Here is a 72089-nt window from a genome sequence, read left to right on the forward strand (position 1 = left end):
CTTGATCAAACGACTCTGGTTTACTAGCCTTTAATGGGATTGATAAGTGGTTATCTCTGCCAGTTAACCAGCATTTAATCAGGATAGATAACTGATAGTCTTTGCTAGTTAACCAAAGCAGTTTTACCAAGATTGCCCTGAGATTCCAGGTCCACGTGATCAGCCCCGTTGGGCTCACTAATTAACTTTTTTACCATGATTGCTATGACCATGAAAACTCAACCTGTGTTGGGAGTCTCTGTTCCACCTAGGAGACAGCAACCCAAATTTACCTTCTCTGTGCCTGTCCCTGAATTGTATTGGCAGATACTTTATAAAGCTTCTGAGTTGCCTGTTAGCCACCAAGGTCATGTACAATAAAAGCCAGCATTAGCCATACCTATGGCTTATAATAGCTACAGTAAAGACACTTTTTTAAAAAGTTCTAGCTCAGAAAAACAGCCTAGCTCATCAATGGCTGGGAAATGCTTGAAAAAGCAAGATGGCTTTCTTTTGCCAGTGAAAGAAACCTACAGGAAAGAGGCCTGCTGGATTTGGAGTACCCTTGGAAGGAAGTTATAAAGGCAGGGTGCCAGCACTGGGAAAGCCTTGCCATGTGTATGTGTTTGTGACTGGGAGTGAGAACAGATGGGAAAAAGTCTGGTTTTAGTTGCTGGATTCCAGATTGACAAAGGTAAAACTTGGGTGCTTGCCTTTAGAGGTGGTTTTGGTTTGGTCTATTTGTGAGATGGTGTTGTGGTGAGAAATGGACACATGGGTGCCTTCCTGCCTTCCTTGAGTGGTGGTTTTGGTTTGGTCTGTCTGTGAGATGGTGTTGTGGCGAGAAATGGACAGTGGCAGCTAAGCCCTCTGTGTGTGTAATATTTCTTGGTGATTGCTAGGTCTGGCCTTGAACTAACTTGTGCTGCACAGACAACTGTGGGGAGACATGATAGAAGTCTATAAAATCATGCATGGTGTGGAGAAAGTGGAGAAAGATAAATTCTTCTCCCTCTCTTCTCCCTCTCACATCACACTAGAACCAGGGGTCATCCCATGAAATTGATTGCCGGGAAATCTAGGACCAACAAATGGAAGTACTTTTTCATACAACGCATAATCAGCTTGTGGAATTCTCTGCCACAAGATGTGGTGACAGACAACAACCTGGATGGCTTGAAGAGGGGTTTGGATGACTTCATGGAGGAGAGGTCTATCATCGGCTACTAGCTGGAGGGCTGTGGGCCTCCTCCAGCCTCAGAGGCAGGATGCCTCTAAGTACCACTTGCAGGGGAGTAACAGCAGGAGAGAGGGCATGCCCTCAACTCCTGCCTGTAGGCTTTCAGTGGCATCTGGTGGGCCACTGTGTGAAACAGGATGCTGGACTCGATGGGCTGCCTTGGGCCTGATCCAGCAGGGCTGCTCTTATGTTCTTATGACATGCTGAGTACAAGCTGAGGAGTTTGACAGCCCTGAACATAAAAAGCCAGGAACGATGGCTGGTGCTCATTGTGGAGGCCCATTCAAAGTTTTATTTTATGTATTTATTTAAAAGTATTTATACCACAGCTCTGGGCGGCTCACATTAATACAATAGATACAGTGTAAAATAAGACTAATAAAGTAACCAAGTTAAGTTAAACAAGTTAAAAGACCAGGCTAAAAGCACAATTAAAATTACATTTTTTAAGAAAGGTTTCAAATTAAATGTTATTTTAAAAGCTAAAAACTGGAAGCTATAAAAACTAAAGAACTTACCAGATATAAGCAGCAGATGGAACATGAAAAAGCCTCTTTAAAAAGATGTGTTTTTAATTTAAAAAACAACAACACTGAGGGAGGGAGCATGGAAAATCCCTTCAGGGAGGGTGTTCCAAAGCCAAGGGGCCACAACCAAAAAGGCCCTATCTCTGCCTTCACTCTGGAGGGTATTTCACCAGTCTGGACTCTGCCCTTTTGGTACATTTTTCCTAGGTATACGTGTTTTCCATCTTTTCTGAAGAGTGGGTCCACTCGCCCCTGCCATAAGCCGCCCAGAGATGTAAGTTTGGGCGGGGTATAATTTCTTTTAAAAAAATAATAAATGGGCTACTTGCTTATCTTTTTATTTTCCTCTACTGCTGCTGAAAAGGGAAATCATCATCAGGATGCATGACAAATCAAACACTTTATTTTTGTCTATATCCTGCTGCTCTTCTACACTAGAGGTAGATATTGAGGTCTCAGGTGGTCTCCCATCGAGGTGTTGATCAGATGTAACTCTGCTTAGCTTCCACCAGGTACCCCCCAGGCCTTTCTCAGGAACTAAGGCTCAACTCATCTATTACAGACAAGTTTCCTTGTCCCCAAAAAAGCAATAATCAATGACTGACAGAAAAATGTCTCAAAGTACTCCCACTGAAATTAAAATTAAATTCCAATAGGACTACTCTGAGTCATTTTCCTCATCAGGTCAGCTAGTCTCTTTGAAAATGTCCAAAGAGCTCCCCCCCCCGCACCCATTACCCTCGCTATACATTTAGTATATATTGAGAGCAATTACATTTACAGCACATTCTGATCCACTTTAGGAAAAGAAAGCACCCACACACAGAAGGGAGAGGAGATCTCAAAGGTACACTGGAAGCAATGTAAAAAGATTGAGTGTGTGTTTTGAATAAAGACCTGTTAGGGACAACTGACGATCTCACCAAGCACTAAGATCTGCTATATTATCATATGCTCTGTCTATCTATAGATCACAGGAAACTGCCTTATACTGAGTCAGGACATTGGTCCATCTAGCTCAGTATTGTCTACACAGACTGGCAGCAGCTTCTCCGAGGTTGCAGGCAGGAGTCTTTCTTAGTCCTATCTTGGAGATGCATTGCCTAACTTGGCTTTCTAATTTCAATAGGACTACTCTGAGTCATTTTCCTTATTGTAGCAGCCAGTCTCTCAGATCTCCGCTAACTGAGCAAAGAAACACCTTTTAAAGTGGTGATTCTCATATTTAGCAGGGAGAGAGCAACTGGTCCTATCCAACCCCAACACAGCTTCCCTCCAGTGGCTGTTCTTGGTAAATGCCTTATGTTTCTTTTTAGATTGTGAACCCTTTGAGGAGAGGGGACCATCTTATTTATGTATTACTCTATTTTTCTATGCAAACCACTTTGAGAACTTGGGTTGAAGAGCAGTATATAAATATCAATAGTCGTAATAGTCGTAGTCCCCCATTCAAATGCAAACCTGGGTGGACCCTGCTGAGCAAAGGGGGCAATTCATGCCTGCTAAGACCAGCTGTCAAATGTGCATAGTAGCTCCTTCCCACAATCTAGAAGTAACAAGGCTTGATACCATTAGCAAACTGGTTAAAAACACCTCCTTACTAATAAGTGTGCTGACATTATTTTTATAGACCAGACCTCTTTGTAGATAGTATCTCATGCCTCTGAACAGAGAGCTTAATATTGACATATGATGAAGCAGACATGCCTTGCAGCTGTATTTTATCCTGCCCTCCATCTGCAGCGGGTCCTGTGCGTCCACAAATCGTCCCAAATAACCCGCCCAACTGAAGGTGCCTGTCCTTTGTTTCCAGTGCACAAATATAGAATCTGCTCGGCTTACTGTCTTTCCACTCTGGATGACTCACCCTGCCGTCATCTCTCAAAAGAGGTAAATGTCCTTTGACGTCACTGGAATCAACACAGCTGCCTTCGTGTGGAGCCCGATTGATCTGCTGCTCCATCACAGCCACCAGGGGCTACACCCTCCCCCAGCTTTCACATCTGTGTGGCTCTGTTGATTTTGCTGGACTTGGTTTTTCTACATCTTGGGAAGCTACGCGAGTGCAGTAGAACTTCGGGCTTTTCAGAACTGGGGTAGATCGGCTGACATGTTCCGCAGCACTGCGAGGATCTAAAGCACACATCCACACTGCCGTGGATCATGGCCATTTCAGTCCTATTTACCATTGTGCGTTTGCACACTGCAACATCACTTGCATTATTCCCAATACAATTCACATCACAACATACAATTGAGCCAGCGTGGTGTAGTGGTTAGAGTGCTGGACTAGGACCGGGGAGACCTGAGTTCAAATCCCCATTCAGCCATGGTACTTGCTGGGTGACTCTGGGCCAGTCACTTCTCTCTCAGCCTAACCTACTTCACAGGGTTGTTGTGAAAGAGAAACTCAAGGATGTAGTACACTGCTTTGGGCTCCTTGGAGGAAGAGCGGGATATAAATGTAAAATAATAATAATAATAATAACAACAGTGGTAAGAAGTAAGAATGTGCACAAAACCGGTTTGCCCGGTTCTGTTTGAATTTGAACAGGTTCGGGCCCGGTTCGGTGGTGCCAGACACCATTAGATTTTGTTTTTTAAAAGGTTGACTTACCACCACTGAGGGCTTTGGCGGCCTCAGGGGTGCTACTGCGGCGGTGTGTGGGGGTCCCTGGTGGCTCCCCCTTCTCCGACCAACCTCCCCCCAAGGAGAAATAGCTGTGTTTTTAATGCCTCTTGATGCAGAAGGGTGATTCCCATCACCCATAGGCTATACTAAAAATGTTTAAAATGGCTTGCTTACATGGCAGTCTGCAAAAGCTTTGGATGATGGTGTATTGGACTTCATAAAGGAAGAGGTTGGGAATTGTTGGTCAGCACTAACTGGCAGTGGCTCTCCAAGGTTTCAGGCAGGAGTCTTTCCCAGCCCTACCTGGATATGCCAGGGATTGAACCTGGGACCAACGGCAGTCAAGCATGCAGATGTTCTGCCACTGAGCTACAGAGTCTCCCCATGTATGAAGCTACCTCCTACTGAGTCAGAGACAATTGGTCCATCTAGCTCAGTACTGTCTACCCTGACTGGCAGCGGCTCTCCAAGGTTTCAGGCAGCGGCATTTCCTAGCCCTGCTTGGAGATGCTGCCAAGGATTGAACCTGGGACCATCTGCATGCAAGCTATGAGCTATGGTCCTATCCCCTATGAGGAATATCTTACAGCAGTCGCATGAAAATCACCCATCCAAATGCAAACCAAGGTGGACCCTACTTAGCAAAGGGGACAATTCATGTTTGCTACCACAAGACCAGCTCTCCTTCTCCCTGCAATATGTATATGCACATGCATCCTTGGGCTTCAGTGGAGCTCCCAGGAGCTAGATTGGAGTCCTGCTCCTTTTCCATCACTATGACCAGAGGTGAGTTGGCCTGGCTTCAGCTGGTGCACTAGCTGTGCCCACTTCTGAATCAGATGGACCTGGCTACAGTTGCCCATGCCCTTGTCACTTCTCATCTTGACTACTGCAGCACACCCTACATGGGGCTGCCCTTGGAGTCCCTTGGGGAATTTCAGCTGGTTTAGAACATGGTAGCAAGGATCTTGACAGATTTGGAACACTTTGATCAGTATTTCTACAATGTCAGCTGCACTGGTTACAATTTCAGGCACAATTGAAGGTACTGGTTTGGAACTTTAAAGCCCATTATAGCTTAGGACCAAGTTAGCCGAAGCACTGCCTTTTCCCACTTGGAATTGCTGCCCTATAAGAGCTTTCAGGGAGGCTTTCATGCGCATCCTGCCACCATCTGAAGCTTGATTGGTAGAAACACATAAGCAAGCCTTGGTAGCAACCCCTCTCTGTAGAACTCCCTGCCACCTGATCTTAGGGTGGCACCTTTTCTGTTTTTTTTAAAGTCTGAAAATACTTCTGTTTCAGCAAGCTTTCCCCACAGCAAGCTGTTGAGTGCTGGTGGGTATTGGTTTCTCCCTTTCTGCTTTTTATTCTGCCTTACATCCTTTGTACTACATCTCTATAATTGCTGCCACTGCTCTGTTTCTGCTTTGTCTCTTATAGTTGTCTCTTTAAATTTTCATTAGCTGCCTTGTATCTGCAGAAGAAGGTGGAGTATGCTTTTTTTAAAAAGGAAAATGCATGCTTTCAGACTGTTCTAAGAGTATGGAATTCCAACATCATGTCCTGTAACCTGGATTCAAGACAAACCCTCTAATTGATTGGGTTTTTTTAATGGTGGGGAGATGCTAAGTCTTTGCAAAAGTCCTATGTGTTTCCTCTTTTAATCGGGGTTTATGCCCACTTTTGAGGATCCCATGGACAGCCAGGAAAACAAACCAATGGATCATAGAACAAATCCATCCAGAATTTTCACGCGAGGCACAAATGACCAGGCTCAAACTATCATACTTGGGACACATGATGCGAAGACCCAGCTCCCTTGAGAAGTCCATAATGCTGGGGAAAGTTGAAGGAAAGAGAAGAAGAGGACGATCAGCAGCAAGGTGGATGGACTCGATCACGACAGCAATGAATGCACCATTAAGACATTTTAAAGGCCAAGTTGAAGATGGATCATCCTGGAGACAATCTATCTATGTGGTCGCTAAGAGTCGACACCGACTTGACGGCACTCAATCAATCAATCAATCAATCAGTAAAAAAACTTGCAAGAAAAGGCAGAGCACCCCCATGGCTGGCTATAGGGGAACTTGCAAAAATGCAAGTTCTAACCTTTTGACCCTTCCTTTTGCTGAAGCCCCACCCAGGTGGTACTAGTGGTTGACATATTGTAACACCTGGCTTCAATGGGAAGGTGAAGGATGTTTTATGGTATAAGCCAACACAAGAAAGGAAGGATTAGGAAGATGACCTTCATTTTCCACAGTGAATCCCAGCTTACTCATCATACACAGCCCCGTCCTAGCCAGTTGATTCATTTCTGAGTAATATCCTGGACACAAGGCCAGTGGCTGAAGCAAAAGCAAGGCAGTTTGTTGGTCAGAGGGAAGCAGCTAGGATTCTGAAGGGCTCTTCTAAAAATATCTTCCCTTTGAGCATCTGCAGTGTTTAGGTAAAGTCGTAAGCTTTCAAGTTCCACAAAACGCCTAGCTGACAAAGCGTTCTGTGCTACTCAAAAACATATGGCCCTTACCAGCACCATTGGCCTTAATGCAAATATCGTCTGCATGAAGTGGCCTAGGACTGACATGCTCTTCCAAAGCTTAAATAACAAAGCAAAGAACTGGTCTTCATAATATAGTCCTAGCCTTGGGTCCCCACATTATGTTTGACCACGTTTCTGTCATTCCCAACCACAGCAGCCAAAGGGCTATGCAGAGCTGGTCTTGTGGTAGCAAGCATGGCTTGTCCCCTTTGCTAAGCAGGGTCTGCCCTGGTTGCATTTGAATGGGAGACTCCATGTGAGAGCACTGTAAGAAATTCCCCTCCGGGGATGGAGCCTTTCTGGGAAAAGCATCTGAGCTTCAAGTTCCTTCCCTGGCAGCATCTCCAAGAAAGGGTTGAGAGAGACGCCTGCCTGTAACCTTGGAGAAGCTGCTGCCAGTCTGTGTAGACGTTACTGAGTTGGATGGACCAGTGGTCTGACTCAGTATATGGCAGCTTCCTATGTCCCAATGTCCATTGATCTCGAGCATCATTCTTTAAATCCAGTTTTTCTACTGTAAGCCATGTCTTAAAATGAGCACCTTTTAAAAAACCAACAAAAATGCTTACATAGTAGTGGTTAGAGGGTCATGCTACAATTGGGGAGACCGGAATTCAAATCCCCATTCAGCCATGAAACTCACTGGGTGACTCTGGACCAGTCACTTCTCTCTCAGCCTCACATACCTCGCAGGGTTGTTGTGAGGAAGAACATAACCAAGTATACCGCTCTGGGCTCCTGAGAGGAAGAGTGGAATATAAATGTATGTATGAGTGTATGGATAGATAGATTGATAGAATACATTCTGTCACGTTCTTTATGATTTTGGAAGCTGGGGAGATTCTCCAACTCCTAATTTTTATTTTAACGATTGGTGCTCAAGAATGCCCCAATGCCCCTGGAAAAGCCCACCCCCAATAGTACACATATGCTAGGGACTAATTGAACACACATTACACAAGAAAATGGTTGCACTTTATCAGGTCTGAAAGCTCTAGAGATTGACAGGAGGTCCCTGGGCTAAAGTTATGGTGCTGGGGGCCCTTAAGAAAGGTGATTTGTTCTTTTCAGAGGCAGCAGCCCTTGAAAACACTTGACAACCGAGAGCTATAGACTAGAGTGACTCGTAGGAACATAGGAAGCTGCCATATACTGAGTCAGACCCTCGGTCCATCTAGCTCAGTATTGTCTTCACAGACTGGTAGCGGCTTCTCCAAGGTGGCAGGCAGGAATCTCTCTCTTAGTGGTGCTTGCAAACTACTGGGAAAGCAAAAATGGTCACAAATTTGAACTCAGTCTCAAACTGGTTTTTTTTAAATGTGCATTTTGCTGCCATGTTTAGTATTTTGGAGATTTCCCCCACAAATGTTCATAGGAACATAGGAAGCTGCTATATACTGAGTCCGACTCTTGGTCCATCTAGCTCGGTATTGTCTACACAGACTGGCAGTGGTGGCAGGCAGGAATCTCTCTCAGCCATGTCTTTGAGATGCCTTCAGGGAGGGAACTTGGAACCTTCTGATGCTCTTCCCAGAGCAGCTCCATCCCCTGAGGGGAAGATCTTACAGTGCTCACACTTCTAGTCTCCCATTCAAATGCAACCAGGGCAGACTCTGCTTAGCTAAGGGGGCAAGTCCTGCTTGCTACCACAAGACCAGCTCTCCATCTTCATGGCTCAGTAGCCCAATGGTGGGGCATCTGTTTCACATGGAGAAGGTCCTGGGTTCCCTCCCTGGCAGCATCTCCAGATCCGGCTGGGAAAGGCTCCTGCGTGAAACCTTGGAGAAGCTGCTGCCAATCTGTGTACACAATACTGAGCTCCATGGAACAAGTGCCTGACTCACCAGTGGTCCTGGGCAGAGCGTCCTGGGTTCAATCCCCACAGTGGTGACACCAGGAAGATAATTGGGGGAGGGCACAGACGGGGCAAAGTGCACTTATGGGTGGGTGAGCTGTGTCCCATGTATTAGATTTCTGAAACAGAAATGGGGCATGGGAGGGGGGTGTCAGTAAACACGGGGGGGGGCTCCTGTGTTATCATGTCCCCTCTACGGAGCTGCCCTTGAATCCCTGCCATCGGGCTGGGAAAGACTCTGGCCTTAAAACCTCGGAGAGCTGCTGCCACTCAGTGGAGACAATACTGAGAAAGATAGACCAAGGGTCGAACTCTGTCAAGGCAGCTTCCTGCCAGTGGGCTGTGAAATTAACCAGGCAGAAACTGACAGCGAGCGAGCGAGGCGTTTGAGTGTGGGGGGCCGGGATTCCCCTTCCCTCGGGGCGGGTGGCGTGCCTAAAACCGTGCAGTGACGCTGCTGCCAGTCCGTGCAGACAATACTGAACCCGATAGACCCAGGTCCGACTCGGTCAGGCAGCCTCCCTGTGTTCCTCGGGGCGGGGAAAGCGGGCCGTGGCATTAACTAGGCAGAAAGAGGCGAGGGAGGCGGCTGGGATGCTTGGGGCCGGGGTTCCCCTTCCCTCGGGCGGCGGATCTCCGACCCGCCCCGCCTGACCTCCCCGGTCTCCGCCTGCCGCCTCCCCGCTGAGCGCAGCAGAGCCAGGAGGAAGCCCCGGCCGGCAGCCGCCCCCCGCCCGCCTCAAACTGTGTGACGCGGAGTTGCCATGGCCACTGCTTTACGCTACAAGGGCTGAGGCGGGCGGGGAGGCGGGCGCCGGCGCATTTCAGCACCACCGTGGCGGCGGACAGCAGCCCCTGCGCCGCGACTCCGCTCTACTGCGTTCCCCCTCCCCGCCCGCTTGGCTGGCTCCGGGGGGGTCTGGCGGGACCCGGGGCCCCCTGCGAACGTCGCTCTCCCCCTGGCGCCCACCAGCTCGGGCAGATCCATCCCTGGAGGGGAGCGGAGGGCGGACAAGGGCGGCGAGGGGGGCGTCTCCCCATCTCCTCGCCTGCAGGCTTGGGGGGCGCGAAGGGGGAGAGGGGGGCCCCGCGGCCGCTTCCACGAAGGCATCCGGTGAGTCTTGGGGACCTGGGGCAGGGACGGGAGGCAGGGAGACGCTCTTTGACTTCTCATTATTAATCAATTTTATTAATTATTAATTATTATTATTATTTATTATTATTATTATTATTTACTACTACTACTACTACTGATTGTTGTATTGACAATGGGCAGAGGCAGCCCCCCGCCCCCGAAACGCTACCCTCCCTGTAGAAGGGAGGACCCCTATCCAAAAGAATAACCGCTATCAGGGCTACTCAAACTTGGGGGATGTCTCCTGGACTACAACTCCCATCATCCACAGCCACAAGGGCCAAACACACAGGGGGTTATGGGAGCTGTAGTGCAACGCATCCTACTACGACTACCGCCAATATTTAGAGGCCAGGGGTTGTTGTTTTTTAACAAACGGGCTCAAAGCAGGTTTACTTAGCGAAATACATAATAAGAGGCTGTGTCCAAAGGGTTTGAAGTCTAAGAAGAGGGACGCCAGGTTTGAGAAGCTGTCTTCTAGGGTATGATCGGGGGAAAGGCAGTCTCTGCACCCATGTTTACCAAGTCATCTCTCCCATTCGGTAGTTCTGAGCCTCCACCATGCTAAGCTGTTAAAGGAAGAATCCTGTCCAAAGGGGGATCTATATATGGGGGTCTATAGCTTGGGTGGTCCCCGATGATGTTGGACTACAACTCCCATCATCCATCTTTCTTTCCTTTGGCCATAGTTGCTGGGTTGATGGGAGTTGTAGTGCAACAACATCTGGTGACCGAAGTTTGAGAGTTCCTGTCCTATTTAAATCTAAGGAGACTGGCTTGGAGAAAAGGATCTCCGAACACAAGCAGATGGCGTCTTAGAGCTATAGTGTATTCGGTGCTCTCAGTCCTCCACTCAAAGTGGAGGATACTGAGCTAGATGAACTGAGCATCGTCGGACTCAGTGGGCAGCAGCTCCCTATGTTCTGCTCTCGGGTCATAAAACGAGTTCGAGGATGGAGCCATAGCTCAGTGGTCGAACATCTTTGCATGCAGCTTCCAGCTTCAATCCCTGGCAGCATCTCCAGGTAGGACTGGGGAACGACTTCCTGCCTGCAACCTTGGAGAGCTGCTGCCAGTCTGTGCAGACAGCACTGAGCTAGATGGACCAAGGGTCTGACTCGGTAGAAGGTAGTTTCCTGTGCTCCTCTCTAAATCCTGCATTTTAACGTGACTTGGGCAAGCCCCATAGGAACATGCCTTCGTTTTGGAGATTAACAACTGCCTGAGTTCAGTTCTAGAAGTACCTTTCCAAAGTCATGAATATTTCTTCTAAGGAATATTCCTGAGCTAGATAGACTAATAGCCACCTAATATCGCAGCAGGGAAATAACTTGACTAGTAAGCCAGAGGTTGCCGGTTCGAATCCCCACTGGTATGTTTCTCAGACTATAGGGAACACCTCTATCGGGCAGCAGCAATAGAGGAAGATGCTGAAAGGTATCATCTCATACTGTGCAGGAAATAGCAATGGTAAACCCTTCTGGGCTCTGTCATTGCCAGGAGTCGACACCGACTCGACGGCACACTTTACCTTTAGATAGACTAATGGTCTGACTTTTTTTTTGGTATTTGTTTATTTCGGCCCAAGGCCAGCATAAATGGTCTGACTTGGTATAAATCAGCTTCCTATGTTCCTAACTACTTTGAATAATTGTCTAGGGATGTGCAAGCTGGCTCGATTCGAACCGAGCTCAACTTCGAGCCGGCTTGGTTCGACGGGTTTGAGGTTGAACTGGACAGGCCGCAGATGGTCCGTGTTTGAGCGGAACCAGGCCCAGTTCGAACTGAGCTGGCTCAGAGCTCCGGTGAGGATTCCCCTTTACCAGTCCAGGCAGGGGGGCTTTCCTAAGTATAGGGGGGACAGGAGGGGAGGGGGTGGGAGGGGAGTAAATATGTACTTACAAGTACGAGCCTCAGCTGTGGCTGTGGTAGCCACGGGGGCGGTGGTGGCTCACCCCCCCGGCCTCCCCCTGAGTAGCCTTGGCCTGTGGCAGCCTGGTCCGTGCCTTCTCTGACCCAGTTTGGGCCTCTGCGCATGTGCAGGGGTCATTTTGTTGACTTCTGTGCATGCACAGAGGTCATTTGTGCGTGGTCCCACAAATAGCAATAGCAATAGCAATAGCAATAGCACTTACATTTATATACCGCTTTATAGCCAGAGCTCTCTAAGCGGTTTACAATGATTTAGCATATTGCCCCCAACATTCTGGGTACTCATTTTACCGACCTCGGAAGGATGGAAGGCTGAGTCAACCTTGAGCCCCTGGTCAGGATCGAACTTGTAACCTTCTGGTTACAGGGCGGCAGTTTTACCACTGCGCCACCAGGGGCTCTTAGTGGCCTCTGAGCATGCATGGAGGTCAGAAAAAGGCCTCTGTGTGTGTGTGTGTGTGTGTGTGCAGATGCCAGAGCTAATCAGGGGGCAGTTGGTGGGGGTAGGGAGAGCCACCCCGCCACCTGCCCCATGGCCACTGGCATTGCTGCAGCTGCAGCTCCTACTTGTAAGTACATATTTACTCCCCGCCTGTCCCCCCTATACTTAGGAAAGCCCCCCCCCGACCCTGCCTGTACTGGTAAAGGAGAATCCTCACTAGATTCCCATTTACCAGTATAGCTTTGAGCTCAGTTTGAACTCGAATCGGGTCCTGCTCAACCAGGCCAAAACTGAACCGGAAAATCCGGTTCTGTGCACACCCCTAAAATTTCCCTCATCATGTCGACCTGAATGGTCCACTATAGCCCTGGGTCATCTGCTCTTCCTGACCATTTGAGAACCTGCCTTTAAGTTGACTCTTTCTTTATTGGAGTAGGATTTAAAACATATGAGGTGAAAGAAGTCATGTTAGAAGCAGGAAGTCAGGCACAACACAATTGCCTCTTGCTTCTCCAGCCTACACTATTACGACAGCACTCTGGCACTAATTGCCCAATAACTTCTTACTGTCAGATTTATTTTGCTGCTCTCTGAAGTCTATGTTTTCCACACCTTCTCCGTTTTCTTTAATTCTTTGCCTCACTGATATGATGAGTGAGCTGCCTGGTTCGTTTGATACTTTCGAGATTGTCCTGCCATTTCTTCCACCCAACCTGCCAGAGGCAGTCCAGGGACAAGAGATTTTAATCAATGGGTTGACGGTCAAAGTGATTTTATCCACTGAAACTGTAATGAGCTTCAGTTTCATTCATTCAACTGTGGCTGAATAAATGTTTGGAAATAGCTAGGGGGCTTAGAACCGGAAAGGATGAGACAACACTCTTCTGAAATTGCTTCCGTGTTTTAGGATTTTTCCCTTTTTTCTTTTCACGGGTTGCATTCCTTTTCTCTGGTATTGAGAACAAAAGCTGCAATGAATCAGCCTGCTTTCAAGAAGTTCACTGGCACTTCTGACTCAAATTGAGCAAGAATCCTTCTGAACAGAAATGTCCATTATGCTCATTTTAGTGGTGCTTGTAAACTACTTGGAAAGCAAAAATGGTCACGAATTTGAACCCACTCTCAAACTGATTTTTTAATGTGCATTTTGCTGCCATGTTTAGTATTTTGGAGATTTCCACCACAAGTGTTCATAGGAACATAGGAAGCTGCCATATACTGAGTCAGACCCTTGGTCTATCTAGCTCAGTATTGTCTTCACAGACTGGCAGCGGCTTCTCTAAGGTTGCAGGCAGGAATCTCTCTCAGCCCTATCTGGAGATGCCAGGGAAGGAACTTGGATCCTTCTTCATGCAAGCATGCAGGTGCTCTTCCCAGAGTGGCCTCATCCCTTAAGGGGAATATCCTATAATGCTCACATGTTGTCTCCCATTCAAATGCAAACCAAGGTGGACCCTGCTTAACAAAAGGGACAATTCATGGTTGCTACCACAAGACCAGCTCTCCTTCCCAAAACCAGCTCTCCTCCTGTGTGTGTGTACATTGTTTTTCTTGATTTCAGCTACCTTTGGGTACTCTTGAACTGGAAGGTAGGATCAGAAGTGAAACAACAAACAGACTTTTTACCCATCACAATTGCTTCATGGAGAACTAGTCTTGTGGTAGCAAGTGTGATTTGTCCCCTTAGCTAAGCAGGGTCTGCCCTGGTTTGCATACGAATGAGAGACTGCATGTGTAAGCACTGTAAGATATTCCCCTCAGGGGACGGAGCTGCTCTGGGAAGAGCAGAAGGTTCCAAGTTCCCTCCCTGGCAGCATCTCCCAGATAGGGCTGGGAGAGACTCCTGCCTGCAACCTTGGAGAAGCCGCTGCCAGTCTGTGTAGACAATACTGAGCTAGATGGACCTACGGTCTGACTCAGTATATGGCAGCTTCCGATGTTCCTAACATCTGGAGTGCCACAGGTTGGGAATCCCTGAGTTAGAGGATGGATGGTGAAGTGGGACCAGAAGAGGCCTCATCACCTCCAACTCCACATCTCTGAAGGACCGCCCTCAGTTATAACTGCCAACACAGCCAGGTAGCTTGTAGAAGTTTCCACAAAGTCTGTAAGACAGATCTCCATTTCTGCTTATTCCCAAAGGTATTTTACACTGGTGGTACCAAAATGCCTAGCCACCTAATGGTGCAGCAGGAAATGACTTGACCAGCAAGCCAGAGGCTGCCGGTTCAATTCCCTGCTGGTACGTTTCCCAGACTATGGGAAACTCCTATATCAGGCAGCAGCGATATAGGAAGGTGCTGAAAGGCATCATCTTCTCATACTGCGCGGGAGATGGCAATGGTAAACCCCTCCTGTATTCTATCAAAGAAAAAGCACAGGGCTCTGTGGATAGCAGGAGTCGACACCGACTCGATGGCACACTTTACCTTTTACCAAAATGCCTAGCTCTTGAAAGCCCATAAGAAGTGCCTCATGTTCCTAGGAAGCTGCCTTATTCCAAGTTAGATCATTGGTCTATCTAGCTCAGTATTGTCTACACAGACTGGCAGCAGCTTCTCCAAGATTGCAGGCAGGAGTCTCTCTCAGCCCTATCTGGGAGATGCTGCCAGGGAGGGAACATGGAACCTAGATGCTCTTCCCAGAGCAGCTCAATCCCCAGAGGGGAATATCTTACAATGCTCACACTTCTAGTCTCCCATTCATATGCAACCAGGGTGGACCCTGCTTAGCTAAGGGGACAAATCATGCTTCCTACCACAAGACCAGCTCTCCTCTCCACTTGGAACCTTCTGCATGCAAGGATGGAGATGCTTTTTCCAGAGCAGCCCCATTCTCTAAGGGTAATATCTTATGGTGCTCACACATGTGGTCTCCCATTCAAATGTAAACCAGGGCAGACCCTGCTTAGCAAAGGGGACAAGTCATGCTTGCTGCCACCAGACCTGCTCTCCTCCTAAAATAGGAAGCTACCTTCCTCTTACACTGCGTCAGATCATTGATCCATCCAGCTCAAGGTCATCTATTGACTGGCAGCCGTTCTTCTAGGTTTTTCCTCATCCCTGGAGACGCTGCCAGGGATGGAACCTAGGACCTCCTGCATGCAAAGCAGATCCTCTGCCACTGAGCGACAGCCCCAAACCATTCGAGGACATGCGCTGCTGCCTCCCTGACCCCATAAAACATGCATAGGATGTCATCTGCGCAACCAGTCAGACAAAGGCTATCGCACAAGGCAGGATGCTCCAACAGGATTCCGAGAATAGCAACCTAGCTTGTTCAAGCGGCTAATGAAAAGAGCCGAAGGTCCGCTAAATTTGGGCAGGAGGAGAAAACCCTCCTCCCTACAAGTGCGGTCCTTCTATGTTTCCTTTCTTTCATTCCTTTTAAAACTCATGCCTGGCCCAACATTTGGCCTCAGCCTTGGACTGAATCAGAGGTATCCTGAAATCCACCGCCTCCCAGCTCTCTTCATTTCCCAAAATGCCCACATTATTTTATTATTATTATTATTATTATTATTGTTATTGTTATCGTTATCGTTATCGTTATTGTTATTATTTTACATTTTATATTCCGCTCTTCCTCCAAGGAGCCCAGAGCGGTGTACTACATACTTAGGTTTCTCCTCACAACAACCCTGTGACGTAGGTTAGGCTGAGAGAAGTGACTGGCCCAGAGTCACCCAGCTAGTATCATGGCTGGATGGGGATTTGAACTCGGGACTCCCCGGTCCTAGTCCAGCACTCTGAACACTGCATCATGCTGGCTCTCATGATCTCACATGATCTGGGACCCAAGGAAACATGGGGGCGGGAGGGGAAGCCCCTACAATACAATACATTATTTTATTATTTGTTATTATTTACTCAATTTCTATACCGCCCTTCCAAAAATGGCTCAGGGTGGTTTACACAGAGAAATAACAAATAAATAAGATGGATCCCTGTCCCCAAAGGGCTCACAATCTAAAAAGAAACATGAGATAGACACCAGCAACAGTCACTGGAGGTCCTGTGCTGGGGGTGGAGAGGGCCAGTTACTCTCCCCCTGCTAAATAAAGAGAATCACCACGTTAAAAGGTGCCTTATTGCCAAGTTAGCATTGTCAAGTCCCAGATCTCATTCACCAGAGGTACCTTACACCCTGTCACTTTAAGTGGCGCAGCGGGGAAATGCTTGACTAACAAGCAGAAGGTTGCCGGTTCGAATCCCCGCTGGTACTATATCAGGCAGCAGTGATATAGGAAGATGCTGAAAGGCATCATCTCATACTGGGCAGGAGGCAGCAATGGTCAACCCCTCCTGTATTCTACCAAAGAAAACCACAGGGCTCTCTGTGGGTGCCAGGAGTCGAAATTGATTTGACAGCACACTTTACCTTTACCGTACCTTACACACTAATCCACCATTCTGGACCACTGGAAGTCCAGATAGGGAGTCGGATTGAAGTAAGGCCTTCTGGGAGGAGAGCTGGTCTTTGGGGAGCAAGCATGAATTGCCCCCTTTACTAAGCAGAGTCCGCTCTGGTTCTCATTTGAATGGGAGACTACATGTGTGAGCACTATAAGATATTCCCCGCAGGGGATGGAGCCATTCTGGGAAGAGCAGAGCGGAGGTTCCAAGTTCCCTCCTTGGCAGCATCTCCAAGATAGGGCTGCCTGCAACCTTGGAGAAGCCGCTGCCAGTCTGGGTAGACAATATTGAGCTAGATGGACTACTGAGGTCTGACTCAGTAGAAGGCACCTTCCTATCTTCCTAACTCCCTCCCCAGCCCCCTGTCACATACCCATTTGAACACCAACAGCATAGCTATTAATTCTGTTGTCATAATGGAGATCCCATTCAATAGTATAATGAATGCAACCAATGTTTATATATCGCTTTTCAACAAAGGTTTCCAAAGCGGTTTACATAGATCTAAACAATTAAATAGATAAATAAATAAAATGGTACCCTGTCCCCAAAAGGGCTCACAATCTCAAAAAGAAATTTAAGGTAGACACCAGCCACAGCCACTGGAGGGATGCTGTGCTGGGGATGGATAGGACCGATTGCTCTCCTCCTGCTCAGTAAAGACAAGCACCACTTTGAAAAGGTGCTTCTTTGCTCAGTGAGCAGGAGAAAGCCTTTCCGAATTCCAAAGCCCAAGACAACAACAAGTCATCGTTATAGATTTTACAATAATGCTTCTGTACTGTAGTCAAGTACCCCAGGACTTCAACCCTAGTGCCAGGAAAGGCTCCTCCCTTGAGGAACCCAAATCCACCACACTGGGGGAGCGGGTAGCAAGGACAAATTGTCCCTTTGCTAAGCAGGGCCCATCCTGGTTTGCATTTGAATGGGAGACTACATGTGTGAGCACTGGGAAAAGTTCCCCTTAGGGGATGGGGCCACTCTGGGAAGAGCAAGAAAGTTCCAAGTCTCCTCCCTGGGAGAGACTCCTGCCTGCAACCGGGGAGAAGCCGCTGCCAGTCTGTGTAGACAATACTGAACTGGATGGACCAAGGGTGTGACTCAGTATATGGCAGCTTCCTATGTTCCTATGACTCTAGCAGCAACCTCCATCCTACATAAAGAATTCAAAGCCAACCAGGACGTGACTCTAACCCAGGGCTGCTCAACTTCGGCCCTCCTGCAGATGTTGGCCTACAACTCCCATAATCCCTGGCTATTGGCCACTGTGGCTGGGGATTATGGGAGTTGTAATCCAAAAACAGCTTGCGAGGGGTGGCAAAGTTGAGCAGGCCTGCTCTAACCACACGGGGTTGCCTCCCACCATGAAACTTCTGAAAGTCCCTGAACTCCGGACATACTCCACAAATAGATCCTTTTGCACCAGACAGCAAATTCCACCATCTGTCCCACACTGAGATGTCAAGGGCTGAAACACGCAAGTCCCCAGGCCATTCTGGGGGTGGTAGTCCTACGGTTGCTGGAGGGCCGACGTTTTGCAGCTGTGCCTAAGAGGTATATCTCACTCCCTAGCAACATCTCCAGTCAGGCTTGGGAGAAACCCCTGGCTGTGAGCTGCTTCCAGTCAGTGTGGACAATACTGAGCGAGAGAGACCAAGGGTCAGACTCAGTAGAAGGCAGTTTGTCTCCTGTGCTTCACCTGCCTTTCTCTAAGCCCAGAAGTCTCCCATCCAAATGCAAACCAAGGTGGCCCCTGCTTAGCCAAGGGGACGATCCATGCTTGCTACCACCAGGCCAGCTCTCCTCCCCAAACGGTCTTTTGAAGAGACCCTGATAGTTATCTGGCAGACCTCTTCTTTTACATATACAATGGTGACGATGATGGCGAAAATTCATATACCGCTTGTGAACAAAAGTTTACACCGATATAAATAAACAAATAAAATGGCTCCTTTCCCCTAAAGGGTTCACAGTCTAAAAAAGAAACGTAAGATAGACACCAGCAACAGCCACTGGAGGGATGCTATGCTGGGGACGGATAGGGCCATTGGCTCTCCCCCTGCTCAGTAAAGGGAATCACCACTTTGAAAAGGTGCCTCTTTGCTCCGTTAGCTGGGGGAAACATATCTATTCATTCAGAGCGTAGAACAATGTCCTCTGCAGCAGTATTCAGCAGTCACGATTTAATGCCAGGAGTGGGGAAACCTTCCTATATATGCCTGGCTTTGCCTTCATTCATCACTGCTGGACCTGCTTTCAGCAACACAACACCCACCCACATCAGCAGTGACATTTCAATCCATCCTTGCCTTAGAAAAAACGGCAGCCCTCTGATTCTTTGCTTGGGGCCCTGGGGGCTCGTCTCTTGATCCATTTCAAGCCAAACAATACAACCTCATCAGGGATCAGGGCAGAGCTCCTCTCCCTTTCCAAAAGACACTTGTTTTCGCTTTAGGAACATAGGAAGCTACCGTGTAGTGAGTCAGACCATTGGTCTATCTACCTCAGTACTGTCTACACTTTAAAAGCACAGCCGTTTGCAGGAGATTTGAGTAATCCCCCAATGTAAAAGAAGGATATGCCAAAAAAAAAATAATTTTTTTTAAAATCAGATTTGTCTTTATATTTTTTAGCTCAATGTTTTAAATGTCTTTTTTATAATCTTGTTTTTTTAATTTTATTGTGAGCCACCTTGGGATTTTCTTAATGAAAGGTGGGGTATAAATTTAACAATAAATAAAATAAAATAAAATAAATTTGTACGGCAGGTTCCTACATTAGTAAAATACAAGTATGGACCTGCAACAAAATGTTGCAGTATATCCCTGGTGTGCATGTGTTACCTGAGCCTGTGCCTGAACATGGTGAAAATATTAGTACATCCCCCTCTTAAGCAGAAGGGGTTGTGTCTGTCTTGAGCAAACATTCTCCAGGCTGAGAAATTTCCCACTCTCTTTGCCCTCCTCCTCCTCCCCCCCACTGAGTTCCATTAGCTCCACCCACCTGGTTGTCTGTTAAGTGCCCTCTGAGTCTGTGAACATTCCACTCCATTGAGTTACATTGTGACAATTCTGAGGGTTCCCACCCTCCTTATGATTTTTCTTCATATTTTTGTGTAACCAATACATTTTAAGTTACCCTGAATCAGCCTCCCTCTCACCCACACGTGCTCAGTTATGTGTCCATATGGATCAAAACATTCCCAGATCTTTCGGAATTAGATATTATGATATGCATAAATGGTGATTCTGACAGCAAGCAGCATCTATGCCAAAATCCATCTGAATTCTGGAGGTTTCCCAACCATTTTCTGTTCAGGGGCTTTCACCCTCCTGCCAGATCCTATTTGAGGGCAACAGAGTCTTCTTCAAAGATCTGTTCCCCAACAGGGCTGGAAAGAGGTTTTTAAATAGCCTGTTTAATCAGAGTACATCAATGTGTCATTGTGTTCCAAGCAAACATAATTAGGTATGCAAATGCTTGACTCGAGTAAATAATGAAGGAAGTATAATCTGTAAATTAATAATGATTTTGTCACCGGAACACGGATATGTATGTGCGTTAGTGATGAGGGACCTGCAAAACAATGTTGGATTGGCTTCCTGGATCTGGGTGCCAGTGGGGGTGATTGCCTTTCCCTTCCTCCAAACAGGCCACTTGGCTGCATACAACATTGTCACTTTCTCTTAAGGGCCAGATCATTGATTGTTGAGGGTTTTTCTCCCCACTGGCTTGCCCAGCCGTTTAAAAAGTCAGAGGAGAAAGAGGTGGTTGGAGATCATCAGGCTGGTTGAGCATCTGTTGAGCATGCAGAAGAGCCCAGGTGCAAGTCTAGCAACAGCTCCAGTCAGGGTTGGGAGCGACTCCCAGCTGTGAGCCGCTGCCAGTCAGTGTGGACAATACTGAGCTAGATGGCCCAAGGGCCAGATTCAGTATAAGGCTTTTCTCTAAATCCAGCAGTTGAATAGAATAATGGCCGCTTGTTTAGCTCCTGAATTCTGCTTCTACAAGGCATAAAATGAAGGTAAGTGTGCCGTTGAGTCGGTGTCGACTCCTGGCAACCACAGAGCCCTGTGCTTTTTCTTTGGTAGAATACAGGAGGGGTTGACCATGGCCATCTCCCGCACACGATGAGATGATGCCTTTCAGCCTCTTTCCTATATCGCTGCTGCCCGATATAGGTGTTTCCCATGGTCTAGGAAACATACCAGAAGGCGTAGAGCTTAGCTTTTCATTATTATTGCATTTATTTATTTATTTATTTATTTGAAGCTGGGATTCCGGCTAAGCGAATGAGCTAACCGGGCACCAGGGAACATGCTTAAAATCTGGTAAATGCCCAGAAATCTGGGGGCAACCTTAATCAGGCACCAGATCGAAACATAGAAAGCTGCCTTACTGAGTCCAACCCTTGGTCCCTCTAGTTTAGTATTGTCTACACAGGCAGGCAGCAGCTCTCCCAGGTTTCAGGCAGGAGTCTCCCCCAGCCCTACCGGGAGATGCCGCCAGAGATGGAACGTTGGACCTCCTTCATGCAAGGCAGATGCTCTTCCAATGAGCCCCATACCCTGAGGAGAACCTCTTACAGTCCTCACACATCCCCTAGACAAATGCAAATCAGGGTGGACCCTGCTTAGCAAAGGGGACAGTTCTTTTTTGCTACCACAAGACCAGCTCTACTCTCCAGATCAGGCAAGTCCAGGAGTCCGCATAGATATTCTGCATGAAGTTGCTTACTATCTGGATTTTCCATGAAGCCTCAGACTCCTCTGACGAGGAACCCCCCCCCCAAGCGTGTTACCCAAGGAACTGAGGCCCCTGAGCAGGAACCTGGAACCCCCACTCTGGTTCCAGAACCTGCAGCTGTCCCTGACAAATGGGAGAGGGTACGCCCCAATGTGGACCCTTCAGGGCTTATCTCTCAAGAACACCCCAAGAATACCTTTGATCATGGAATGGCAGAAGAACCCCTGAATAGCCTCGGTATGGAGTCAGTCCGGCCTCTAAACCAAGACCCCACTCCCTTATATGAAGGAGGATGCCTCACCAGGCCAGACCCTTGGTCCATCTAGCTCAGTATTATCTACCCTGACTGGCAGCGGCTTCTCCAAGGTTGCAGGCAGGAATCTCTCTCAGCCCTACCTGGAGATGCTGCCAGGGATTGAACCTGGGACTTTCTGCATTCCAAGCGGATGCTCTACCACTGAGCTCTGGCCCCTTTCCCTAGGAAGCGGCTGTCTACTGAGTCCACCCATTGGTCCATCGAGCTCAGTATTGTCAACACTAACCGGCAGCGGCTCTTCAGGCAGGAATCTCTCCCAGCCTTTTATTGGAAATGCCAGGGATTGAACCAGGGGCCTTCTCCAGGCAAAGCATTTTCTCTACCACTGAGCTGCAGCCCCAACCCTGAGGAGCATTGGTAGCTGCCTTAAACCAAGCCGGGCCCTTGGTCCTAGCTTGGCATTGTCTACACTGACTGGCAGCAGCTCTCTACAGTTACAGGCAGGAGTCTTTCCCAACTATATGTATTTGCTTCAATATTTTTGTTATTATTGGAGTATAGTATAGTATAGTATAGTATAGTATAGTATAGTATAGTATAATATAATCTGAGGTCCAAGATAATAATAATATAATAAATAATACAATATAATATAACATACTATAATATAATATAATATAATATAATATAATATAATATAATATAATCATCATCATCATCATATAACATAATATAACATAATATTTTTGTTATTATTGGAAGCTGCTTTGTCTTGAGTCAGACTCTCATTCCATCCCGCTCAGTATTGTCTAGACATTGCTAAACTACAACTCCCATCATCCCCAGCTACAATTTATTGTGGCTGGGGGTGATGGGAGTTGTAGTCCAGCACCCTCTGGAGTCCCCTGCTAACTTGGCAAAGAGGCACCTTCTAATGTGGTGATTCTCTTTTATTTAGCAGGGGGAGAGTAACTGGCCCTATCCACCCCCAGCACAGCACCTCCAGTGACTGTTGCTGGTGTCTGTCTTGTGTTTCTTTTTAGATTGTGAGCCCTTTGGGGACAGGGATCCATCTTATTTATTTATTTATTTATTTCTCTATGTAAACCGCCCTGAGCCATTTTTGGAAGGGCAGTATAGAAATCGAATGAATAATAAATAATAAATAATATTACTGCTTGGGAACCCAGAGCATAGGGATACAATTCCCTGCTTCGGAGGCGCCTTCTCATCCCTGCCCTCCAAGCTTAATACCATCGATTGGCTTCCCAATACCCTTTCCCTCTCTCATTAGCGTCTTGCTCAACAATACCCGCTTCCCTGGCTCCTGGCTGCTGTCCATGCTCTGCTTTGATTGCCTCATTATTAACATCCTGTCAAACTCTCCTGTTGTCTTGTTCAATTGGCATCACAGAATTGCTAAGTTGTGTTAAGCAGTTCCTGGCTCTCTGGCTGCATGACGCAGCTTGGCCTTCAGCTGCGATTCTCAAGCTCGAGTCCCCAGATGTCGGTGGACTACTGCTCCTATCATCCCCAAGCTGCTGTGGATGGGGATGCTGGGAGTTGTAGTCTAACATCTGGGGGACCAGATTTGAGACTCCTTGGCCGACATGGTTACATCATCAGTGCTCTTGGGAGTGGATGTGACACCAAGAAGAAGCTTTGGATTGTCCTCAGCGGTGGCTGAAAAAGACCTCATCACACCTGAGGCAGGACACCTAAAGCTCCCCACCACATGCTTCCTTTTTTTGACTGAGGCCTTGAAAGGCTCAACACAGGAAGCTGCCATGTACTGAGTCAGACCTTTGGTCCATCTAGCTCTGTATTGTGTACCCAGACTGGCAGCGGCTTCTCCAAGGATGCAGGCAGGAGTCTCTCTCAGCCCTATCTTGGAGATGCCATGGAGGGAACTTGGAACGTTCTGCATGCAAGCAGGCAGATGCTCTTCCTAGAGTGGCCCCATCCCCTGAGGGGAATATCTTATAGAGCAGGGATCTTCAACGTTGGGCCCCGAGATGTTCTTGGACTTCAACTCCCATAATCCCCAGCCAAAGGCCACTGGGCCTAGGGATTATGGGAGTTGGTCCAAGAACATCTGGGGGCCCAACGTTGAGGATCCCTGTATAGAGCAAACATGGAGTATCCCATTCAAATGCAAACCAGGGAAGACCCTGCTTAGCAAAGGGGACAATGCATGCTTGCTACTGCAAAACCAGCTCTCCTTTTTACCACCCCACTGGTGCCCCAACCATCTGCCTCTTGAGGCCACCACCTTGCCCTGCCTCATGAAAGGGCTGCCCCCTTGGCTATCCTAATAGGAAACTCAAAAGTCAAAAATCTTTGCAATGTTAATACTGGCAGAACAGTTGAAAAAGAGTTTTGGACTGGAGGGGAAAAAACACACTTTCATCTTCTTCTTTGCAGCTTTCTGCTTTCAGTTGCTTCAGTTTGAGGAGGAGAGCTGGTCTTGTGGTAGCAAGCATGAACTGTCCCCTTTGCTAAGCAGGGCCCGCTTTGGTTTGCATTTGGATGGGTTCCCAGAGGCTCTGGTGGGCCACTGTGTGAAACAGGTTGCTGGACTAAATAGGCCTTGGGCTTGATCCAGCAGGGCTCAGATGTATGTTCTAGAAAAACAAAGTTACATTACACCCAATTTGGCTAACCATGGCTTTATCAATAAGCAGAGGAGAAGCATTCTAAGTTGTAACTTATACTGTGGATTAAGTTGAAAGTGGTAAAAAAATACCCCAGGTTCCAATTACTCCGGGATACTCCCTGCCTCTTGTCCCATATTTGGGCAGTGGGGAGTTGGCAGCCCAACCCTATGGAAACATTTTAATAGATATATTTACTGGAGATGCTAGAGATAGAACCTGGGGCCTTCTGGATATGCATTATCGATGCTTTCCCACTTTGAAAAAAGTCAGAAATCCAACTAAATCAAAGTCGGAAAACTTTCCAGAAAATCAAGCGGTGAGTGAAGGCTCAATTTCACTCTAAACACTGTTGCATTGTACAGATCTGACCACCTTGCTTGCCTTAAAAGGGCAATGCCATAGCTGCAGGACTAGCAGCCTCAGATCATGCCTGCTGAAAACTGGGTAGCTGGTGCCTATACTGGAATGTGTGTCTCAAAAAATAAAATAAAAAATGTACGGATTGTTTCCCCCCCACAGCATTTTTCTGGGAAGTTCGTGCTTTCATCAGCGACACAATGACGACGGTTCATAGTTTTGCCAAAGGATCCAGTGAGCCATCGCATTAACTCCTCAGAAGGTGCGTGCTTGGCAAGATTCCTACCTTCATAAGTTTGTTTCCGTTGATGTCTTCCTGAAAGCTCTGCTGAGGAAGTAGATTGCCTTCAGCAGAGATGCAAAGCACACCACATGGTCTCTTTCACTGCCTTAGGCAAGATGGGATTAAGAGGGCGCAAGCTTCTGGGTTCCACAGCACTCCTCACCAGACAGAATGGAAAGGGAGGAGTTTATAGACATATTCCCACACCAGCCTAACTTGGCCCAAAACAAGATATCCTTTCACCTTCTTTGTGTCTCCTGGACTTTGGAGAAGACCTGTCTAACTGCACAGAGCTCTCCAGCCAGATATGGGGCCACTTCAGGAGAAAAGACCACCTAATGACTTGATTATCAAGCCAGAGGTTGCTGGTTCAAATCCCTGCTGGTATGTTTCCCAGACTATGGGAAACAGCTATATCGGGCAGCAGCAATATAGGAAGATGCTAAAAGGCATCATCTCATACTGTGCAGGAGGAGGCAATGGTAAACCCCTCCTGTATTCTACCAAAGAAAAACCACAGGGCTCTGTGGTTGTCAGGAGTCAAAACCAACTCAATGGCACACCTTTACCTTTACCTCAGAAGAAAACAGGCACCTTTTAAAAGGGGTGATTCTCTTTATTGAGCAGAGAGGGGGAGCAACTGGCGTATCCATCCCCAGCACAGCATCCCTCCAGTGGCTGTTGCTGGTGTCCATCTGTTTCTTTTTAGATTGTGCACCCTTGGAGGACAGGGATGTATCCATCTTTATCTATTTTTATTTCTCTATGTAAACCACTTTGGAGACTTTGGTTGAAAAGTGGTCTATAAATATTTGTTGTTGTCGTCGTCATCAGTCGAGTATGTAACGTTGCTCTTTGCTTAGCACACCAAAGTCCCTGTCTCCGATAGTGACACACTCAACTATAGTCCTAGGTGGGGATACAATTGTTGGGGGTTGCCATTTTTACCCCCAGCAGATAATCATTTTGAACTTTTTGGTTTTTTGTTTTAACTAATGTTTTACTTTTTCTGTTTTTACTTTGTTGTAAATCGCCCCGAGACGTGAGCTTGGGGTGGTATGAAAATATGTTAAATAAATAAATAATCAGCAGAGCACTAAGGAAGGCACCCATTCTAGTTACAGAGTAGTTTGCAGAGTTTATTTGTTGCAGCTATATTATTATTATTTATTTATTTATTTATTTACACAGTCAGACAGGTGTTATTGACTGGTTTGTTTTATCCAGACATCGAGTCCTTCCCAAGGACCTGGGATGGCTGGATTTTGTTATCAATGTTGTTGCTGTTATTATAGATATCGTCGCAGAATATAGGCTGTTCCCAGTAAAGTTGCTTTTTGTAATTGGCTGATGGTGATTTCTGTGGGCCCTATGGTGTTGAGGTGCTCTTCAAGGTCTTTTGGAACTGCACCCAGGTCGCCAATTACCACTGGGATTATTTTGGTCTTTTTCTGCCACAGCCTTTCAATTTCAATTTGTAGATCTTTGTATTTTGTGATATTATTATTATTATTATTATTATTATTATTATTATTATTATTATTAAATTATTATGAAGGTATTATTATTATTATTAAAATTTATACCCCGCCCAAACTTAGGTCTCTCGGCGGCTTTAGAGAAGACACATGGAGATTCTTGTAGAATAAATACTAAGTATGTATTGGTGAAGTACACTTTGGATAGGAAAGACCTAACCCTAATCTACAGAACTACATAATGAATAGGTCGGGGGGGGGGAGAGATGTTTTCATCTGCTCTTTAAGAGGAAAGGAAGGGATTCTGACTCTGCGTAGGAAATACCTGAAGAGTCATATCAAGGGTCATAGAGTAGAGACGGGTAGAAAAGCTAGGGAGACCCTTACTCACTATCTCTACTCCCAATGCCCTTAGTGGTCATTAAGTTGATGCACTGGAAGGTTGATGCACTGGAAGTCCATCTCCAATTGCAACAAGATTTTTCAGCCCCAGCCGTGAGACCAGCTTCTCTCTGGACTTGCAAGTTGGAGTTTACTTGTTCGCAGATGTAGGCCATCTATATTAAAGGAACATAGGAAGCTGCCATATACTGAGTCAGACCATTGGTCTATCTAGCTCACTATTTTTCTACACAGACTGGCAGCGGCTTCTCCAAGGTTGCAGGCAGAAATCTCTCTCCGCCCTATCTTGGAGATGCTGCCAGGGAGGGAACTTGGAACCTAGATGCTCTTCCCAGATTGGCCCCATCCCTGGCTATCTTACAGTGCTCACACATCATCTCCCATTCAAATGCAAACCAGGGCAGACCCTGCTTAGCAAAGGGGACAAGTCATGCTTGCTACCACAAGACCAGCTCTGCGCCCCTGGTTTTCTAATGCAATTTGCTTTCAAGCAGGGCACGCTCTTTCCCTGGCAAAGGGGTGACTGGCATATGGCTCTCAGTGACCATGTGTGTTGTTGTGAGAGGGGGAAAATGATAAGGAGTCATGGGAGGCTTATGGCGACAACCTATGCCCTATCGTGTGATAAGAGAGCGAACAGCTTCATTAGAGATATTGACTTTAGCTTAATGGCCCAGGTCTTGAAAGCCCGTGATTAAAAGCACTTAGCACTATGGTGATATGATTTCTGCCCCACTTTTCCGGTTGTAATTCGACGTTGGCTGAAGCACTTGTTCCGCAGGCAAACGTCATTCAGTGCTTTCCCCTGTGCAGTTTCCTCTCTCTCAACCCGTGGTACTCCAGGCACTGCTAAACTACAACTCCCATCATTCCCACCACAGTCAATTATAGTTTGGAGTGATGGGAGTAGAGGTTCAGCAGCATCTGGAGTACTGCAGGGTGGGAACCCTGATCTGTCTAATGCAAGGCTGCACATTCCGGCCTTCTGGCTGTTTCTGGACTACAACTCCCATCATCCCTAGCCACAGTGGCTAATAGCCAGGGATGGTGGGAGTTGTAGTCTAACATCTGCAGGAGGGCCGAAGTTGTTCAGCCTTTTAAACAGTGCTTTCCCCTATATAGTTCCATCTAGTTAATGCAGCTCTTTTTCAGTTGATGAGAGTTGGTCTTGTGGTAGCAAACTGTAGGGGATGGAGCCACTCTGGGAAGAGCATCTAGGTTCCAAGTTCCCTCCCTGGCTGCATCTCCAAGACAGGGCTGAGAGAGATTCCTGCCTGCAACCTTGGAGAAGCTGCTGCCAGTCTGTGAAGGCAATTTTGAGCTAGATAGACCAATGGTCTGACTCAGTATATGGCAGTTTCCTATGTTCCTATGTTCCAAGCATGACTTATCCCCTTAGCTAAGCAGGATCCACCCTGGTTGCATATGAATGGGAGACTTGATGTATGAACACTGTAAGATATTCCCCTCAGGGGATGGAGCCGCTTTGGGAAGAGCATCTAGGTTCCCAAGTTCCCTCCCTGGCAGCATCTCCAAGATAGGGCTGAGAGAGATTCCTCCCTGCAACCTTGGAGAAGCTGCTGCCAGTCTGTGTAGAAAATATTGGTCTAGATGGACCTATGGTCTGACTCAGCATATGGCAGCTTCCTATGTTCCTATGATAGTGGTGTGACCCAAATAAATTAACAACAACCATAATAATCTAACATATAACATTCCCAAGTACTGTGAGTTGGTTGCTCACGCTCTGAAACCCTTACTTCCTCTCACCTTCTGAGACCTTTAACGGTTTAGAAATTCAGGCCTGATATGCACTCCATCCCACTGTACAGAAAATGGCCACCTCCGAAGCTGAATTACCTTCAATTACCTTTAAAGCAAGTATATGGCTCAGTATATGGCAGCTTCTTCTGTTCCTAATACTGTAGGTACGACAGGTGGGATAAGATGGATTAGCTGAGTGGGGCTCCATCCATCCAGCGGGAGGGGTGGTCTTTTCAAGCAGCTGAACACAGGAGGTTGTGTAATTCAGATCCAGACCTTTGGTCCCTATCGTCTCCCGCTGAAGGTTTTAAGGACCACACCTGGGGTATCCACAGCAGGCACTCTGTCACTGAGCGATGGCCCCGGAGTGTATCATCTCCATCAGTGGAGTCAGAAGTGCACAGTTTCTCTCCGCATTATCAATGAAACATGCTGAGCTAAGGCTTCTGGCCAAGACCAAGTGTATAAGAGAGTATGTGCCGTCTTCTGAATAGCAGCCATTTCCTTTCTATTATGCAATGTTTTGCGCAGCCAGTAAATCAAAAGGATAGGAATTCGCGGGCCATCCAGGAGAACCAGCCTGGAACACCCCAGGTCTGGGGTGCCATCTCCCAGGTGCCATCTCCCAGAATTCCATGGCCCACCACATGCCTTTGGAGGGACTGATGCTTGTGCTTTAAGGAGTGTTAAAAAAATCCAACCGGGTAACAGACAATAAAGCAACTTTAGGAGCTGTAGTGAAATCTGAGAGTGAAACAACTTACCCATTCATTACCCTTAAAATAAGTGTCATAATTTTCAATGGAGAGCTGGTTCTCTGCAAAGGCAAGCAGCCGCCAACATTCAACTGTTCTGTGTTTCAGGTCCCTGCCTCTTTTCCTTTCCACATGCTAATGTTGACCAGCAACACCTACTGGCCACTTAAGGAACTGAATCACTAATGCTTCAAGCCACCAAAGGGTGTGCTCTCAGCATGTCTCCTTCCTAATTGCATGGGTGGGGATGGTATCATTCACCAGTGGCCATTACCATGTATTGTGGCAGCAGATAGGACCACAGGAACATAGGAAGCTGCCGTATACTGAGTCAGACCATTGGTCCATCTAGCTCAGTATTGTCTACACAGACTGGCAGCAGCTTCTCCAAGGTTGCAGGCAGGAATCTCTCTCAGCCCTATCTTGGAGATGCTGCTAGGGAAGGAACTTGGAACCTAGATGCTCTTCCCAGAGCAGCTCCATCCCCTGAGGGGGATATCTGACAGTGCTCACACATCAAGTCTCCCATTCAAATGCAACCTGGGCAGACCTTGCTTAGCTAGGGGGACAAGTCATGCTTGCTTCCACAAGACCAGCTCTCCTCTCATACAAGATTCCATGCAGCGGACTTATTCTCATTATTATCACTAGGATAAGAGAAGCTTGCTACCGTGGTTTGGGAGCTGTGTGCACTCCCAATATTGGATTGTGTTTCCGTAAAAGCAAGGTCAGAGGTGGGGAGCTTGCTCGTCTGTGAAGTCCCAACTTCACAAGCAGACTCTACCCAGATTCTGCTCCAAGTTTCAGAATGAATTAGGAGGATAAATGGTGAGAACAGCCGTGTGAAGAAGTACTTTATTTTGCCTCCCCCAGATCTATCGCTAATAAATTTCACTGGCTAGGCACAAGTTCTTGTCTTATGGAAGAGGGAGGAAAAAGTTCTCGCTATCCATTTTCTCCACACTGTGTGGATTGTAACTATAAACTTACAGTCTATAAAATGTATAAACAATGAAATGTATACGCTAGTAGCGATGCCCCCGTCGATGACCTCCCCTTCCTCTGTATCACCCGAAAATATGTCCCTGAGGGTTGCACAGCCCTTAGGGGCATATTTTCACATGACATTGAGTGCTTCCTGTGGAAGGGGAGGCTGCCAGACCATCCCCTATGTGAGCACTGATGCTTCATTAGTTAGGATGTCAGTCAATAGGAACACAGGAACAACATAGGGACATAGGAAGCTGCCATATACCGAGTCAGATAATTGGTCGATCTAGCTCAGTATTGTCTACACAGACTGGCAGCGGCTTCTCCAAGGTTGCAGGCAGGAGAGTCTCTCACCCCTATCGTGGAGATGCTGCCAGGGAGGGAACTTGGAACTTTCTGCATGCGAATGCACTTCCCAGAAGGGCCCCATCCGCTAAGGGGAATATCTTACAATGCTCACATGTCATTTCCTCTTCAAATGCAATCAGGGTGGACCCTGCTTAGCAAAGGGGACAATTCACACTCGCTATTACAAGTCCAGTCACCTAATGGAGCAGCAGGGAAATGGATTGACTACCAAGTCAGAGGTTGCTGGTTCGAATCCCCGCTGGTATGTTTCCCTTACTATGGGAAACACCTATATTGGGCAGCAGCGATATAGGAAGATGCTGAAAGGCATCATCTCATACGGAGGGGGAGGAGGCAATGGTAAACTCCTCCTGTATTTTACCAAAGGCAACCAGAGGGCTCTGTGGTTAACAGGAGTCAACACCGTCTTGATGGCACACTTTACTTTACTTTACCACAAGTCCAGCTCTGATCCCATAGAATATCTTGTAGGAGAAAGCCTGGTGCAGTGTTTCACTGGTTGTGGCTACACCAGTTGGACAGTCACTGTACAATGTGGAAATATTGTTCTTCATCCTTGGCAACACTCAGTTTTTCCTGCACAGAGGTTACATCTATGAATAAATTTTTCATAGTTTTGTTTTGCTTTCTTTTCTTTTGCGCTGGAAAAGACATTTTGTCACTTTGGCGTTCCCCTGAGCACATCTCGCTTTTGTCAAAGTAGGATTCATCCATAGAATTTGGAAGTGTCAATATTTGCCCACCATGCTCATGGCTTTTTAAAGAAGCCCTTAATTTCAGTTGGCAGGAAACCAATGTTTGCTGAAGGCAGTCAGTCAGAGCCTCCTGCCTTGCTGACTCATGAAGCCGCTCAGCGATTGCATCTCTGGCTGTCTAATGCTTCATGTCTTGCTCGATTATATCCCGTTTCCATGGCAGCGGCATCCTTTCTCTAGGGGTTCTCTATACGTCATCTGGGCTCTTCGTCATCTTCCCTTTCGGCCAGAAAGAAACCAATCTAAACTGTAACTTGATTTCAGAAACAAAAGGAAGAGGAAAGGACAGCATAGCAGCCTCCACAGACATGTTTCCCATGGCTCTGACTTTTCAAATGGCCTAACTTCATCCTTTCCTCTCCCCCTTCCCTTTTTCTTTCTCTTTCGCTTGACATCCGGCTTGATGAAGCCTTCTGTGGAATTCTAAAGCTTGCTCTACGTGTTATGTCATGTTAGTTGGTCCTGATAAAGGCATCGCCCTTCTGCTAATTTTGACTCAAATGGTGAGGAAAATTACTCAAGGTAGTCCCATTGAAATTAAAAGGACAAGTTAGGCACTGCTTTGAGTAATCTTCCTCGTCATGTCAGCTATTCCCTCCCCCTCGAATGGGCTACCATCACCACCAGCAGTTTCTGTCTTATTCATTTATTTAGTTTTACATATATTGCTTGCTTTTCCTCCAACTACTCTAGCATGGTGGACACAGTTATCTTTTGCCCCACAACAATCCTTTGAGGTAGGCTAGGCTGAAAAATAAATGACTGACTCAGTCACTTAGTGAGTTTCACAACTGAATGGGGATTTGAACACGGGTCTCTCTGGTCCTAGTCCAACACTCCAATCACTACACCTCGCTGGCTTCCTTTGTCCTCTTACCCCTGACATTGCTTTGATGTTCCCACCCCAATAATGATCTTTGAGGGAACTTTAGTCCTACAGATAAGCCCTGTTCAGACATAGTATTGTGCCTGCATTCAGATGATGATGATGATGATGATGATGATGATTACATTTTATATCCTGCACTTCCTCCAAGGAGCCCAGAGTGGTGTACTACATACTTGAGTTTCTCTTTCACAACAACCATGTGAAGTAGGTTAGGCTGAGAGAGAATTGACTGGCCCAGAGTCACCCAGCAAGTACCATGGCTGAATGGGGATTTGAACTCGGGCCTCCCTGGTCCTAGTCCAGCACTCTAACCACTACACCACACTGGCTCTCTGACTGTACCTTTTAAAAGCAAACCTGGGTACAGGTCCCCTGAAATGCAGGATACATATAAAACCCCTGCTAACTTGGCAAAGAGGCACCTTTTAACGTGGTGATTCTCTTTATTTAGCAGGGGGAGAGTAACTGGCCCTATCCATCCCCGGCACAGTACCTCCAGTGACTGTTGCTGGTGTCTATCTTGTGTTTCTTTTTAGATTGTGAGCCCTTTGGGGACAGGGATCCATCTTATTTATTTATTATTTCTCTCTGTAAACTGCCTTGCACCATTTTTGGAAGGGTGGTACAGAAATTGAATTATTTATTTATTATATTATTATTATTATTATTATTATTATTATTAATACAGATAGGAAGTTATTGCCATCTGTTCAGCATAACTTGTGAATAACTTCACCGGCTCATAGACCTGTACCTGTGCACACTGTACATTCACTGAATGAGTGTTTAGCATAACATGTGAAGAGGGCTACAGGTATTGCTGATTCACACAGAAAGATAGGCAAAGCAGTTATCTAACTCCATTGCCGCATTCACGTGTAATGTGGAACCGGACCCATGGTTACGTGCCCGGCCTCCCCCTGCTCTCCTGTCTGCATTCAGACATTCAGGAGAGTGTCCTCTCCTGAGACTGCAGAGAAGTGGGAGAGCTGGCTGTGTGGGCTTCCTTCTTGATGCCCGCTCAGTTAATTTTAGATCCCGCTCAGATTGAATAAGGAAGGCCCCTCTCTGAATGCATGTGCATGCACACTGCCTTGATACTGCTGCTCAGAACAAAACTCATTCTGCACACAGATGAGAAAAAAGTAGAGAGAACACTAGACAGGACTGGAGTTGGCTTGGTTCAGACGTAACGATAAGGAAACCGCGGGTCCCTCCAACTCCGGTCCCCCATTGCATGTGAATGCAACCCGTCTCTCTACCCATCTAAGTCCTGATGTTTCAGAGTGAACTCATATTTCACTACAGTCCTAAAAAGGTGCCTGGGAATTGGCCAGTAACTGTGCCGCAACATTTCACCCAGTGTTGAAACACCACACCTGACATTCTTATTGTATGGACAGAACCATTAAAAGTTGCTAATTTGAGAGTAACAGTAAATATATCCATCAAAATGCTGGGTCTGTCACTTCTCTCTCAGCCTAACCTACTTCACAGGGTTGTTGTGATAGTAAAAATAACCATGTACACCACTCTGGGCTCCTTGGAGGAAGAACAGGATATACATGTACAAATACATTTAAAAATACAAATAAAATCCACTTTTAAGTACATTCCAGATGCATTTCAGATGTTTGAAACAGCCAATTTCCCATTACAACCCAGTCATTCCTATTTCTTAGCAGGTCACATTACAGTCAAAGAGAGCCATTTTTCTACTTTGTATTAGGAGTGTGCATGAACCAATTCCAGCAGTTCAGTTCGAGTTTGAACTCACGGGCCTATACAAGTTGAACCGGCCTTCAGTTTGGCCCAAGTGTCGAACCAGTCCAAACCAGTTCAGAACCGGTTCAATGGTTCGAGAGGGCATGCTTGTAAATGGGAATCAGGTGAGGATTCCCCCTTACAAGCAAAGTGGGGAACCCTGCCTATCTTTAAAAATACCCTAATAATGGCAGTGATAGGACACCTGTATTTATTTATTTATTTATTTATTTATTTATTTATTTATTTATTGTTAAATTTATCAGTTTGTAAGGTATAGGATATATGTTTTAAATTACTATAGCAATGGTTGAATTGTATAATTAGTGATTCGCACAGATTGGCGAGCGGGAAGTCAACATTTGTTTAATTGGATGTAATGAGATTGTTAAGATATTGTAAAAACCAATAAAAATTTTGAAAGCAAAAAAATAAAATAAAAAATTATATACCGCCTTTCATTAAGGCAATCCCAAGGCAGTTTACAGCAAAAATTTAAACACAAGATGGTAAAAAAGACACAATTAAAATATTAAGGGGGGGGGAATTAAACAAATCTGATTAAAAACTTAAAACAAAAGCATTCAGTGCATTGGTGGAGTGGCTCCTCCAAATTGTCCGGACCAGGCCTGGCACTCCGGCACGGCCTGGTTCCAGCCTCCGCACATGCGTGGAGGCCATTTGTGTGACCTCAGCACATTCACAGAGGCCATTTGCATGACAGCCGATCTAGACAATTTGGAGGAGCCCAATCCGGACACTTTGGAGGAGCCACACCTCCGTCGCTGCTGTACCACATACAGCACACATACACACATACATAGTGGCCCTCTTGCCACTATTATTAGGGTCTTTTTAAAGGTAGGCATCGTTCCCCCCTTGCTTGTAAAGGGGAATCCTTGATGGATCCCCCTTTATAAACATGCCCCCTTGAACTGCTGAACCGGTTCTGAACCGGTTTGTTAGAACCAGGGCCGGTTTGGCTTGAACACAGACTGGAACCTTTATTTGGGGGGGGGGGTTGGTTCGGTTCGAGTCCAAACCGGTCGAACCAAGCTGGTTCTATTCAAACCAGGTTCAAATAGTTCTGCACACCCCTACTTTGTATATTAGCATTCTCATAAAGTATTCATTTTATCTTTTTTGATAGCTAGCAAAGCCTATGAAGAAAGAAGAAATGGGCAGACTATACAAGAAAGCTCAAACAATGTATTAGATAAGAGCACAAAGACTACAAATAAGCAGTATAAAGATGATCTCCTGAACCTAAATCAGTGAATTTGCAATCAGAACTGAACTTTTGTTCATATAAAATTTGTATGTACATGTATGTATATATGGATGGATGGATGGATGGATGGATGGATTTTCATGCTAGGTTTTGGCAGTGTACTTAATTGTCACAGTTATCCCTAATTGAACTGGAGTGTAATTTCATTTAATTGCATTTATAGTGTAGGCACTTAAAAGCACAAGAGTGAAGTTCTCATTTTCACAACGTCCTATAATAAGCTTCCATGAAAACAATACCTGTGGAATATTCTGCTGGCACCCAAGGAAACAATGAGAACTGAGATCTATACACCAAGTGAATATAAATAAAACAGATCTTAATGATACTCAAACAACATTTAATATACCACTATAACAGGCACAACTTTTTTAAAAAACATTTCTATCCCGCTCTTCCTCAAAGGAGCCCAGAGCAGTACATGTGGTCATGTTTATCCTCACAACAACCCTGTGAGGTAGGTTAGGCTGAGAGATACATGACTGGCCCAGAGTCACCCAATGAGTTTTGTGGCTGAACAGGATTTGAACTTGGGTCTTCCCAGTCCTAGTCCAACACTCTAACCACATTACTAATGTTACTAGCCGACCCGCACAGAGCATCTGTGCACTCTTTGGGGCCGGCTGTTCGCCCCCCCATCCTATCCCTCCTGCCCCCTTCCCCTCCCCTCCCCTCCCCGCTGCCCCACTCTTCCCCCCCTCCCCTCCCCTTCCCCCTCCCCCACGCTCACCACAGGCTGCCCCACTCGCTTCCCCGCCCCCTTGCCGGCTCTTCTCCTCTCCCCTCGCCTGACTGTCCCTTGAATGCCTCCTGCGGCCAGGTGAGGCCGCCGCCGCCGCCTCCTCACCCTGGACGGCCTGGCCAGGCCAGGCTGTCCCACCGCCACCTCCTCTGGCCATTTTGTGGCATGCTGCTGCTGCCGCCTCCATTTTTTCTTTCGCTTCAAGTCTCGCCCAAGGCTGGAACTCTCACAATGTGTCACGAGAGTTCCGCCGCCAAATCCAGGAGGACACGCATGTCGACTAAGAGAATTAAATATATAGATACATGAACCATATATCCAGAGGTTACTGCAATTATAAGTAACCAAATAAAAAAAACCCCAACTTGTTATGACATCTACTGTACATGGACCGTAAAGTCCACATAAACAATATATGCACAAATTTTTGTAAACCTAAATAACTGAATACAAATGATGCACTTGTTGTACAAAGTCCACTACGATGACAGGTATCAATTGTCAACAATTTATTCAAGCTGCCAGCTAGATACCTAATATTGCCCTCAAGTACCTAACAGGCAGTCTCAAGAAGCCTTAAGAATTTGTTCTGTAGTAACTGCATTAGTCTTTTTGACACCGATAAATTGTGGTCTACATCTTGGTTGGAAGTACTGTGTAGACTTATAACAAGAAGTTCTAGTCTTGGTAAAGATTATTTCCCCTACAGTATTCTATGTCTCTCCACTTGATAAAGAGCATAATTCGAAACAGAAGTCACACCGGGTTTCAATGACCTCTGGAGATATGGTTCATGTATAACATTAGCTGTGCCCACCCCCACCCCCGGCTCAATAAAGAGAATCACCTCAATAAAGAGAATCACAGGTGGCTGTTTTCTTCTCAGGTAAAGTTGTGCCATCGAGTTGGTGTCGACTCCTGATGCCCACAGAGCCCTGTGGTTGTCTCCGATAGAATACAGGAAGGGTTTACCATTGCCATCTCCCACACAGTATGAGATGATGCCTTTCAGCACCTGCCTATACCGCTGCTGCCCATTTTGTCCCATAGTCTGGGAAACAAATCCCAAACATATGGGATTCGAACTGGCAACCTCTTGCTCCCTAGGCAAGTTACTTCCCTGCTGCGCCATTAGGTGGCTGTTATAGTAGTATATTAAATGTGGTTTGAGTACGAGGCTGTTCTCATGAGCAGTCAAGGCAGCTGGGCTTGGCTGCCTGTGAGAACCCACAGGAGCCGACCACCATATCTTGAGCGAGCCCTTAATGTGATCCCTTAACGCGATCCCTTTACTTGACTGTGTGTCAGCACTGCCTGCTTTCAGCCAGTGATGACACACTGATGGGTGCCCACCCGTCACTGCGGGTGGGATCCCCACAATGCACCACACACTCATGCACTGCATTGTGGGATTTCCGGTGGCTGGGATGATGCATCCTGGGCCCCGTGTCTCCTGGCTCCCTGGGGCAGCGGCAGACCGTCTGGGCACGAGAGGCACGCTCCCAGACAGTCCTCGGCGATCATCTGCAGAGAAGGCGGCCTTCTGCAGCCTTCCCTGCTGCCCACCCACCACCTTTCTGGTTGTGAGAACGACCACTCTTGCTGGGATCTGTTTGATTTTTATTCACGAAGCATTTGAAACCTGACATTTTTGGCTCTTCTCAATCAGGTGTCCTGGTTATGGCCCTTAAAAACCTTGCATGTTTTCCGATGAGTGACAGACAAAGGCAGAAGTCAAAAAAAGATATTTTAGAAGGTGGTGCTAAAATACTGCATTTCAGTCCCATGAAGCTCTCTTCTGGGTTGTAACTTGTCCCCCACGTTGTTTAACATCTATATGAAATTACTGGCGGATATTTGGAGTGAAGTTTGTTTGTAAAGAGAGAATACACAACTCTATTTTTCTTTTTCATCAGATTCCAGAGAGTCAGTGGGGCTTGTGAACTGAGAGAGGTAGTGTGGTGTAATGGTTAGAGTGTTGGACTAGGACCGGAGAGACTCGAGTTCAAATCCCCATTCAGCCATGAAACTTACTGGGTGACTCTGGACCAGTCACTTTTCTCTCAGCCTAACCTACCTCACAGGGTTGTTGTGGGATAAACATAACCATGCACACCACTCTGGACTCCTTGAAGAAAGTGTGGGATAGAAATGGAGAAAACAAACAAATGAATACATATCTAGGATGATCTGCATGTGGACTAACAAACTGAGACTTAATCTAGTCAAGACAGAAGTGCATTTGGTTAGTAAGAAAGCCTGTCAGGGTTTGGGTGTCCCCCCAACCCCCCCAAAAGCAAAAATCCAAGGTGTCTATCTAGTTACATTGGTGGGTGGGTGGACTCCTCCTCAACTGCTGATACAACAAACATTTGTCATCTTACTATTAAGGTGTCCAGTTTCTTAGTGCTTTTGTGATTTTCTTGACTGTTTCATTTGTGTTTCCTTCTCAGTTTACCACCTGATTTCATGATGACTGAGGGTTTAGATCAGAGATTCAGTCGTCTCACCTGGGAACAGATTAAAATACTGGATAAAGTGCTGACCGAGGTGATCCCCATTCATGGAAGAGGGAATTTTCCGACGCTGGAGGTGAAGCCAAAGGACATCATCCACTTGGTCAAGGAGCAGCTGATCAAGAAGCAAATCATTTTCCGAGACATCCGCCTGAATGGCTCCACTGCAAGTCATATCCTTGTTACCCAAAATGGGACCAGCTACAAGGACCTGGACATCATCTTTGGTGTTGAGCTCCCAAGCGAGCAAGAATTTCAGGTGGTGAAGGAGGCTGTCTTGAATTGCCTCCTGGACTTCTTACCAAAATGCGTCAACAAGGAGAAGATCACAGCACAGACCATGAAAGACGCCTACGTGCAAAAGATGGTGAAAGTGTCCACAGATCACGATCGCTGGAGCCTCATCTCACTGTCCAACAACAGCGGCAAGAACGTCGAGCTGAAATTCGTCAACTCTCTCCGAAGGCAGTTTGAGTTCAGTGTTGATTCCTTCCAAATCATCCTGGACTCTATGCTGAACATTTACAGCAATGGAGACGGCCAGCTCTCTGAAGACTCCCACCCGTCTGTGATTGCAGAAAGCATGTATGGAGACTTCAATGCTGCAATGGACCACTTGAAATACAAACTGATCGCTACCAGGAACCCTGAAGAAATCCGCGGTGGAGGCCTGTTGAAGTATAGCAACCTTCTGGTTCGGGATTTCAAGCCCGCCGATGAGGTGGAGATCAAATCTCTGGAACGTTACATGTGTTCCAGGTTCTTCATCGATTTCCCCGACGTCACCGAACAGCAGCAGAAAATTGAGTCGTACCTGCGGAACCACTTTATTGGGGAAGAGAAGAGTAAGTATGACTACCTGATGACGCTGCGTGGGGTTGTGAACGAGAGCACCGTTTGCCTCATGGGGCACGAGCGACGGCAGACGCTGAACATGATTACGATCCTAGCGCTCAAAGTGCTGGGAGAACAGAATATCATCCCCAATGCAGCCAACGTAACGTGCTACTATCAGCCTGCTCCGTATATCAGCGACAGGAACTTCAACAATTATTATATTGCTCATGGACAACCACCCGTTATCTACCAGCCATACTCCTTTCACATACGCATGCAGAGTGGCATGGTGTAGTCAACCACAGCACCTCCTAGCCTTAGCATAAGCCCCCCCCCACCCCTCTCCCCTTTGGCCCCCGTTCTTGTTCAAATAAAGCCGGTGTTAAAGTGAATTTTCCTATCACTTTTGATTTCCAGGACATCTTTTGGGGGGGCAGCACGTGCGACATTGCCAACCGTCTCTGATGGGTCGCTGTCTGATTGGTTGCAACACTTGAAATGTTTGTCAAACTGCTTGTGAGATGTTTCATTCCGTGTTGAATCGTTGCATGTCAGATTCCCAGCCAGTAGGGCAGTTCTCGTGATAGGCATCGTTTGGGAGCTGTGGGTACCCGCGTTTTAAAACCGTGCGCCCATTAAATGCAAGGTTGGAGGCAGGAAGCTGGATTGTGAGCTAAGCTCCAGCTGGATAGGATGGTCAGGCCCTGCTCAGATTCCATCTACAGCTTCGGAACAAGGTAGGAATAAAAATTGTCCTACCCAGCGAGGTGCAGCTCACGATCCAGCTCCCCGTGTCAACCTGGTTTTCAACTAACACACAATCAGCAAACAGCACTGTGTAGGGCTCCTGGCTGAGGGTAGCTGAAGCTTCCTATCCTAATGTCGATCATGTGAACGGTCCTAAAATCTTAACAGTGTTCAGACACAGCTGTGTGTGTCTCTGTTGAAGCAATTTGATTTGATCGAAACCAAAGCCCAGCTCAGAAATTATGTTGTTCGAGTGTACAGAATAGATGTTTGTTCGCTCGTACAGGGTTTTGTGTGATGACTTCTTTCCATATAATCGTCATCATCATTGTCATCATCATCATCATCATCATCATCATCATCATCATCATCAGGGGTGAAGAAATGTTGGTTCAGTTTATCAGCCAAACAAAATATTTTACTCATCAAGCTATATTGGGACATTGATCACCAGGACTTTTTTCACTCATCCGGCATAACTTTTCACTCGTCTGTGACAAGTAGACTAGTGGATTTCTGCAGCCCTGATTATTATTATTGTTCAGCTTTTCAACAAAGAAGTTCTCAAAGTGGTTTAGATAGAAAACATTGTGTAAAAATTTATGATGGTTCCCTGTACCCTCAAAGGGCTTTGTTTTTAGGTACCCAATGTAGACTCCAGCAATAGCCGCTGGAAAGATGCCGTGCTGGGGTTGAATAGGGCCAGTTGCTCCCCCCTGATACATATAAGCAAATCACCACTTTGAAAGGTGCCTCTTTGTCCAGTTAGCAGAGAAATTTTAAAAGTGTACTTGCAGGGAACCTACAGGCCCTTCATGGTACAGATCACGAACATGACTACGAATACGACAAATATTTATATACCACTTTTCAATAAATGTTCCCAAAGCGGTTTACATAGATATAAATAAATAAAACAGCTCCCTGTCCCCAAAGGGCTCACAGTCTAAAAAAGAAACATAAGATAGACACCAGCAACAGCCACTGGAGAGATGCTGTGCTGGGGTTGGATAGGGCCAATTGCTCTCCCCCTACTCAATAAAGATAATCGCCACTTCTAAAAAGTGCCTCTTTGCTCAGTTAGCAGAGGACAGATCAGAAGTGTACTGCTGTACCTGTGTTCAACATAATGTGTGAATAACTGTATCTTGGTACAAAGGTTTACCTGTGTACACTCCACACTCATGGTATGTGTGTTGAACATAACGTGAATAGGGCTCAGCTTGACAGGCAATAACCAGCAGTATAGCCCCATTCAGACATTATGTTGTACAGGTGTACAGATGTCTGCACACAGGTACATGTTTTTGTGTGAATAACTGTACCTGCATCCCTTTAAAAAGTGGAGCTGGGTATGGGCCCTTCAAATGCCTACAGATAGAAAGTGTACTGCTCCAGCCAGGGCTGGCTCATCCACTAGGTGAACTAGGTGATTGTCTAGGACACCAAGAAGAGAGGGGCATCAGCAACTTGGGTACCACCCAGGAAGCAAAAGCACCACTTGCCCCATTATGGGTGACCCTACTGGAGTGTGCACACATCTCCTGTCATCCAGGTGAGTGAGCGGGCGAGTGACCGAGCGGGCACTGCCCATCCCTGACACCCACCTGGCTGCTCACTTGCTCTCCTCACTGCCTCCACCGGCCACTCCTGCCACTGCCGGCTACTTCGGGGCAGCCGGACTACCATGGTGCATTATTATCGTGTTGCCGCATCTTGTGGTGTGGTCATTATAATGCAGCATAGCAGGCCAGCTTCAAGAAGCAGCTGGCAGTGGCAAGAGGCGGAGGCAGCAGAGTGATGGAGACAGCAGGCGAGCAGGTGGGAGGGCGCTGGCACCACCCGCCCACCTACCCAGCTGCTGAGATGGGAGGTGCCTGCTGGCTCCGGTAAAAGGGGCGGGGGAACCAAAGCCAGGCTCTGCCTGAGGAGCCAGCAATCCTTGGGCTGAGTGTCCTTGTGTTTAAGATTGCATGTGAATGGCTGTACCCGTGTGCACTGTACACTCGTACAAGTGTTCAACATAACGTTTGAATCGGGCTGAGTGTTACAAATGGCATGGGCCATCGGAATATATGATGTGCCTGAACAAAGATAAGAGAGACTCGCTCAGGTCTAGACCCCCTGCTTGCCCCTCTGATCTACTACACTCCCACCCTCTCAGTCGGGCCTACACACAACTTAGGGTGTGTAGGCCTTCCTGTCAGCAATTGAAACCCTTGGCTGTCCATCAGGCCTGCACTCTAGAGCAGGGATTCTCAATGTTGGGTCCGCAGATGTCATTGGACTTCAACTCCTATAATCCCCAACCAAAGGCCACTGGGGCTAGGGATTATGGGAGTTGAAGTCCAATGACATCTGGAGACCCAACGTTGAGAATCCCTGCCCTAGAGTCACACTAAATGAAAACTAAGCTGGGAGCAGTGTTCTCTCTAACAGGGATTCCCAGATGTTGTGAACTACAATCCCCATAATCCTCAGCCAAAGGCCACTGCTGCTGTGAATGTTGGGAGTTGTAGTGAACCACATCTGGGAATCCCTGTTCGAAGGAACAGTGGCTGGAAGCTGTTTATTGGTTTCCTTTGTGGGTTTTAAAGCAAAATATTGCCACTTGCATTTAGCATAAGATTTCTTCCTTAGAATTCTGTTCTGCAAATGTTTAGAACTAGGTGCATGGCAAATTCTGTATCTGTCGTGATCAAGACGTTCATTGGCACTGGCTGCCATTTTTCCTGTGTGTTTACAACAATTCTTTTTCAACATGCCAAGTGCCTGCTTAGTGTGCCATTGGCTCATGAAAGCAAAAATGTGAAAGGGGTCATGTTCTTCAAGGTCTTGCCATTGATATTTTCAAGATAGAATGCCGTGGTATCCCTTGCAGCTAACTTTAGGGGAACAGCCTACATCTTCGGCCCATAGCAAACCCACTCAATGAAGGACTGAAGTCCTACTTCTGTCTTCTGCACACAGCACATGAGACAGCTGAGATGGTCGATACCATCTGGGCCGGAATGAATGCTCACTGCGATTCTTGATGGCAAAGACGTCCAGCTTTCAGTATGTGATCATCTTTTATTGTCCTGGCCATCAGGCCTGTAGTGGCTAGATTAGCACTGGACTTTAAAAAGTGTTAAGTGGTGTTAGGGTGTATACGGAACTGCTCCGGGTGGTCCGGTTCGAGTTCAAACCAAACTCGAAACGAACCGCCCGGTCTGCGGGCTGGTTCATTAGAACTGGCTGGTGGTACGGTTTGTGCCTAGAACTGGGTCAAACGGGGGGCCCCTTTTTGGAGGGCCAGTCTGGTTTGAGCTTGAACCAGTTGAACTGGGCCAGTTTGACACGAACCTGGTTTGAGCTTGAACCGGTTCGCACACCCAAAATGGTATTTTACGAGTTTTAAAAACACCAGAACTGCCATGAAATTTTATTGATCTTGTCGGAGGAATGGAAATGAAAATGGGCAGAAATGTCCCCCCAAAGGTTACTCCATGGAGAGAGTATAACAATTTGTTCACTGTGATCCTAATTCTGATCCAACCCTGTGCAAAAATGACTGCATTTTTACCCTAACCATTTGGAATTAGGGATAAAGAAAGGGTAATAGCAGAATGAAAGCTGCAAGTTCAGCAATGCAATTCCCTCTTTTCTGTCTCTAGGGGGCAGATGTTGACAAAAATCACTGTGAGCATTCATCCCCTGAGATGGTACCCATGGCCACACTGTGTGTGGACCTGGCTCATGAACTAACATGGAAATTGGCTCAAATTGCTGGTCCATGTGCTACGCAAGTTTCTGGGCCCCCCAAACTATATTATATAGTAGAAGGATAAGGACTGGGGCTACTTGTGTCAGGGCTTTCTCTGTTCTACAAAGATTGTGGGCAGGGAAACTCTCTGTGCGATCCTCACAAGTCAGCAGAGCAAATTCTGATTGGCTGGCTAAGGGTAACTCCCGGTCTACCCACAAGAACCTGCCCCTCCCATATGGTTTCAGCATGCCAGCCTGTGGGACAGTGTGAGATGGAGTTGCCACCCTGAAACCAGTGCTCCTGTAACATTAAGAACAGGACCTCGACCAAATCTGTCTCAGTAGCAGAGACATGTAATTGGGGAGTCTTGGGGAGAAGAGCCAGTTTTGCATGCTAAGCAGAGTCCACCCTGGTTTGCATTTGTATTGGTGACCACATGTGAGTGCTCTCTGCTCTAAGGTATTTCTCTTAGCTCAATGGGAGAGCATCAGCTTGCATGTAGAAGGCCCTAGATTCAGTCCCTGGCAGCATCTCCAGGTAGGGCTGGGAGAGACTCCTGCCTGAAACCTTGGAGAAGCTGCTGCCAGTCTGAGTAGACAATACTGAGCAACATGGACCCATGGTCCGACTCAGTAGAAGGCAGCTTCCTCTGTTCCCAATAGTCCAGCCATATCCAGTACTCACCTGTCTTGATAAACAAACACCTGAGTTTAATTGGTCCTAAGATGTTTTGCAAATCAAGGTGGGTGGGGACAATACCTGTGGTGCAGATAGACAGCAGGACATCTCTACGGCCAGCAATGGCCATGGCTTCCCCTCAAAGAATCCTGAACATGGAAATTTGTTCGAGATTCTGAGTTTTCTCCAAGCCTACCCTCCTGCTGCCTGCAAAACTACATTTCCCCATGTAGAAGGAATTTATTTATTATTTATTTATTCAATTTCTGTACCGCCCTTCCAAAAATGGCTCAGGGCAGTTTACACAGAGAAATAATAATTTTTTTAAAAAATGGATCCCTGTCCCCAAAGGGCTCACATTCTAAAAAGAAACAGAAGATAGACTCCAGCAACAGTCAGTGGAGGTACTGTGCTGGAGGTGGATAGGGCCAGTTACTCTCCCCCTGCTAAATAAAGAGAATCACCATGTTAAAAGGTGCCTCGTTGCCAAGTTAGCAGGGGTTTAACTAACTTGTTTAGTGTAGATGCTCTCAAAAAGTGGTATCCAGTAGAGCTGAATCAATTCCTCCCACCCCACAATGTTGGATTTTGGCCGGGGGACGGGCGGAAATAGCACTCGGTCAAACTTGACTTTTGGACTTTTCAAATGTTGGTTTTGAAATTAGACTTGAAGGGTATCCCTTTGATTTCAAAAGCAGCGCTTGAAAATGCTGACAAGAAGCCAGGGGGATCATTCTTCACAAACTGTGCCTTGTAGTACCTGCTGTACTTTGAAAATCACCTGTGTGTCATTCCAGCTCAGAAAATCTGCCCATTGTCTGATGAAGCTTTCATTGTAAAAACGACAATGAGGCCATTCATGAACCAGCCCATTCCATTGTATACCAGCTGCTCAGATTGTCCATTGCGCTGATGATGTATGTTTATTCTTTGTGTTTATGTCCTTCAAGCTATACCAGCAGGTCTGGAGACCTGTACCCTAGAATAGAAAAGGAAATACTCCTATGTACAGTAATCATCTTTGATGAAAAAGCTGCATTATAATATGTAGATATAAGATGCTATACAGTAGGGAAGATGTCAATATGCAAAAACAAAACAAAACAAAAAAACCACACAAAATGAGTCTCAGGTATAAATTGAAGCTCTTAATATATTTAAAAGGTCTTATATTTCTTACATAGGGGTAGTAATTGAATGCCACTCTTTGGGATATCTGTATATGTACAATCAATACAAATAATGTTCTAAAAGCATTTCCTTTCATAAGCTGTTACTTTAAAAAAAGTAGCAGACCTGGGCGTTTTTCACACAGCAATCTTTACCGCAAGTTTACTGGGAGGCTTTACTGCGAGTTCAAAAAGGCCCCCAAAACCCGACCACAAAATGTGGATTTTTTAACCCTGGATATAAATCAGTCTATGCTCTAACATGCCATGAAAAAACCAAATTGTGTCTGAAGTGCTCCCTGATTGCTCTCAGGGACTTCGGGGTAAATCTGGCCGATACGTGAATGCACCCTTTCTGTTCTGGAGGAGATGTGTGAGAAAAACCCTGTGTGAAAAATGCCCTGGAAACCTTGTCTCCAAGTTTGGGGCACATATCTTGGGACAAGCTCTCTAAAGGCCCCATCAAAATGAATAAGAGCGGCATACATGTGATTTTGTTCTTGCAAACTCTAGCCCTGTTTAGACATCATGTTATCCCTGCATGCGGATATCTGTACACACAGGCATGCTATCGTGTGAATGGCTGTCGCTGTGTTCATTTTAAGAGTGAACCAGGGTACAGGCCCTGGAAATGCCAAATACACAGCTGTACTGAGTGCACACTAACCCTATTCAGAGGTAATATAGCTGCATACTACAGCTGTCAAAAAGGAGGGTGGGATTCCCATCCAGCTGACATGTCAATCCGTCTCCCACACTCCACCTCCCGCCATAGTGTGATGGCGGGCTCTTCTGTGATCCACAGCCTGGGTGATCCAGGCTGTTGACTACAGAAGCATCCCCCCCTCATGGTGTTTCCCTCTTCAGACCACTGTGGTAACCATGGGCACTGCGGGAGGGGGATATGGATTGATGCATCGGGGCGGGACTTCCTCCCCCTCTTTTGACAGCTGTATGCGAGTATATCATGGGGGAGGAGTCAAGATGACAACGGGACAGCAGCTTTTTTGGTGCTCTTTCCTGGTTCAGTGGGTCCCCCCGCCCTTGGGTCCTGGCCTTAATCCCCCACCCTTTTTGATGCTAGTTTTATTTCCCCTTTTGCTTATTTTACTGCATTGGGTTGACTCTCTGAGCCAGCCAATTGATTGCTTTGTTGGTTGTTCGCTATCATGTCTGAAGAGGGCTAGATTGTAGACGCATTGAACAGAACAGGTGAACAGGAATCGGAGAACGCTTACTGTGTAATGGCGGTTTCCAAATATTCCCTATGCATGGACTCCAACCAGTTTATGCGGTACAGAGAGTATTCCATCCTAATCAGTGTTTCCTCTAAGGCAGTGGTTCCCAACCTGGGTTCGTCCAGATATTGCTGAACTGTAACTTCCATCACCCCCAGCCACAATAAATTGTAGCTGGGAATGATGGGAGTTGTAGTTCAGCGACATCTAGAGGAACCCAGGTTGAGAACCACTGCTCTAAGGCGTGCACATGTGCGCGCACACAAATGTTTTTGTGATGTCCATTCAGTTAATTTTAGATCCCGCTCAGGTTGAAATAGGAAGGCCCAGCTCAGAATGTGCATGCGCACACACTGCCTTGATACTGCCACCCAGAACAAAAGACGTTGTGCGCACTGATGAAAAGAATTTCTGAATAGCTGTTGCGATGCGACGGGATTCAGCCGACGGAAATGTGACGAGATTCAACCGATGCAAATCCTACTCACTCACTGCTGTGGTGCATATAACATCCCCAGCAGTGAGCCTAATCCATGCTCTGATGTGTACACATGTGATTAGGCAGGCGATAACATAATGATCTGCATGCAATGCCCACTTTGTGGGAGGTGTCCTCCTTTTCTGTGGGGAGGAATAGTGAGAAACTGGCCTTCACATGAATGTGAAGAATGAGAATCTGGCCTTGCACTATTTTGTGTGTGTGGTACATTAATTTGGTGCAAGCCACGTCCCTTCACCATGTGAAAAGGATCGCCAGATCAGTGTGTATACAAACCTATCCACTTGTTCTTGTTCCTTTCAGGCCTAACTCTGTACCAAAAGTTAGTTTTGCTACTTCTTATTTTTGTGGTCAGTATCTATACCTTGATGTCTATGTTTGTGTAATATCTTGCTGTCAACAGTGCCACACTTTCTAATCGACGGTAATCGACGCCTAGAGATCTGACTGCCTGATTTTAATTCCTCGTTCTTGCAACACGTGAGCCGTGTTTACAACTTCAAGTCATGTAATGTTGTCAGGGTGTGTGTATGTATAAAGGTCTAAAAGTGTTTTACTTTTTTAAAAAAAATGATACAATTCCTTGAACTTTTGGTTAACGTTGTAAAAGGTCGAAAGCAGATATTTTATGCTATTTTGTTTCAAATGTAATTTGTGACATTTATATAACTTTAATGCATGATACGGCTTTGCGCAATGGATGAACAGGTTGTTAGAGGATGGGATGTCTGGTATCTGTAATCCCTCAAAGTGTTTTTTAAAAGTAGTATTAAAATGAAAGGAATAACGTGGGTATTCTCAAGGTTGGGTCCCTGGCTGTTGCTTGACTACAACTCTCATCATCCCCTGCCACAATGACCTGTGCCTGTCTGTGGCAGGAGATGATGGCTGTTGAAGTCCAAATCAGGGGGCCCAAAGTTGAGCATCCCTGAATTAATGTAACCAGTGATGCTGCCCTCTGCCACAGTCAGTCCTAAACACACCGACTCAAAGTTCTGCAGGTCCTTCCATGCAAGCAGTGCAGACCTCTGATGTGAATGCACAAGGGCTTTCCCATTCAAATGGAAGGAGGAGACATAATCTACCTATATGCAAAGTGATACCTGCCCAGAGCTGACCTCTCCATTGAAGTGAATGAGAATGGAGGACACCTCTGAATCCGCATTAGCACCTTAGGGTCCCTATGCATGCTGGGAACCACTAGACTGGGCAATTGACTTGCAGCTTCCATTGGGATCCTGCTATGGGACATTTGTCATGTGTTATGGGTTTGATGTTGCTACTGAAATTTCTCATTCTGAAGTCCAACAAGACTTAGAGCAGTGACCTGAAGGGCACACCTTTGGGACTCTCATTTAGGACCGCGTTTCCCAACCCGTGTGCTGTGATGCACAGACTCGCTCTAGAGTCAGCTCTGGATTTAAGCGCTCCATGTTGAGCTGATTTGCCCCATAATGCACCAGGAAGGACACCTCCTTCCTATGGGGTGAGTCAGCATGGCATACCACTAATTGTTAATTGTTGTGTTAGCACAAGGGGAGGGGTCCCACACTATTTGTGCCTAGCAGCAAGGCATGCTGCTGGGCTGGAGAAGGAAGGAAGCTAGAATGGAGGGAGGGAGGGATAGTCGGATGGATGGATGGTCTGATGAACAGATGGAAAGATGGATGGATGGACGGATGGTCTGATGAACAGAAGGAAAGATGGATGGATGGATGGATGGATGGATGGATGGTCTGATGGACAGATGGAAAGATGGATGGATGGACGGATGGACATATGGAAAGGGATGGATGGGTGGATGAATGGACAGTCTGATGGACAGATGGATGGATGGATGGACTGATGAACAGATGGAAAGGGATGGATGGGTGGGTGGATGGATGAATGGACAGTCTGATGGACAGACGGACGGATGGAGATGGATGGATGGATGGATGGACGGATGGACTAACAGATGGATGGATCATGCCACCACAATGGGGGAAAAATATTTGTCTGTTTTGGGGAGCAGTGTGCCCCATTTCTTCCCTCTTTTTAATGTAAGTGTGCCTCAAAATGATTGGGAAACTCTGATTTAGGAGATGGCACACACTTCAGTGCATGGAATCCCTGCAGTCCACACAAGGGGCACGTCTTCCCCCACTGGTTCCCAACCGACTGCACTGACACACATGGACCACAGTGGCCCTTGCAGGACGACTGCTGCCCACCCAAAATTTTGCACACACTCAGCATTTCAGAATCTAAATTGGACTTTTCTGATATTGAACCTTTTATAAAATTTGTATTTAACATTCATCCTAATCGCAAGCTTTGGTGATATGTTTTGAAATGGAATTTTATGCAGGATCGGCTTGCTGACTTGAAAATTACCTCATTGTCTAAATGCCAACATTTATTAATTCTCTGTTGACTACATCGATATACTGCCTTTCTGATAAAAAGACTCAGATCTAATTGCATCCATAACTGGGAATGTTGGGAAAGAATAAATGTTCTTTTAATATTGGTTTGTTAGAAATGTGTTAGAGATTAGAAGGCAAGGGGAGGAGAGCTGATCCTGTGATATCAAGCATGAATTGCCCCCTTTGCTAAGCAGGGTCCACCTTGGTTTGCATTTAGATGGGAGGCTACATGTGAGTGCTGTAAGATATTCCCCTTAGGGGATGGGCCCTTAGCTCAGTGGAAGGTAGAAGTGCTTTTCTGCTTTCAAAGTTGGAAGGTCATCCAGATGATCATTTCACCCTTTGGGCCTTTGATTCTGTGCTTCTGCACTGAATAAGGAGTGTGGGAAGATACCATGGGGCTCTGTGCCCCCTGTGTGGACGAACTGGGTCAAAAGCTTGTACAGAATCAGGGGAGAAGAAAAAGCCAACCAGGACCTTAACTCCTACAGATGACTTCTAGTTTTGATCAATTATTTTAATTTTTGGTACTAACATCAGACACTGGTTTGCTGTTCTGGGAATGGAGTTTGTACTGTGAGGATGTAATTCACTTGATGTGCCATCTAAATGTGCAACAAAGAATTGTTATGCTAAAAAAAAAAAGTACAGATCATTAGGTATATGTGGCCATTGGTCCATCTGTTGACTAGAGCCTTTGGGTATTTGGGGAAAGTTCATTAAAGAAAATGACCTGCTTTTAAGCCAAGTGTCTGGTTTCTTTGTGAATTACAGCCCTATTCTTTCCTTGTTCTTATGAAGTTTCTTACAAACGTGCAGGGAACCTGAATCAGGGGGGAAAGCACCCATCACCAAAGCACCCTTCATCAGTCTTGGATCAGTTCTGGGGCTTCTTAGCTTAGAAAAAAGGCAACCATGGGGAGACATTACAGAGGTTTATAAAATTATGCATGGTGTGGAGACAGTGGATAGGAATAGGGTCCTCTCTCACAACACTAGAACCAGAGTTCATCCCATGAAAATGGTTGCTAGGAGATGTAGGATTGACAAAAAGGAAGCACTTTTTACACACACAGACACAGACACAGACACACAGACACACACACACACACACACACACACACAGAGCAGAATTAATCTGAGGAACTCTCTGCCACAGGATGGGAGGGATGGTCATCAGTTTGGATGGCTTTAAAAAGGGCTTAGACCAGGGGCATAGCAAGGTTGGAGTGGGCCCAGAGCCAAGATTTTAAAATGACCCCCCCTCACTGAAGCTCAGCTCATGAAGTAAAGAAATCTTAAATGAGGCTGAATAGTGGTAACAAAAAGCATAGTAAAATATAGATAGATTTAGATTTAGATCTCCTATGTGCCACAATAGAACATAATCCTAAATTATTTTTTTAAAGGTTTTGTAAATTGTGGATGATGCAAGTCATTTCATGGCACTAGAGAAAGACATGCTGTTCTGGTAGCTCCAGGTCTTAACATGCACATCAGTTTTGGAGGATGAATACAACTGAAGGAAGCCCAGGCGGGAGTGTGGCTGGGGGAGTCAGTCATGTGACTTGCCTCTTGGGGGGGGCCCCAAAGCAGTGGGCCCCCAGACAACTGTCTCCCCTTGCCCTATTGCAGCATCCTGTTTCTCAGCGTACCCCTCCCCTCAGCCTGACTGACAGGCTTCAGAGAAATAGCACTCCCATCGAACTTAATGGGACAATAAAACTTGTCCCATTGAATTCCATAAGACTACTTCATGAGTAACTTAGCGTGGATGTGAGCCAGGTACTGTACTAGCCTGCCTCCCTAACTGTAATACTCAAATTTGTGTTCTTATATTTGTACACACACACACACAGACACACACAGAGAGAGAGAGATCCCATCCTCTTTTGGACATTCAGGAGAGCTGTCTACAGAGAGGCAGGGAAGTTGGCTGTGTGGGCTTCCTTCCCTAATCTTATGAAATTAATGGGTCAAATTTACACATCCTATTATTTTCTATAGGAGTATTCATCACTCACAGCCACTTACAGGTGAAACTCGGAAAATTAGAATATTGTGCAAAAGTCCATTAATTTCAGTAATGCAAATTAAAAGGTGAAACTGATATATGAGACAGACGCATTACATGCAAAGCGAGATAAGTCAAGCCTTAATTTGTTATAATTGTGATGATCATGGCGTACAGCTCATGAAAACCCCAAATCCACAATCCCAGAAAATTAGAATATTACATGGAACCAAGAAGACAAGGATTGTAGAATAGAACAATATCGGACCTCTGAAAAGTATAAGCATGCATATGTATTCAGTACTTGGTTTGGGCCCCTTTTGCAGCAATTACTGCCTCAATGCGGCGTGGCATGGATGCTATCAGCCTGTGGCACTGATGAGGTGTTATGGAAGACCAGGATGCTTCATTAGTGGCCTTCAGCTCTTCTGCATTGTTTGGTCTCATGTCTCTCATCCTTCTCTTGGCAATGCCCCATAGATTCTCTATAGGGTCAGGTCAGGCGAGTTTGCTGGCCAATCAAGCACAGTACACTGTATACTTTTCAGAGGTCCGATATTGTTCTATTCTACAATCCTTGTCTTATTGGTTCCATGTAATATTCTAATTTTCTGGGATTGTGGATTTGGGGTTTTCATGAGCTGTACGCCATGATCATCACAATTATAACAAATTAAGGCTTGACTTATCTCGCTTTGCATGTAATGCGTCTGTCTCATATATCAGTTTCACCTTTTAATTTGCATTACTGAAATTAATGGACTTTTGCACGATATTCTAATTTTCCGAGTTTCACCTGTAATGGTGCAGTGGGGAAATGACTTGCTTAAAACTGAGAACTAAAAAAACTCCTACCAGATATAAGCACTGCCATCACTGCGTTCAACATAACAATGTGAATAACTTTACCTGCATCCAGATCTGCACCTTTGCACACTGTATTGAGTATAACATGTGAATAGACTATCATAACTGACCATGTTCAGCCACGGGGAGAATTTAAATAAGTTACTTTTAAGAATGGCCATTTAATAGTGCAAGGGGGAAATGACTTGACTAGCAAGCAGGAGGTTGCCGGTTCGAATCACGGCTGGCATGTTGCCCAGACACACCTATATCGGGCAGCAACAATATAGGAAGATACTGAAAGGCATCATCTTATACTGCATGGGAGGAGGCAATGGTCAACCCCTCCTGTATTCTACCAAAGACAACCACCGAGCTCTGTGGTCACCAGGAGTTGACACCAACTCGACGGCACACTTTACTTTTATTCATCACTCACTCACTCACAATCTTGAAAATAAGATTCTTAGTTTGTGGGTGTGTTTAATTCTCTTGCAAATGCTCTCTGCTGAGAAATTCAACACCCTCAGCTTTTTTTTAAACTGTCTTCTTGGCTCACTATATTAATTCAAATCACAATGATGTGTTACTAAGGAAGTCGGAAACCAAATCTCTGAAGAGACAAATTCAAGAATGATCTCTGAATAAGTTAGTCCAGATGGGAGTGATAATTAGACTGACAGCCACTAGAAATCCTAAATGCATAAAACATAAACATAAAACATATGATCAACCAGTCAGTTTGAAAATATCCAGGATATAAATATAGCCAGCAAAGTCCAAACCAAATAATTTAAAAATCTCTGACACAAAAACAAACAGTTCTTTGTTTCTTTGCATGGGATATATGTAGACTGTTTTGAGAACCTTCTGTTGAAACTTGTATGTACATATCCATAATAATAATAGCAGTTCCAAAAGACCTTGAAGAGCACCTCAACACCATAGGGGCCACAGAAATCACCGCCAGCCAATTACAAAAAGCAGCTTTACTGGGAATAGCCTATATTCTGCGACAATATCTATAACAAATGACAATAAAATTCAGCCATCCCAGGTCCTTGGGAAGGACTCGATGTCTGGATAAAACAAACCAGTCAATAACACCTGTCTGTGTAAACAAGAAATAATAATAATAATAATATATCCATGGAGAAACCATGTGTGTTAACAGTAACTCCTTTATGCAAAAAAAGGAAGTGAAATCGTGAAAACATATAACAGCCTACAAGGGTTTTCTTTTGAGCAAGGCTCATTTACAGAGATTCCCAAAGTTCAACTGAAGCCAGGATTCATTCAGTTTCCCCATAACCATTTTCAGTGCAAGGTCTCAGTTATGGAGCATGCAAAGACACAGAAGAGGAGAGAGAGTGCCTCTGAGCATGTACAGAGTAACCCCACCATCCCAATCTGGAGAGTTGTGACCACCTGACACACAGCTTTTGAGTAAAGGATTCTTCATTCGTAAAGCTGGCCTCTGAGTTTTTGTCCTGTGGTATCTTTCTTTCTCTCTCTCTCTCTTTTAATCTCCTTTACCTTACAGGAAAGAGGAAATTTTTTTAAAATAATGGCATGACAACACACACAGGTGTTTGCGTTATTGTGTAATCCTTTTAAAACAGTGGTAAAAATCCAAAGATAGTAGAATAAATACTCGGAAGACCATTCTAACCATGGTGGTTAGACACAGATGGAACCTCCATGTCACAGGGCAGTTAACCTTTAAAATCCCAGTTGCTAGGAGGAAAATGCAAGGAAGGGCTGGCACTTCCATGACCAGCTGTCACCTTTCCAGAAGCATCTAGATGAGTTCTGTGGCATCTAGAGGAGTTCTTCCAGGACAGTGGGCTTCCTTACCCAACAGACCTCTTCTTACATTCTTAAAAGCAACTGGACAAAACCCATCCATGTAGGAATATGTGCATTCTGTGTTTCCGAATAGAAAACCAATCTGTCCCCTGTGTCTGCCCAGGATCTCGAGTGAAACGCATTTCAAAAATCCAAATGGCTCTCAGTCACCTGGGACCCTCTCCCTTGTATGAGATGTCCCCGTTTGGTGGAGGGGGTGGGGGGATGTCACCGCACCACACTCGGGGTTGCCATGCAGGATAAACAAGTGCAGCAGGCACAGAGGCCCAGCAGCGCGCTCAGGGCGGCAGCGAACCGAGACTGCCGCTCATATTTGAGGGCTTTCTTGACCTCCTCGTTCGACCGGGAGATATAATCCAGAGTGTGCAGGATATTGTACTCGATGCTGTTGATGGTCTCATGCTGTTCCGAGACCAGGACCTCCAGGTGCAGGAAGAGGCTGTGTACCTCTTTGATCTGGGCTTCCAGGTCCAGCAGCTGCTGGTGGCGCACCTGGGCCATGGCCAGGTGCTGCCTGGCCCTGAGCACCTCCAGGTCTTGGCCCACGATCCGAGGAGCCATGGGGCTCTCCACCAGCCGCGTGAGGTCCTCCTCCGGCAGATTCAAGCCAGCCAACTCCGTCTGCCTTCGGATCTGCTCCTTCAGCTTCTCCAGATACTGGGTCTCTTTGTCATAGTGGTGAGTGATGATGTTGTGGTAGCGGGTGACGAGGAGGGAGGCCTGGCTGTAGCGGATGCGGCTGGCGGCTTGCCACTGCTTGTTGCCACCAGCCAAGGTCTCCTGGATACTGCTGAGCTGTGGCCGGATGAATTTGGCCTCAGCAGTGAAAGCCTCCTTGATGGCGCTCAGTTCTTTTTTCCCTTCGTAAATGCTGCCTTCAGTGGTGCAGCAGAGCACCTGTTGCTGCTTCTTGTCCACTGTCTCCGATAATTCCTCCAGTTTATCCAGCGCCAAGGAAAGGTGGGCGATTTCCTCGAAAGTCTTGCTCAGGGGATTGCTCTCGTGGTCGTTAAAGGTGGGGTTGTCAAAAGAGAGCGTATCGTCCTGGTCCTCGTCTTCGTTCACTCGGTTCCGAAGCTCCTCTAACCTGTCCTTCATCTTCAGCTCTTCTCAAGGCTGGACACATCTGTGGAAGGAGGGTGCCAGCCGGCCGGCCACGGCCATCCGTTTGGGGGTGGATTTTCAGAGAGTTTAGGGACTTTTGCACCAGACAGGGCTGCTTAGAAAGAAGAAGGAGAAGAAGAAGGAAGGAAAGGAAAACTTCCCTCCCTAAAGCTATGGCAAATATTGACTGTGGCAATAAACTTCGAACCAGAGTTTGCTCACTCAGACCGGCCGGACCAGATTCCATGCCAGGTGTGGGTGGCACCAGGCCCAGCCAGCTGACGTGAGCTGCAGGAATGAACTTTGCAAGAGAGTCACGTGGGGGAGTGTGAACGCGAGGGACAGGGAGGGGAAAGGTTCACAGCCAGATTGAACTGCCTCCAGTGTGACACCATCTGAACTAAGATCCTCAGCACCGCAACCTGATGCAAGGCAGATGCTTCCATACGTCAATTGGCTTGTATCTTATAAGAAGGGGGGTTATAAATAATGTTTACCCGTTGTTCCAACCTGGACACTAACCAAACTCCAATGTATCGTGCTGGCTTTGCTTATAGGCCAACAGGTTTAGAAAGAGATTTATAAACTCAGTATAAACTCAGTATTTAATGTATAAACTCAGTATTTAATGCATCTACTTCAGAACACAGGAAGCTGCCATATACTGAGTCAGACCCTTGGTCCATCTAGCTCAGTATTGTCTGCACAGACTGGCAGTGACTTCTCCAAGGTTTCAGGCAGGAATCTCTTCCAACCCTATCTTGGAGATGCCAGGGAGGGAACATGGAACCTTCTGCTTGCAAGCATGAAGGTGCCCTTACCAGAGCGGTCTCATCCCCTAAGGGGGATACCTTACAGTATTCACACGTGTAGTCTCCCATTCAAATGCAAACCAGGGTGGAACCTGCTTAGCAAAGGGGGCAATTGATGCTGACTACCACAAGACTCTTGTCCAATTCTTGAAAGTGAAGGTAAAGTGTGCTGTCTAGTTGGTGTCGACTCCTGGTGACCACAGAGCCCTGTGGTTGTCTTTTGGTAGAATACGGGAGGGGTTTACCATTGCCATCAAAACCCCAACTTCAAGTATACATTGATGGGATCTGAGCTGTCAGTGACTGACCAGGGGAGAGATCTTGGGGTTGTGGTGGACAGCTCGTTGAAAGTGTCGACTCAATGTGCGGCAGCTGTGAAAAAGGCCAATTCCATGCTAGGGATCATTAGGAAAGGGATTGAAAATAAAACTGCGAATATTATAATGCCCTTATACAAAACGATGGTGCGGCCACACCTGGAGTACTGCATACAATTCTGTTCACCACATCTAAAAAAGGACATTGTAGAACTGGAAAAGGTGCAGAAGAGGGCAACCAAGATGACTGGGGGCCTAGAGCACCTTCCTTATGAGGCAAGGCTACAACACCTGGGGCTATTTAGTTTAGAAAAAAGACGACTGCGGGGAGACGTGATAGAGGTCTATAAAATCATACATGGTTTGGAGAAAGTGGATAGAGAGAAGTTCTTCTCCTTGTCACATAACACTAGAACCAGGGGTCATCCCATGAAATTGATTGCCAGGAAATTTAGGACCAGCAAACGGAGGTACTTTTTCACACAACACACAATCAACTTGTGGAATTCTCTGCCACAAGATGTGGTGACAGCCAACAACCTGGATGTCTTTAAGAGGGGTTTGGATAATTTCATGGAGAAGAGGTCTATCAATGGCTACTAGTCGGAGAGCTATAGACTACCTTCAGCCCCAAAGGCTGTATGCCTCTGAGTACCAGTTGCAGGAGAGTAACAGCAGGAGAGAGGGCCCAATATCGGCATTCCCCAAACGGGGATTCGAACAGGCAACCTCTGGCTTGCTAGTCAAGTCATTTCCCTGCTGCACCATTAGGTGGCCATTCTTAAAAGTAGCTTATTAAATTCTCCCAGTGGTTGAACGTGATCAATTATGATAGTCTATTCACATGTTATGCTCAGTACAGCATGCAAAGGTTCAGATCGAGACGCGGGTAAAGTTATACACATTGTTATGTTGAACATAGTTATGGCATATATCTGGTAGGGGTTTTTTTTAGTTCTTAGTTGTTAGTTATGAACTTTCTATTAATAACTTTTGTTTTAAAAACTTTAAATGTAATTTTAAATGTGGTTTTAGCCTGGTCTTTTAACCTGTCTAACTTTATTAATCTTATACTTCACATTGTATTTGTTTTGTCCGTGTTGTGAGCCACCCTGAGTGTGTACTGGTGGGGCGAGGTATAAATATTTTTAATCAAGAATAATTAATAATTAATAAGCAGTTTCTATCTCTACCTGGCATTTCAAGGGGGTTGTGCCTGGGGTTCATTTTTAACATGAATGCATGCACTGTGGTAGATATCTGAATGCAGGCACGACGGAATTTCTGAACAGTGCTTATATCATCCACATAGACGGCCAATTCAGCATCCTCATTTCCCACCTTCTTCCCTTTTCTTTTCGGGTCCCTTTGGCTGATGACGATAGTAAACGAAGCTGATGAAAGGGAATGATCTTGTCTTTAACTTCCCTGTAAACATATGTCCTTTTATAACCACAGGCATAAATCCCACAGGTGCAGCTCCCCACTCACTTTCTAGACACCCTGACAAAATTCTGCCTGATGCATCTCTGCAAGACACAATGCTTCCCCCCTAAATGCCACCGACTATCATCAGTGTGCAGCCAGAAATTCAACAGGTGCCACAGCTTATCATTCTTCCAGCAAACCTGTCTACCTCCTCTGCTCAGACTAATACAAGGGTGTAATGGAGGCCTGGAGAGTGAGCTGGTCTTGTGGTTGGTTGGTGAGTTGGCTGTGCCGTCGATTCAGTGTCGACTCCTGGCGACCACAGAGCCCTGTGGTTTTCTTAGCAGAAAGACATTGCCATCAGAAATTGCCCTTGCCATCTCCCGCGCAGTATGAGATGATGCAAGTATGAATTGTCCCCTTTGTTAAGCAGCATTTGCCCTGGTTTGTATTTGGATGGGCAACTAGTGAGATATTCCCCTTAGGGGATGGGGTCACCGCTCAATGGAAGTGCATCTGCTTTGCTTGCAGACGATCCAAGGTTCAATCCCAGGCAGCATCTCCAGGTAGGGCTGGGAGAGACTCCTGCCTGAAATCTTGGAGAAGCTGCTGCCAGTCAGTGTAGACAATACTGAGCTAGATGGACCAGTGTAAGAGGCTGCTCCCTCTGCACTTACGTTCCGGACCTTTCATTATGCCAGAGATGCTATGACCCAAAGACCGGATGGCTCATCACAAGCCAATTGGGCAGACTTGTAGATTCCTGGTTCTAATCCCACCAACCCCTGACAGAGAATTACTGACAACTCCATACCTCCTGCATCTAGCCAAGGAGGGGGGAAATGTATTTTCAGGCAGGGCATGAGACTTAATTGCTGTGATCCATACGTGGAGGCAACCACCTTCCTTCCGAAATTCTCCAGGACTCGCGGAGGAGCACAATGCAACCCAGCTCTGCCCATCACTGATAACTGCTTGGGAGTTGGGAAAGGCGGCATTTCTGTAACTGGCTTTTGTCCTGGACAATAGATGTGAGGAAGCTGAAATCCCGGCCCTGCTTATTTCTTTTATTTATAGCGTTGGAGTCACCTTGGAAACAGGACAGATGCTAGCGGACCTTACTTTGCAACACGTTAATTATCTCATTAGAGGCAACAGTCCTTAACAATGTGCATAAACCTTCCTAGCCTGACTCTGAGGCGGTTGCTATGGCGATGACCCGGATGATTGGCCTTGATTTATGCCCACACAAGTGCATGGTGGGTAGGGTGCCGCTTTATGAGGCTTCCGTATCTTTTACACAGGTCAAGGGATCTTGTGGTAGCGAGCACGAATTCTTCCTTTGCTAAGTGGGGCTTGCATTGGTTTGCATTTGGATGGGTGACTACATGTTGGTGCTGTCTGCTGTAAGATATTCCCCTGAGGGGATGGGGCTGTAGTTGAGTGCTAGATTATCTACTTTGCATGCAGAAGATTCCAGGTTCACTCCCTGGTAGCATCTCAGGTAGTGCTGAGAGAGACCCCTGCCTGAAACCTTGGAGAAGCTGCTGCCAGTCTGGGTAGACAATACTGAGCTAGATGGACCAATGGCCTGACTCAGTATAAGGCAGCTTCCTGCCGACACCACTCCAAAGGCTTTTGGGGATGGGCCCATTGTTTATTTGGACGTTTGAAGCTGGCTGCCAATTTCCCCCTTAGTCTTTTCTTCCCCAGGCTGAATATTCCCAGTTCCCTCAATTGTTCCTCATAGGACTTGGTTTCCAGACCCTTCATCATCTTGGCTGGACCTTCTTAAAATGCAGGGGCCCAGACCTGCCCACAGTCCAGGTGAGGTCTGATCAGCACCACATCATTTGGAATGAGAACTTCTCATGATCGAGACTGCATTTGCCTTTTTAGCTGTGGAATCACACTCCGGGCTCCTGTTCAGCTGCTTTTCTGCTAAGACACCTAGGTGTCATGGGAGGAGAGCTGTTCTGTGAGAGGAGAGCTGGTCTCGTGATAGCAAGCATGAATTATCCCCTTTGCTAAGCAGGGTCTACCCTGGTTTGCATTTGACTGGGAGACTACATATGTGAGCCCTGTAAAATATTCCCCTCAGGGGATGGAGCTGCTCTGGGAAGTGGCATGCAGAATTTTCCAAGTTCTCTCCCTGCCATCTCCAACATAGGGCTGGGAGAAACTCCTGCCTCCATTCTTGGAGAAGCCGCTGCCAGTCTGGGTAGACAATACTGAGCTAGATGGATCAATGGCCTAGGACCTGGGAGACCCAAGTTCAAATCCCCATTCAGCCATGAAACTAGCTGGGTGACTCAGGGCCAGTCACTTCTCTCTCAGCCTAGCCTACTTCACAGGGTTGTTGTGAGGAGAAACCTAAGTATGTAGTACTTAGGCTCTGGGCTCCTTGGAGGAAAAGTGGGATATAACATGTAATAAATAAATAAATAAATAAATAAATAAATAAATAAATAATCTGTGTCCGTTTCATATATGCAACTGAACGAAACAACAAGGAATATGTAGTGGGTAAAGGGGCCAACAGAAATGAGAAAAACAACCCACCCACCCACATATAATATTCTATGGACCCTGATCTGTTGTGAATATAGAAACCACAATTTTATTTTCACTATGTACGTTGCAAATGTGTAAAATCACAATGGTAAAAACACTAATCAAATAAAGTTCCATAAAATAATTATACTGCAATTCCTACAACTTGTAAGTGGACAAGTGCACTGCAGTTGTGTGTATTGGAGCTTGCCAAAGGTCTATGCTCTTATTGTTGAAATTCTTCTGGAGAGTATGCAATCAAAGTAGTCCCTTTATGCCAGCGTTTTGATCCTCCTGATCTTCCTCAGTGGCTTTTCGAGCAACCCTCGTACAGCTTCTTCCTCCATCACAGCACTATAGAGATATCATATCATGAAGCTACTACACAGAATATTCATTCTTATTGGTCATCTTGAATTATACATGCTTACTTATAAAGACTGAACATCATTACTTACATGGCATTCTCTAAGTAAAAAGTACTTTTAAATTGTAGGTCTGTATCCTGTACCTTCTTCAGAAAAAGATGAGCATGAATGCTCAACTCTGATGTAGAATATATATTATAATGTACAAATTAACCCCAGCTGTTGTAGATTGGTATCACCATATTACTCTTAAAAGGACCCAATTCTGCAAACATTTCGGGGGGTTTTCTAACATGAGAACAATTCATGGCAATCTATGTATTATAGCTAGGTCCACAATTCCTCTACATCAAAAGCACATCAAGCAGAAAGAAAAGATCATTTCAAGCCAATACTTCATAATATCACTCCCCAGTTTACATCTTCATTCAATCCCCTGGAGGTCCAGGTTCTTAAAGTATGGATCCAGAACAGTTCCCTTTTCAGAAGACATTTATTAATGTTGCCTCTATGTCCTCTATTTTTCTCAATACACCAAAATCTTGGGTCTTCAGCACTATGTCCATGTTCCTTAAAGTGTCTCACCAAAGGAGCCTGTAAATTGCCCCTCCTTATGCAGCTCTTATGCGCAACTATTCTCTGTTTCACTGCCCTGATTGTTTTGCCTACCTAATACAAATTACATGGACATTTGATTATGTATACAACTCCTTTAGTTTGGCATGTGAATCCATCTCTCAATGTGTATTCCTTGGTAGACGATGGAATCCGGAAGGACTTTAATCTAATACATTGCAGACTTTAATCTAACAGTGAAGGACTTTAATCTAACACATAACACATTTGACTAGTGTTTTTATCATTGTGATTTTACACATTTGCAACGTACATAGTGAAAATAAAATTGTGGTTTCTATGTTCACAACAGATCAGGGTCCATAGAATGTTATATGTGGGGAGTGGGTTGTTTTTCTCATTTCCCTTTCATATATACTATTGCTAAGCCTCGTCTCTCCCATCCGCTGGTGCATTTGATTTTTTTTTTCTTATTCCGATGGAATGAAAGATAAATTCAGTCCTAATGTTTCCGCAGAGATGGCAAAGCAGCTCCATCAAAAGTGCTCGTAAATTGATAGGATTTATTTTGAAAGACAATATATTTCAGACCAGTAGTAAACATGACGTAGATCGTCTATTTTCAGAAGCATTTATGGGGACTTTTAAAAAGCACAAAGCAAGAGCTCAATGAGCTTCCTAGAGGCATTCTAATCACCCACTTGCGTGGGCTGAAACTAAGGAGACCGGGAATGCTCTGTGATTATTGCAGATGACATTGTTAAATGTAAATGCGACAAAAGACAGCCAGCTGGAGAGTAAGTGATATTGCTAATGAAGAGAATCAGCCACATCAAAGAACACTTCGGACTGAAGTTTCGACATGGAAAGGAAACAGGCAGCAATTACTTTTTTTAAAAAAATACTTAGTAGGTAGATATTCCTTAGGTTTGTTTGCTTAATGCTTAGGTAATTTCTCAGGCCTTCTGATTTCCAGCAGAACATACTGTATTGTACCTGGCCCCCACACAAGCTCTACATATGCCTCTTGAAATGAAATGAGAGAACTTCTAAGTGGATTGCCTTTTTCTCTGAAGAACAAAGTCCCAATTAATATTGATTTTGCAGAAGCCTTCCTTATGCTAGCAAAATCAAATATGTTAAGAACCCAGGTATTGAGGACACACCGGTGGTGACGGTGGAAAAGGCCTAGACTAGGATAGTTCCTTGATTCACCATGAAATATTATCAGTTAATAATCGGTAATATTACATTTTGGTGTCCCACCCATCTTTAATAGGTTGGCCTTTTATTCAGAACCGCCAAGATGGTCTTGTTTGAGGTTTGGATGAAGATGGGATGATCCATATAAAGAAGGATTTGGAAATATAGCATACAGTGGCGGAAAGAAATATTGTAATAACCCATATAAGAATCTGACTCACGGCAGCTTTTATTAATAAACAATTAGCTTAGTAAAGTAAAGTGTGCCGTCAAGTCAGTTTCGACTCCTGGCGACCACAGAGCCCTGTGGTTGTCTTTGGTAGAATACAGGAGGGGTTGACCATTGCCTCCTCCAGCACAGTATGAGATTATGCCTTTCAGCATCTTCCTGTATCACTGCTGCCCAGTATAGGTGTTTCTCGTAGTCTGGGAAACAATATATCAGCGAGGATTTGAACCAGCAATCTCTGGCTTGCTAGTCAAGTCATTTCCCCGCGGCACAATTAGCTTAGTTATTAGCAAGTCATTTCCCCGCGGTTCTATTAGTTTAGTAATAGTGTAATAATAGTTGGTTAACTATTATTAATAAACTTTTGTTAATAGATTATTAGCTGATTCTGTTGGTGTAGAATATTAGTAGTTATTCCCTCTTCAGGGGATGGGGCTGTAGCTCATTGGAAGAGCATCTGCGATGCATGTGGAAGGTCCCCGGTTCAATTCTGGGCAGCATCTCCAGATCGGGCTGGGAAACACTCACTCCTGCCCGAAACCTTGGAGAGCTGCTGCCAGTCAGTGAGGGCAATGCTGAGATAAATGGACCCAGAGTCTGACTCAGTAGCAGAGGCGCGACTGAAAACAGCCTGACCTGTCATTTGGGTGGCAGGCAGGGGGCTCAGGGAAGGAGCTGTTCCCGCCACCACCTCCCCTGCCTCAGTCCGCCCCCTGCTGGCCGCCCCCGTCTCCAAATCTGCGGCTGAAAAATAAAATTTAACTTGCCCTCAGCCCCTGCCTCAAGATGGGGGGGGGGCCTGAAGCCCTTCAGGATCGGGCTCCAGAATTACGTAGGTGTGCCACTGAGTGTGGCCATATGCAGAAGTGGGGCTGCGTGGCCCCGTTCGCAAGGCACTTCAGCCCTTGCTAGGTTTCCAGCCTGGCTGGGAGTGCCTTCCCCGGCCTCAGAGATGCATTCCCAGCCAGGCTGAAGGACCTTGTGAATGGAGCCACATGGACCCATTTCCACACATGGCCACACCCCCTGCATCTGATGTCAGGTGTAGGGGGCGTGGCTAGGGAGCCTAGGGGCCCATGAGCAGCAGACCCCTGCTCAGTAGTAGACAACTCCTTCTGTTCATAAGTCTTGCCTCAGCATTGAGGAGGAGGAGCCATAGCAGAGCATCTGCTTTGCAGGTAGAAAGTCCCGGGTTCAATCCGTGGCAGCATCTCCAGGTAGGGCTGGGAGAGACTCTGGCCTGGAACCCGGCAAAGCTGCTGCCAATCAGTGTTGACAATACTGACTTAGCTGGACCACCTTGATATAATGCAGCTTCCTACATTCCCATAGCTCAAGGAGCTCATAGTAGCATAGGAAGCTTAGCTGCCATATACTGAGTCAGACCCTTGGTCCATCTAGCTCAATAATGTCTTCACAGACTGGCAGCAGCTTCTCCCAGGTTGCAGGCAGGAACCTCTCTCAACCCTATCATGGAGATGCCAGGGAGGGAACTTGGAACCTTCTGCTCTTCCTAGAACGGCTCCATCCCCTGAGGAGAGTATCTTACAGTGCTTACATGTGGTCTCCCATTCATATGCAACCAGGGTGGACCCTGCTTAGCTAAGGGGACAAGTCATGCTTGCTACCACAACACCAGCTCGGCTGTTGACCCCTAGATAGCCTCCCAACAGATTGGAATGATGAAATGATGAAAGCCATACTGTGAGCTTCATGGATGAGGAAGGATGTGAACCCCTGCCTTTCTGGCCCAAGTCATAGGAACAAAGGAAGCTGCCTTCTACTGAGTCAGACCAGTGGTCCATCAGCTCAGTATTGTCTACACTGACTGGCAGCGGCTCTCCAAGGTTTCAGGCTCAAGAGCCTCTCTCAGCCCTACCTGGAGATACCAGGAAGTGAACCTAGAAGCTCTTCCAGTGAGCAACGGCCCCATCCCCTAAGGGGAATATCTTACAGTGCTCACATGTGGTCTCCCATCCAAATGCAAACCAAGGCAGGACCTGCTTGGCAAAGGGGGACAATTCATGTTCGCTTCCACAAGACCAACTCTCCTCCACAATGGCCGAAGGCTGACAAGAGTGTAACCTAATGATGATGAGAGCCAGCGTGGTGTAGCGCTTAGCATGCTGGACTAGGACTGGGGAGACCCGAGTTCAAATCCCCATTCAGCCATGAGACTTGCTGGGTGACTCTGGGCCAGTCACTTCTCTCTCAGCCTAGCCTACTTCATAGGGTTGTTGTGAGGAGAAACCTAAGTATGTAGTATACCGCTCTGGGCTCCTTGGAGGAAGAGTGGGATATAAAATGTAAAAAATAAAATAAAATAATATCAAGTTAGGAAGCTGCCTTATATCAAGTCAGTCTGTGAAGACAATACTGAGCCAGATAGACCAATGTTCTGACTCAGTATATGGCAGTTTCCTATGTTCCTAAGTCAGACCCTTGGTCCGTCTAGATCATTATCCTCAACCCTGACTGGCAGGAGCTCTCCAAGATTTCAAGCAGGAGTCTCTTCCAGCCCTGCCTGAAGGTGCTGCCTGAAGGTGCTGACCCTCTGGCCCCATCCCCTACGGAAAATATCTCACAGCCCTCACATCTAGTCTCCCATCCAAATGCAAACCAAGGCAGACCCTGCTTAGCAAAGGGGACCATTCATGCTTGCTGCCAGAAGACCAGCTCTCCTCCAGCTCTCCAGCCCCTACACCACACCCACTGCTGCATAACAATGACTCTTGGCCATAAACTTGATGTATATCAGCAACATTTGTGCATGCTAAGGATGTTTTCACATATATAGTTATCATCATAGATGTGATATGCTGCACAGGCATCCAGAATGCCCTTTATGCATCACAGTAGTCTATGAGACAGGCCGCAACCCTGAACAGGGGGAGAGTGTTCCTCGGTAGCCTCTGCCCCCTCACAGAACTCTGTTCCTTCTTTCAGTCGGAGCAAATGCTCTGTAACAAAACATATGCTGTTACACAATCACTTGGAACCCGTGATCCATCCAAGCTCTCTGATCCCAGCTGCAACTGAGTGTTTCGACTGGGTGCTGGTTTTGGCCGGTCTGGGCTAATTTTATAAAGACTTTCTTGGAAATCTGTAACATTTGCATAAGCCTGGGCATTTCTCCTCTGCTAGTCCTCTCTAATAAAACGCTTGGTGTCCGTCCGTGGACGGACACCAAGCGTGTGTTCGTGCCTCCTTGGCCTGTTCTGGGCATGCGCAGAGCGCATGGCCAGAACAGAGCAAGGAGACACAGCCACCAGCACCCGGCGGCCATCTTGGGCGGCCAGAAGCAGCTGCCCCGAAAAAATGAAGCCTGCAGGCGGCGGTGGACGGCGAGCGGAGGAGGCGGCGGGGGAAAGCCAGGCAAGCGGAGGAGGCAGCGGCGGGCCCGGCCGGAGCCGCCGACTCGCCCGGAGAAGGCGGCGGGCCCGGCGGGGGAAGGCCAGGGAAGACGGGGGCGGCGGCCCGGCGAGGCGAGCAGCTGCCCCGAAGAAGCGAAGCCTGCAGGCGGCGGTGGACGGCGAGCGGAGGAGGTGGCGGGGGAAGGCCAGGCGAGCGGAGAACTCACCCGGAAAAGGCGGCGGGCCCGGCGGTGGAAGGCCAGGCGGCGGGGGCCCGGCGAGGCGGCGGGGCCGGCTGGGAGAGGGAGAGGGCGGGGGTGGGGGCTACGGGGAAGGCAGAGACGGCAGCGGGAGGCGGCAGAACTCTCCCCTACTAGTGCCCGTTATTACAACGGGCTTGAAAACACTAGTTTCCCCTATAATGGTATTAAACCACCAACCAACTTAGCCACACAGATAGAAGAGATCAGCATCTACAACACCTTTGAAACATAGAAGAGATTTTTAAATACAACTGTGGATTATTCTGGTCACATCTCCCAAAAGGAAACCAGTGGGAGGCCAGAGAGAGCACTGAAAATTAGCAAGGGGTTATTGGTTGAGGGATCTTAGGAACCAAGGGAGCTGCCTTCTGCTGCGTCAGACCCTTGGTCCATCTAGCTCAGTACTGTTTACACAGACTGGTAGCAGCATCTCCAAGGTTACAGGCAGGAGTCTTTTCCCAGTCCTACCTAGAGATGCCAGGGAATCGATCTGGGACCTTCATTCAAAGCAGATGCCCTGCCAGTAGCTGAGTTATATAGATTCTGTGCAATTTGAGTCTGATGTTTTTCTTGATCTCATTTTTATATTTCAGTGTTGTAACTAGACTGCCAGCTGCTTTAAGAACATCAGAACAGCCCTGCTGGATTAGGCCCAAGAAGGCCCATCTAGTCCAGCATCCTGTTTCACACAGTAGTCCACCAGATGCCACTGGAAACCACAGGCAGGAGTTGAGGGCATGCCCTCCATCCTGCTGTTACTCCCCTGAAACTGGAACTCAGAGGCATCCTGCCTTTGAGCCTGGAGGTGGCCCACGGCCCTCCAACTAGTAGCCGATGATAGACCTCTCCTCCATGGAGTTATCCAAACCCCTCTTAAAGCCATCCAGGTTGTTGGCTGTCATCATATCTTGTGGCAGAGAATTCCACAAGCTGATATACAGAAAAGCAGGATACATATTACGGATTCTTTTTTATACAGAAAAGAAGGATACAGATTCTCTCACTCTCTCTTTCTCCCTCTCTCTCTCTCTCTTCCTGCTAAGAATTTGGATTTTAAAAATTGCTAAAAAAATTTGCTGAACCATTTTTGGAAGGGCAGTATAGAAATCAGTTAGTCAGTCAGTCAGTCAGTCAGTCAGTCAGTCAGTCAAATAAATAAATAAATAAATAAATAAATAAATAAATAAATAAGATTATTCACTCTGAAGCTTAAAAAACTTCCTAAACCTTCTCACCTATAATGCTTCATTTGGGACATCACAAGCATGTTACCAAGGAAATTATCCTGCAGAAAATCCCTTATGGATTCCCTTATGGAAGAATCTGAAGGATCTGGGCTGGCACTGGTCCCCTCAGCACTGAGGATGATGGGGGTTGTAGTCCATCATCTTGCAGGAAGGCTGAAGCTATGCAGCTCAGACATAAAAGACTGGGGCCATATCTCTAACACCACCTTCTTTAAGGATGAAATGCCTAGGCAAATGCAGCCACAAACAGCATAGACCAGAGATTCTGCAGTCTTGCCTTTCCAGATATTGTTGGACTAGGACTTCCATCATCCCCTGCCACAATGGACATTGTGGCAGGGGGTGATGGGGATTGTAGTCCGGCAACATCTGGGGACCCGAGGTTGGGAACCACTGCCTTACATCATGCAAGTGGTCTACTCATGTGGGCAGTGTAATGTCTGTAGAGGAGACTTACAGAAGATCTCTCCCCTGCTGTGTGTACCTGTCACAGCTAGAAATCCCAAGCCACAGAAGGGCTTATACCTTTGCCAGTTGTCATGCCCTTCCCTCCACTGTAAAGGTAATGTAAAGTGTGCCGTCGTTGAGTCGGTGTCCACTCCTGCCGACCACAGAGCCCTGTGGTTGTCCTCCATACAGAAGGGATTTATCATTGCCATCTCTTCTGCAGTAAGAAATGATGCCTTTCAGCACCTTCCTGTATCGCAGCTACCCAATAGCAGTGTTTCCCATAGTCTGTGAAACATACCAGCGGGGATTCGAACCAGCAACCTCTGGCTTGCTAGTCAAGTCGTTTCCCCGCTGTGCCGCTGTACTAAGTTCAGAAAGATGCCAATTGCAGAGAGACTTTGTCCCTGTGACACTAGGGAGGTAGAACCCACTGAACATGCACTTCTTTTTACAGAGTTCGGGCCAAGTTTATATTTCCATTATTTCACAAGTATCTGGCCGCCTATCCACCCCCAGCACAGTATCTCCAGTGACTGTTGCTGGTGTCGATCTTGTGTTTCTTCTTAGACTGTGAGCCCTTTGGGGACAGGGAGCCATCTTAATGTATTTATTTGTTGTTTCTCTTTGTAAACCGCTTTGGAAACATTTGTTGAAAAGCGGTATATAAATTGTTGTTGTTGTTGTTGTTGTTGTCTCTACCCAGCTGCTGCTCTCGGATGAAGACCTGGCCTTCACGTATAACACCACCAAGTTACATAGAAACATAGGAAGCTGCCATATAATGAGTCAGACCACTGGTCTATCGAGCTCAGTATTGTCTTCACAGACTGGCAGCAGTTTCTCTAGGGTTGTAGGCAGGAGTCTCTCTCAGCCCTGTCTTGGAGATGCTGCCAGGGAGGGAACTTGGAACTTAGATGCTCTTTCCAGAGTGGCTCCATCCCCTGAGGGGAATATTTTTCAGTGCTCACATTTCAAGTCTCCCATTCATATGCAACCAGGGCAGACCCTGCTTAGCTAAGGGGACAAGTCAGGCTTGCTACCACAAGACCAGCTCTCCTCTCCGTTCTGCGTGGCAGTGTGTAGGATCCACTGGGTTGTGACTGCCAGACCATTTCCTTGCATCAGTTCTGCATAGTTTAAAACTGCTGATTATACTGTTATTTTTAGTGTTCCTATTTAGATGTTTTATTTTATATATTCTGTTTTAGCCACTGCCTTTTGCATTTTATAAATTCCACTTTTTATATGCTTATGATTTTAAAATTTTTATAGCTACCCTCTTTTTTAAGGGTAGCAGCCTTTTAGTATTATATTATAGCTTTATCGCATTAGAGTAGAAATGTAAAATAACATAGTTTTATGGTTTCATAATTCATTTTAATCATGCTCTACTGCTTTATCTTATGCTGGACTTGGACCATAATAAAGATGATTGATTGATTAATTGACTCACAGAAGAGTGCATCTCCACCATTAGAAAAATGGCATCTTCCAAATACTAAATTCATTGTGGAATATTCTAATTTTTGGACTTTGCACATGCTTACATCTACAGGTGAAACTCGGAAAATTAGAATATCGTGCAAAAGTCCATTAATTTCAGTAATGCAAATTAAAAGGTGAAACTGATATATGAGACAGACGCATTACATGCAAAGCGAGATAAGTCAAGCCTTAATTTGTTATAATTGTGATGATCATGGCGTACAGCTCATGAAAACCCCAAATCCACAATCCCAGAAAATTAGAATATTACATGGAACCAATAAGACAAGGATTGTAGAATAGAACAATATTGGACCTCTGAAAAGTAGACAGTGTACTGTGCTTGATTGGCCAGCAAACTCGCCTGACCTGATCCCATAGAGAATCTATGGGGCATTGCCAAGAGAAGGATGAGAGACATGAGACCAAACAATGCAGAAGAGCTGAAGGCCGCTAATGAAGCATCCTGGTCTTCCATAACACCTCATCAGTGCCACAGGCTGATAGCATCCATGCCATGCCGCATTGAGGCAGTAATTGCTGCAAAAGGGGCCCAAACCAAGTACTGAATACATATGCATGCTTATAGGGACCCACTGACTGAGCAAGGACAGGGCTTCTTTTTTGGCTAATATCCTTGGTTAAGAGCCACCTAGTGGCGTAGTGGGGAAATGACTTGATTAGCAAGCCAGAGGTTGCTGGTTCGAATTCCCACTAGTACGTTTCCCAGACTATGGGAAACAGCTATATTGTGCAGCAGCGATATAGGAAGATGCTGAAAGGCATCATCTCATACTCTGCAGATGGCCATGGTGAACCCCTCCTGTATTCTACCAAGAAAACCACAGGACTCTTTGGTCGCCAGGAGTCGACACCGATTCGATGGAACACTTTCCTCTTTTATCCTCAGTTAAAATTGTGGGCCCCCGTAGGAAGGGAAGGACCCACAACTAACTAGTAGTTATTTTAATATTGATCTCTATAATTAATTTTACTGCAATAATCAATGCACTGAAAATTGACTTCAAACCCCACCCCCATACATCATCATGGTTGTTTCTGGCCCTCTGGGAAGTTTGAGTTGTGCACCCCTGGCATAAATGCAATGTCAGGAACAGGAAAATCCATCGAAGAGCCTTCTCTGCCCCCCTCCCTCAATCTGCCCAGGGAACAAAGGACACGGACACTTTGCTGCAATGAACAGTTGGAGAACACCTTTACGTTTCAGAGAGAACACTACAAGCCGCAGGCATTTAGAAAAACAGTTACAGGCCGCTTCCAGCCAGTTCAGACATGAAAGGCATCGATTTACATTCAAAGCTTTCGGGGGGTGGGTGGGGGAGAAATCGTAAAGGCGAATAGGTAAAGGCTAAGAAGGAGTATGCAGCTTTACACATAGGTCAGCACCCTGCCGGTCCAAGGATGGGGTGCCCCCGCTCATTTTGTGCCTCTCCAAACGGCGCCCGTGTTGCTCACAAGCTCAGACAGGCTCTGTGGCCACTAAGAATTGTGCCACCCTGCAGCACCAAGCCTCCCATTATCTCCATAGGGAGGCTTGCCACTACAGCGATGATACAGTCTTTAGTGGGGACGGAGCCTCTCCTGAGGTCATTAGCAGCAGGGATGCGATTTGGAGAGACACGAAACAAGCACACGTGCCCTGGTCTTGGGTCGGCAGGGCCCTGCGCTGGAAGCCGGTAGGCTGGTTCTCATGACCATAAATGGGCACCCTACCAGCTTCAGAAGCTGTGTGCACACCTGATTTTTTTTATCGTGCGAGAGCAAAAACTAGGGATGGGCACGAAATGCTTCGTGCATATCCCAGTGGGTGGGGAAGGGTACCTTTAAAATGAGGCAGGCAGGTCGTATCTGCTCCTCTGATGAGCCGCTGCCACGCCGACCCACTGTCGTTCTTTCAATCTAACTTGT

The 72089-nt window shown here is 46.4% G+C and overlaps 3 protein-coding genes across 4 annotated transcripts in view; 1 reads left to right on the forward strand and 2 right to left on the reverse strand.

Annotated features, from left to right (window-relative positions):
* The first annotated feature begins 9588 nt into the window (after positions 1–9588).
* Positions 9589–39948, forward strand: TENT5D (terminal nucleotidyltransferase 5D). The gene is made up of 3 exons (XM_053273995.1): positions 9589–9895; positions 24884–24983; positions 38657–39948. Exon 3 carries the CDS (start codon positions 38673–38675, stop codon positions 39849–39851), a length of 1179 nt encoding a protein of 392 aa, XP_053129970.1. The 5' UTR covers positions 9589–9895; positions 24884–24983; positions 38657–38672; the 3' UTR covers positions 39852–39948.
* A 15031-nt stretch (positions 39949–54979) lies between these two features.
* On the reverse strand, positions 54980–55896 carry LOC128335377 (syntaxin-1A-like). The gene has a single exon (XM_053273482.1). It carries the CDS (start codon positions 55868–55870, stop codon positions 54980–54982), a length of 891 nt encoding a protein of 296 aa, XP_053129457.1. The 5' UTR covers positions 55871–55896.
* Positions 55897–71359: 15463 nt separating this feature from the next.
* CETN2 (centrin 2) overlaps positions 71360–72089 on the reverse strand; it is a 6943-nt gene continuing 6213 nt past the window's right edge. For both annotated transcript variants that reach the window (XM_053274275.1, XM_053274274.1), the window contains one exon: positions 71360–72089. This exon is cut by the window's right edge and continues 1158 nt beyond it. The gene's annotated coding sequence lies outside the window, so the exon portion shown is untranslated.

Source organism: Hemicordylus capensis, chromosome 11, assembly GCF_027244095.1.
Source record: "Hemicordylus capensis ecotype Gifberg chromosome 11, rHemCap1.1.pri, whole genome shotgun sequence".
In the NCBI taxonomy this organism is placed as follows: Eukaryota; Metazoa; Chordata; class Lepidosauria; order Squamata; family Cordylidae; genus Hemicordylus; species Hemicordylus capensis.

Bases quoted from the DNA above. Each gene is read 5' to 3' on its own strand.
- LOC128335377 (XM_053273482.1), bottom strand. From the start codon at position 55,870: ATGAAGGACAGGTTAGAGGAGCTTCGGAACCGAGTGAACGAAGACGAG.
- TENT5D (XM_053273995.1), top strand. From the start codon at position 38,673: ATGATGACTGAGGGTTTAGATCAGAGATTCAGTCGTCTCACCTGGGAA.